This window comes from Andrographis paniculata, unplaced genomic scaffold (assembly GCF_009805555.1).
Source record: "Andrographis paniculata isolate CXL003 unplaced genomic scaffold, ASM980555v1 Contig46END, whole genome shotgun sequence".
Taxonomy (NCBI): Eukaryota; Viridiplantae; Streptophyta; class Magnoliopsida; order Lamiales; family Acanthaceae; genus Andrographis; species Andrographis paniculata.
Window position 1 is genome coordinate 2670727 of NW_026137580.1, and position 72089 is coordinate 2742815.

The window sequence follows — 72089 nt, forward strand, 5'->3', positions numbered from 1 at the left end:
AAGTTTATTTCAGTTCTGAAAATTTATCTTCATTACAAATAATGTTGTATTTTTTGAAATTGCTTTGCTGATTTTTATAGACTTCCTTTGGGATCAGATTTTTCAATTTCCAAAAAGAATGTTGCTTGGTTATAATTATTAAAATTTTGATCAAATCCAGCCTGCTTTTGATTTTTTTAAAAAAAAGTTTGTAGAAGTTTTTAGTTCTTGTTTAAAAATCTGCTACTAATTTTGATTCGGAATTTAATTTTTGTGCAAATTCCTTTCAAATCTTTAAAGGTTTTGTGTATAAAATTATTTTTAATGTGTATTTTTTCAAAGGAAAATTGATGTTTTCTTCAATTTTCAGAATCGTAACATCCATATTTTTTAAATTGTGACATCGAAGCCAGTTTTGGGTGAATAAGAAATAACACAATATTTTCTGTTATTTCTAACCTTGTCCGTGTTGCTAGTTAGTTAAAATTTGATTTAAGTGAACACGTTGGTTGTTCACTACATTTTTCTCACAAGTGAGTGAAAACTCAAGGCTGGTAAAAGGCGAATCCCCATACTTTTAATTTCCGCCGGAAAAGTCACTTATTGTAGCCTATTGTGTGTTTATGTGAATATTATGTTGGAAGCTACTAATTATGGTTATTTTCTATGTATTTATGTTTTTTAATTACTAATGAAAAAATTACTGATTGTGGCTTATTATTATTATTATTATTATTATTATTATTATTATTATTATTTTGAAAATCGTTTTAAAGTTGCTGGTTGATGTCAAATATAACCCTGTGTATAGTAGATTAGAAAACCTTGCATGTGTCTTGTGTGTGTTCTGTGCTCTAGAGTGTTTCTTGATTCTTTTCTTCTGTGCTTTGTTTTTTTACAATATATTTTTTTGGATAGAATCTATTTCTAAAAATTTCAAGAAAACATGACAGATTATTATTTCATAAATTTGATACATTTCATGGATAACAAATTTAGCAATATGAAAACCATGATTGAAGAGGATTTTGATAACTTAAAAACTTTTTTAAGGCAATAGATGAAAATTATGAGACTTTTGTAATCAATGACAAAAAAGCTGACATAGATGAATGACATATTTATGTATAATTTTTATTTTTTTGATTCGGTCATTAGAAAAAATGGTAAGGTTAAAATTGCAAAAGAGTTATGGGATAAATTAAAATAATTATATACTAACTTTTTTTTGTCAAATAAGTTTTGTATTTACTTGAAATATTTTTTAGTGTTAAACTTGATTTACATAAAAGCACTAGTGAGAACTTGTGTGTTTTTCAAAAGCTTATGCAAGACATAAAATTCATCGGTGATACTACCATAGACATATAGTCTAGTTTTTTTACTAAATATCATCCTTAAAAATTATTCTGATGTGAAATCCGTAATTAGTTATGAAAGAAATAATATTACATTGGATGTTGTTGTAAATAATCTAAAAAATAAAGAATTGGATTTAGCCATTAAAAAATTTTATAACTCTTCGGATGAGCTTATGTATACTAGAGATAGATCACCCCATAGAAAGAGTTATCTAAATCAAAGTAACAACATCAACTCTCAAAATGATAAAAAGGAAAAAGGAAAATAGGGAGAGATCTAGATTTAAGCCTAAAAACCAAGATAGAGGTGTTTTGCATGCGATGAAAAATATTGTTATGTTAAATAATCGAAAAGGAAGCCAATTGCAAGTAATAACAATAATAATAAAGGACAGTCTCAAGAACATGTAAGTTTTACCTTTAAAAATTAATTTTTTTAATGATATTTATATCGTAAAATCTAATTGTTCTCGTGTGAATACTGTTTATAAAAATAATTGGCTAATTGATTCAGCATGCACCTATCATATGTCATGCCTAAAAGATGTAATTTCAAATTATATAACATTGATCAATAGTACTTCTATGGAAAATGATAGGGTTTGTAAAGTTGAGGACATAGACATTGTTAGATTGAAATTAGTTCGGGTTTCGTGTTAAATTTGAACAATGTGATACATGTGTTTGATTTGTGTAATAATTTGTTCTCTTGTATTGGGTTAAAAGATATAGGAATTTTGGGGGAAAAAAAAAAAGGGTAATGATGTAATAAAAGTTTTTGAGGGTTCTATAAATATGTTTAAAGCTGAAAGGGAGAAATAACTTATATGTTACAAAAGTTGAATCATTAATATGTGCTTAAAATGCTTCTAGGTCATATTAGTAATAAATGTTTGAAAATATTAAGCAAAAGTGGGTATTTTGGTAAAATGAAGTATCATATATGATGACTGTGTATTTCGCAAATAAAATAGAGTCCGATTTCAAAACACCTCATCCCCTAATGTGGCTAAATCTTCAAGGATTTTTGAATATCTTCATGCCAATGTGTGACGTTCTTTTAGTGAACTCACATAGCGGAAATAGATATTTTTTTGTCTATAATTGACAATTTTTCAAGAAAATGGTGGGTTATCTTAATGAAAACAAATATGATGTGTTTGATGTTTTTAAAAATTGAAAAGTTTTGATAGAAATCAAATCGGGCATAAAATCAAATACTTAAGGACTAATAATTGACTAGAATTTTGTAATCAATTGATGAATTATATGTGTTGAATGTGGCATAACTAAGGATAAAACAATCTTGTATTTACTCCAACAAAATGGGGAGATGAACCGTACTCTCCTTGAGAGAGTGAGGAGCATGTTAGCGAGTCCAACAAAAATTCTGTTAATTATTTTGGATTAAAGAATGCTGAAAAGTATTTTTTTTACCTGAAAATGATGAATTAAATCTTGATCCAACTGTTCATCCTTTGTTAGGAGTTTTGATTGTGTTCCAACTACTTTTCCTGTGTAGGAAAGTCTGAATGTGATATTTCTGAACTAAGTGGTTCAAATTTGTATGAATCTAGTATTGATCCGTTTGTCAATGAAAGACCAAAAAGAATTATTAGGCTCTCATCTAGATTAGATGGTTATAACTTAACTTCATATACATTTGGTGTTGTGATACTTTTGATGACAATGAACTAAGACTTTTAATGAAGTTGTAAGATTGAAATATAAAAATAAATAGTTTCAAGCGATGCAAGATGAAGTGAATTATTTGAAAGTGAACAAAACTTGGGAATTAGTCTAAAGTCCGAACATTGTTTTGTTATTGATTGCAAGTGGTTATCTAATATTACAAATAAAGTTGAATAAATTGTTAGGTTTAAAGAAATATTAGTTGCAAAAGGTTTTACACAAAAAGAAGACATTGATTATACGGGAAAATTTTTTCAGCTGTAAAATTTTATGCTATTCTTCTTATACAGCTTTAGTAACTCATTTAGATTGGAAACTTAAAAAAATTGATGTGAAAATAGCGTTACTACATGGTGATTTGGATGAATATATTTACATGAAACAACTAAAGGGCTTTATAGAGTTAAATAGTCTTGATTTTGTGTGTTTGCTTAAAAAAATCGGTTTACGATTTGAAACAATCACCAAGGCAATAGAATTTAAGGTTTGACGAGTACATTCGGGTGTGTTTGTTTGGAGGATTGGATTTAAATTCAACTATTCATTCAATTTTTTCCCCAAAAATATCAAATCAAACACCTATTTTTTATTTTTTATATTATACTAAAAATCAATTTTATATTAAAAAATATCACATTAATATTTATTTATATCACTTTTATATCACGTCATATAACTATTCAAATTCAAAATTTTTACTATTCAAATCTCAATTCAAAATCCAAACCCCCAAACAAACGCACCCGAAATGTTTAAATCTTAAAAGAAGTTAATATGATCATTTTTTGTATTTTAAGACTGTCGGCGGCATGCTTGTATTTCTTTTGATTTATGTTAATGACCTTGACATGTTGTTGATTAGACCAAATTTGAAAATTATATGTCAAATTAATAAATGCTTAAACAATCATTTTTTATATAAAATTTCTTGGTGATGCATGAGTAATATTAGGATTGCATATTAAAAAGGATAGACAAAACAAAAATCTATTTTTAGGGCAGCTTTTCTATATTGAGAAAATTTTGAAAAAAAAAATAAAAATAAATTAATATGTTCAATTCTAAAATTGTCAATGTTTCACTTGCTTCTCATTTTTTATTTGAGTAGAAACCAGTATCTCAAACCTGCTTTTGATGTTGCATACATGAAAAATGTGTCATATCCAAATGTCATAGGTTTGATTATGTATCTTATGGTTAGTACTACACCCGATATTGCATATGTTTTCAGTTGTTTAAGTAGATTTATATTTAATTCGGGGTTGGAACATTGGGTTGCTATGAAATATTTGTTGTGTTATTTGTATAAGTCAAATAACTTGGAATTGATATATAAACAATATAATAAATGTGTTGTTTTAAAAGGCTATGTAGATTATAACTATGCTAATGATATAGATAGTAGAAACTGCTACTTCTTATGTGTTTACATTGTGCTATTTTTTGTGTAAATTGGAAGTTAAAGTTGCAACACATAGTTGCTCTATCAACTACCAAATTTGAGTATATTGCAATTACAGAGACGATTAAAGAGGCCTTATAGCTTAAAGGCTCGCTGACTTAGATTGAGTACTTGAAATGTGAGGTATAAGTATTTTCCAATAGTCAATTAGATATTCAATTGTGCAAAAATCAGGTTTTCATGATAGAACCAAGCATATTAATGTTATATTTCAAGTCATGTGTGATATAGTTGCTAAAGGCCGTAGAAAACATGGAAAAATTCTTTCCCAATTCAATTCGACTGCTATAGACACTAAGTCATTACCTGTTGCTAAATTCAAGTCGTGTGTGAGGATTTTGAATTTTGATACGGCTAATTAAATGTTAATTTTCTTGATTGAAATCAATATATATTCATTGCCTTATGATTTTCAAGGAAATTACTAAATTTTTTTGTCGAGCGCGGGTTGGCTATGATAATCCCCCTAGACTCCTCTTTTAACCATGGCCAAGGCAGAGAAAATATTGGTTTGGCCCCTGACCCATGATGTATATTTATGTATATTTATCTTAACCCACACGTGTTGCCTCAATCCAATTGTAGCTCTGTCAAGTTTGGCCCATTACTCACCATCAACAAATCATGGCCGTTCAATTTTGTGATATAATATTGGCCGTCTGATCTGAATTAGGTTATATTATGTATATGGGTGTGTTGTGCCGCTGCTTGAGAATTCAAAATTCATTTCCTATGTGACGTTTTCTCTCCCTAACTTGTCTTCTTCGTTTTCTCGCTCCTGTGGGTAGTTCGATAGGGATTCTCTGTGTGATTCTTCCACCACTATAAGAAAAAATTATTTTTGTAACAAAACTTTTTGTCTCTAAATCTACTTTTTTCGTTACTCGTGACATTAGAGACGGAATTATGAATGAAATTACGTTAGCTACATGAACTTTTGGGACGGAATTCCGTTACAAATATATTATTTTTCTGTAGTGCACGAATTGTAATAGGTGAGGCTTATTATTGTGATAAGTGAGAGATTAGTGTAGATTTGTGCTATATTCCATGTGATAGTGAGGGATCGATCGATTCAGTTTAGGTTGGTTCAATTCAGTGAGTTTTGGGGTCATTATTAATTGTTGGCCACGCTGATTCTGAGGTAGCCTTCATGACGTCCCTTTTGAACAAGGATGTGCCAAAAGCTTAGCCTCAAATATTGGTGTTTGTTTTCCTGTTTTCTTTCTCTATTCGATTCAATATGAGTAATATTTAGTAAATCTTTTTTTATTTGATTTTATTAACAAATTTTTCATCTAAATACACAATATCCCATTGCATCATGACAATTAGACTACACTTTGTACAGCCAAAAGGACCAAACACATCAAGACATGTGGTTTGGTATCATCATCTCAAAGGATTCATTTCTTTATTACATGCAAAGAGCACATGCCAATTGGCTTATCTATTTACAAAGTCTCTTCTGAGACCTTCATTCAAGAATCTCCAAACCAAGTGTGCATGCACATGCTAGGTTCGAGAGGAAGGTGTGAAGAAATTGAAGCTCACAATGACGGCGATGATGATGATGATGAAAGTTAGTGTAGGAGCAAGCAAGATCAGTTTACACGAAGAGGACAACCATAAAAGAGGGGAAATATGAAAGCGAAGATGGGTAACGATTGTCGTCTTGGGCCTTAATAATGTAACAATAGTTAGTTCTTATTGTTGTTTTGTGATTTGTTCTTTGTCCATCCCATCATGTAGCTGAGTGTATCATATATAGTGTACATTTATCATCTTTCTTGAATCAAGTTATCAAAATTCCATAATTTACTTTCTTCTCAATTATATCGTACATCAATGCCTGTCTATCATTTGCATGAAATCAATAGATCAATCAATCTCTTTCTCATTCTCAGGATTGTGATGGATGTGATTTATTTGTTTAAACCTATGTCCATCCCGTTGTAGGCAATGGGAGCGTACATCCACAGCTCATCCGAGCTCAATAACTGCTGCATTCAACATACATACACACACATATATGATTCTTGATCTTGGGAGCTAACTTGTTCTTTTACTATGTAGAATATTTTGGATTTAAAATCTGTTTTTTGTAAGCTACGCAAAGCAGAGCTCAAGCAAAAACAAAATTCATTTATCAAGTAATTGCGGTCACACTTCTTACCCATTGCTAAACAATAAATGAGTTGGTGTAATTCGAGAGAAATACCTTAATCTGAAGTTGCAGAAACTTGACATACTCGACGGCTTCTTCAAGCATTGTGCTGATATCAACCTGTCATCATCATCATCGTCATGGATGTAGCAGAAGTCTGCCAGTGAGTGCATTCAGAAGAAGTTAGTTAGTTAGTTAGTTACCTTGGTTCCATTGGGTACGAGGTTCTGCAAGATTTTCAATCTCTTGTTTATGCGCTCTCTTCTTTTCTGTTCGTTGTCAAGAGAGAGATATCATAACTCATACATATTAATATTTAGTACCAAAGGAAGACAACTGGTTACGCAAAGCAAACTTGATAAATGTAAATAATTAAGTAGCAGTACCCACCCGAGCATAGAGGCTTTGGGAATCTGTAGCTGAACCCCTAACTGCTCTTGTCTTCCCCTTTGAGCTCACTCCTCCCACTCCCACTCCCACTCCCGCTGCCAACTCATTCGATTCATCATCTAAACAACTCACATTCGTATTGCTGAGGTCTCTGCCATTGTCATTGTCGTCATTCTTTGCATCTTTCTTGGATCTTACACTTACACTTGTCTTGGCCTTGTGTAATTTCATTGGCATAAACTGCTAATAAGATCAAGAAGATGAAACATTCTTTACTTCATTATTATACTATTGATTGATAACATAACATACATAACATGTAGCAGGCCAGGCCAGGTCAGGTGGAAGGAAAGATGAACGGTGCATGGTTCATACTTACTTCTCGAGGGTGAGGATGGCTCTGTGATCGTTTCTTGGATACATCTAAAGGCCAACAACCTTTATCTTTCTTCAACGTTTCAGGAATGACATTGTGAAGCTCAAGCTGAAAGCTTTTCCCTTGAACAACATCTCCAGTCAGTTCCTCCGTAAGGAAATCGTCCTCTTCCACTAGGACATTACAGTTATCCATTAATGTAATGGAATTGTTATTAGTCTGCAGAGATTGGGGAGAAAGACAAGGGGAAAAGGTGCTGCTGCCCCCTCCACTATAGCAACTGATGTAAGTGTCAGTTTCACCTGATGAGCATCTATTATTTGCAGTTTCACCAACACCAACCATCCAAGGACAAAAAGTAGAGGAGAATGCAAAGTTAGAATTGCTCAAATGGGTTGGGAGTGAATAGTTACCAAGCAACAATTGTGCCATCAAATCAGCCTCTTCACCTTTGAAGCAATTGTTCCATTCCCCTTCAGGAGCAATTGTTCCTACAGTTTCCATGAAAGAATGCAAAACCAAAACCAAGAAAGAAATGTTAAAAAACAAAAAAGAAGCTCAACGTGCTGGATGGAGCTGGGGAATGAACAGACAGGGCAAGGGGGTAGTACTTATACTACTCAAAGAGAAAGGAATAAAAAACACACAAAGTCACAGATGGACAAAGGAATATTTCTATATTAGTACATTAATATATATACATATATTTTATGCAAGAGCAAGAGCGACCTTGTTCTACTTGTAATATCTTAAAAAAAGAAAAACACAGACATACAATGAGACCTACCCAACTCAAAGAAGACTAAGTTAATATGCATATGCTATGGGAGGTTGGCCCTTCGTATATTAAATATCAAATTAACCATAATCTATTTGATATCAAATTAACCATAATCTATTTGATAGTTGCTCATCACGCACGTCTCAATCATTGGTTAACTAACATCATGTCATCGGGCAGCTTAATCCAAAACTGGGATTCAGATTTAGCTAGCTAGGGAAGAGAGATGTGATCATACATAGATACCTACCTACCTGGCAAGCTGGAGAACGAACGTGGGGGTCAGTTTCAGAACTCTGTCTTTATTAAACAAATGAAGATAAATAATGATTGCCTGACATTCTTAAAAACTACCTGGGGACATGATTTCTCTTCCAACTTGCCCCTTCCTCAAACAAATCTATAGAAAAGGGATGCACAGGTGTTTGGTGAGTAACTGTAACAGATTCATTTTATTGAACTCCAGTCCATAGTCTGATTGATTACCAGAAAGACAAAATCTACTTTACATGACATCATTTATTCCAGCTGCAAAAACACTGGTGATGAATCACAAGAAATCCATCACAACACATTACATGACTAGAAGAATTCCAAACGGGTTCTGAAACAACTGCATAAAATTTTAATTTGTAGCTGCAAAGCAGATCATCAACACCACCATAAATCAAGTGTAAATAGAACTACATAGCATGTTTTTTAAGAACTCTAATTATCATTGTTGTAACAAAGTTGACAACAACAGGAGACCAAACCCAAAATCTCAGAAATTTGTAGTAGTGAACAGAAACAGGTTGGCGTGAGCTGTGAAATATCAGTATTTATTTACATTTGGAGGTAGGGGGTTGCCGCGTGTGTGCCTAAAGATGACAGTAAGTAATTATTTTATATATGTGGGTGTGGCCTTACAGAGAGAGACAGAGAGAGAGAGACAGAGAGAGAGAGAGAGGGGAGGGGGGGGGGGGCAATTCTTCATAGATATACATTTATAAAATGTGTAATATCTATGTCTGCTTGTCGGCCTTTTACCTCTTAGATTGATCTCTTCCCCAAAGACAAAATTAAAATCCTTATACATAGCGAAGATATAAAGATCATAATAATGCTACGACAAATTTTACTCTGAATCTGAATCTACATCTGATTATTGACTTCACAACATATATTGTGCCCTGTAATGTCAAATGTGGCTATATTAACAACCAAATTTACACTAAATATAAATGTCCCTCACCAACTCCCTCTGTTTTTCAATATCTCAGCTACCTACATAAGGTTTTCATGGTACAATTCGTCCTTACAAATTCAGAAACCAACAAGATACAATAAATCTATCCACTCAAAAACGAGCTTCCGAATCAGTAAAAATCACTCGCACGAAAACCTCGATTTTGCTGTTTCACACCACCATACCATTGGATGATTTGAAATGAAAAGCATCCTTAAATAAAAATATGATAGGGACGTTTCACGCCAAATTAGCGTAAATGTGAAATTCCGAAAGTAACAAAACTGGGTGCAGAGCAGAATATACTTCAGAGGTCGTGCAGATTGCAGAAGAAGTACCGCGAATTCCGGCGATGTGCCCGGTTCAAACACGCGTCGAATCTCCATCACACGGAGAGCTGATTCCCTTCCCCGCGAATCTCTTGTGTAAATTAAATCTTCAGGTTTAAATAGAAAATCCTTGTGGCGATCGCGTGCCCAATAATTCAAATTATATACTGTTATTTTTATTACTATCATTATTTGTTTATTATAAAATATAGTATTAGGATGTGTTTGTGATATAAATACGATATTATGAATGTAAAATTAATTTTAAATATAATATAAAAAATAAAAAATAAGTGTTTAATTTAATATTTTTAGATAAAAAAATGAAATAAAAAGTGTATTTAAAATTCAATCCCCAGTTGATAGCAAATAAAAATCTTCTATATAATTTATTTTTAAAATATGTATTTGTTATTAATTATTGTAAATTGTTAAAGTGCAAAAATATTTATTTTATTATATTTAGATATTTTATGAAAAATAAATAAATATTTTTATGGACAATTTGGATTAAAATCTTAATGATGTAAAAATGATATAAGTTCAGTATGTTCCAAAAGAAAATATTGCACTCTCTATTTTCTTTTATTGCACTCTCTATTTTTTATTTATGTTTATATTTGATTTCCTATTATTCATTTTATCCTTGAAATTATAATATAATGTAACAAATATTTTATGTACTCCGATTAATTTTATATAAATTTACATTATCTATTTTATATACTCAAATATTATCTCGTTGTACAAATAGAATTTTAGGGTAATATACCTCATATTTTGTATATACTTGGATCACTTACATAAATATCAATAAAAAATCAAAACAAAACCGAGATAAAAGCCAACGATCTCACGTTGTGAATGATTTAATTTCTTTGAAACCATCCCCTCCCCACTTAGCCCATCCCTACCGAAGCATTACGCGAAAAACATTGTTGCGAAACCTCTCCGCAAAAACCATCACCGCCGCTGGAAGTATTCCGTCACCGCGGAACATTTTAAATTCTTTCAAAATTTCAAAAAAACATAACATTGACCCATCATACCACGGAACATCTTAAATTATGCTCGAAATATAAAAACAAAATATAATCATAAGTATCTAACACGTACAAAAAACCTAAGGCTATGTTATTTGAAATATCCTCCAACTCTTGAAAGATACTTTGATGCTAACTAGATACGAGATCAAAGTGATTTATTTTCTATGAGTGGATATGAGTTCACAATCGGAGGAGGTTTTATGTTGTAAAAATCGACTAAGTAGACATGTGTAACGCGATCTTCTATAGAATTTGAATTTACCGCCTTAGATAGGACAGATGAGGAAGCTGAATAGCTTAAAAAACTCCTATAGGATATTCATGTTTGATAAAACTTATGCTCACAGTAACGATATATTGTGATAGCCTAACGGCAAGTGGAAAGGCACAACATGTGCTGTACAAAGGTAAGTCATGACATATTCATCGTCAGCATAATACCATGCGAGAATTAATCTCACGTGGGTAATCTCATTAGACTATGTAAAGTCTAAGGATAACTTTAACAAATCCACTAACTAAATGATTAAACCGAAATCAATTTATAAAGTTGCTACTAAGTGATATGAGTTCACGTTGCAACATTTGAAATACACGTCTTTCGTCATTTCTCGAGAGGAAAAGAGCAAACATTGAATGTTGATACTTCTGTCAGTGATGCACGCTAAACATTGAGCTTTTAATGAGTTATTACCGATCTTTAGGTAGAGTATAATAGGATATTCACAGGAGGCCACCTACGTAAGTGCGAAGTGGGGGGCCACTTCTAGTGAAGCACTTGTGAAAATAAGGGTGTGTTTGTTTGAGGGATTTGTTTGGATTTCCACTATTCATCCTATTTTTTCTTTCAAAAAACATCAAATCAAACACTTATTTTTTATTTTTTATATTATACTAAAAATTAATTTTACATTCAAAACATCACATTAACACCTATTTATATCACATCATACAACTATTCAAATTCAAAATTTTTACTATTCAAATCCCAACTCAAAATCCAAACCCTCAAACAAACACACCTATTTAAATGTGTTTTCCATAGCCCGAAATATAAACAAATGTGAGAACATACGAGATGTGAGATGATGTTATTTTTATAACATTGTCTAGGTGTACACCATGGTAGAATAGTTCGAGACAAAATTCACTAGTTTACCTGTATACCTGACAATATCGGAAAAAGAATGTTCATAGCCAAACATTACCTTGCCCTATGTGATAATATTTCTTTGATCAGAGTCATGTCCTTGTAAGCCAAAGATGAGCTATTTCCACTTATTTGAGAATTGTAATAATTCTTATTATGAGAATTCAAGAACTCAAACAGTAATTCAAGAAATCAAACCCTCATGTTTGCGCATATCACGTCACTATCTCCTAAATTTTTTATTTTTATTTTTTCTCTCTTGTGTATATATATACTTATGAATATATTATTATACTACATATATTTACAGTTATTATATATTATACACACTGTATACGTGCACCTATATATACATACATATCATAGGAGTACTATATAAAATATATATTCAAATATTTTAGTATAAACTTTAATAAAAATAAGTAATAATTATTAATTTTTGTCTTTTATAGTAAAAAAAATACAAAAAACTCATATACTTTTTATTAGAAAAGAAAAGAAAAAATTATAAAAAAAAATAAGTATTATAAATTTGAATGATGAAGAAGAAAATATTATATAATAAGTATTGTTATATTGTTTTAAAAAATAATAACTAATCTAAAAATATATACTATATTTTATTATATCATTATATTTAAAATTTTCTAATATTTTTTAATTCAAATTATCACATTAATCAATACATTTCACTTTAACTATCAATCAATATATTATTATTACAAAAATCAACTTACAATCAAATACTAATTCAAACATCTCAATTCAAAACAATTTAAATCCAATCAAAAAATTCAACCCAGTTTAAATTTCAACTTACAACAAAAAAACACCCTTAGTCTATTATCAAAATTAAATTATGACAGAGTGATAAAAAGATAAAATAAGCCCATAATTTGTTGGGCAGAGAACAGATAAATAAGCATAAATGCCTACACACTATTATTCACATATTTTTCTATTTCTCCTTAGGTCGATTATTCTATTTTCGCTCGGTTCGCCATATCTTTTGTTAGTAGTGTTGCTTCAAGAATATATAAATCATTTCACCTCTAGGAGCGATATGGATACACCGAAGTATTACTGGTTACATTACACTTTGTAGGAATAGATTTTTATTGACTCGGGTTTTTTTCCATTTCCCTGATTATCACCCTATTAGTTTTTTAATAAAAAAAATTAAGAATAAGGGAGACAGAGAATTTATTTATTTAGGATTTCAAATTTATTTTTACATTATTTATTGATAGTTATTTTTAAAAAATATCATAGGAAATAATTATCTATTTTTAATATATTATACTAAAAAAAATATTTTATATTCAAGATTATTCAAACAATTATTTATGTATAAAATATATAATTTTTAATCTAATTTTTTTTTATTATTTTAAAATTAGCTCAAAATTTTAACATATTTAGACAAAAGTTTTGAAACTTTTAGACTTTAAAAAATAGTAATTTTTTTGGAATTTGTTTGTTTAGTATTTTGTTTTGAATTTTTTAATATGAAATATAGAGAATTGGGTTGGAAAAAAAATTTGAGCGCACAAACGTAATGATATTTTATAACAGATTTCACTCAATTGTTTTTTTGGTTGACACAATTGCTAATGAATATTAGTATCTACTTATATTAATAATTCAATAAAAAAATATTATTTTTATATTAATTAGATAATTCTTTATATTTAATACAAAAAACACAAAAACACATTTATGTAAAAATATAATATGGCGTACCTAATATTTTAAAAAATAAATAAAAGTCCAAAAAAAACCTATCTAAATAGAACCCAAAAATGTGTGTTTCTTCGGGTTCTGTATGAGAAAATTTAATTTCAATTTTTTATATAAATTATATTTAATAAGATATTTTTTGAGATTAAAAAATATATATATATTTTTTAAACATAAGTGTATTCTTTTAGTAAAAAATATTTATATAATTTTTTTAAAAATATTAATAAATTAAAAATACTCGTTATTTTTATATTGTTTATATAATTTTTTAGACATCATATAAAAAATATTTATCGAAACTAAACGAAGAAGTATGATGAATTTTTAATAAAAAATCACATCGTTCAAAACCTATTTAAATTACGATGTATAGAAGGGAGGTGATCGGTAATCGCCTTAGGGCCCAATATTCACTCTAGTGAGGTGAGCAGAAGCCTGAATGAAGGCAGGTAGGCAGCCCAAATATTAATAAGTCAAGGGCTAATTGGTCATTACATCCTTCTCGATCCCACCCCGACCCTGACCCTGACCCAGTTCCCATTTTTCAGTTCAGCGTCCCACCAATATGTTTCAAGATCGAGTGAATGAGCGTGGAGCCTTTCTTTCTTTATGCGAATTTAAATTTGAATTTGAATTTGAACTGTTCGTCCGTCCGACTGCCCCACTAACAAATCTCTCCCTTTTGGAATCGCTAGTCATCCCACCAAGATCTCTGAGCCTGCGCCTAGATTTGTTGTCGTTTTCGGGATAATCATGTCGACGGCGCCACCAGCGATGGGGAGAGAGCTGTCGAATCCTCCCACGGACGGGATTTCCAACCTCCGTTTCTCCAACCACAGTGACCATCTTCTCGTCTCCTCTTGGGACAAGGTGATACGCTGTTTTGCCTTCACTTTAAGGATGCTTGATTTCTTCCTTCATTTGTTTTTGAGGGTTTCTAGGTTTTCTGTTTCTGTGTTTTATAGAGCGTTCGATTGTACGATGCTAGTGCCAATGCGCTTAGGGGAGAGTTCATGCACGGAGGGCCTGTGCTTGACTGTTGCTTTCACGATGACACCTCCGGTTTTAGTGCTTCTGCCGATCACACTGTTAGAAGGTGACCTCCTTTTCTTATTCCTCTACTTCGTTTTTCTTGTTTTTGTTTTTATTGGTTAACCACAACACATTTTTCCTTGCCAAACTTTCTGAATAATTATTCACTTGGTGAGGATATATTTAGCAATGTGTACTGAAGCTGCTGATTTTCTGCTGCTCCAGGCTTGTGTTCAACTACAATAGGGAGGATATTTTAGGGAGGCACGATGCACCCGTTCGTTGTGTTGAGTACTCTTATGCAACTGGTGAGAAGCTTCATTTTCAGCAGAAAATTCGTACCATTCTATAAATTTCACCATACTAGTTTTACATTTGGTTGATCATTTAATTGCCTGAGATTCTACTGCATTGTGATTTTTCTGTGTGCTTGTTACTTTGACACCGTTATACAGAAAAAGTTGAATTAATCCCTCTCATTTAGCCCCACTTGAAGCCAGATTTAACTAATCAATGCTACTAGTCTTAGATGAATGCTAGACCTCGCCCTAATAAAGGGTCATGGGCTTGTTTGCACCATTTGGCTTCTTTTGGGAGTGTCTCGATGCAGAAGTAGTCTTCTCACTTCTGTAATTTGATAGTATCAACTTTAAAGTGGATTGAGATTGTTTCCTTGCTAATGGTGACTTTTAAAGGCTCCGCTTCTGATATGACATGATAGCTTTTTATCAAATTGTGTTTTTCTAGGAGTTTTTATCCTGTTTGGAATATACACGCACATATATATATATATGTTTGTATGTGTGTGCACGTCCTTGTGTGTGAATTTGATTTTTGCTGTGTGGGAATATCTTCCTTTATCTTTGATCAATAACAATGTTCTGGTTCTGGATTCGGCACTTGACTGTAGTATTTTCTCTACTTTCAGACTAATCAACCTAACACATACAATTTCAAATTTTTTGTTACTCTGTTTCAGGGCAAGTTATCACTGGTAGTTGGGATAAAACGTTGAAGTGCTGGGACCCCAGAGGTGCAAGTGGTCAAGAGCGCTCTTTAGTTGGAACTTACACCCAACCCGAGCGTGTCTACTCATTGTCTCTTGTTGGAAATCGTTTGGTGGTTGCTACTGCTGGAAGACATGTAAATGTGTATGACCTGCGAAACATGTCTCAACCTGAACAAAGGAGGGAGTCTTCTTTGAAATACCAAACACGTTGTGTCCAATGTTATCCTAATGGCACAGGTGCTTCTTTCTTATGTTTCCTATTCAGTTTTCACTAACCTAAACCTAAACCTAAACCTAAACATTTGTTTAACTGAAAGCGGCAAAGGGTTCAAGGGGATACTTTTTTCCTTAGAAATAACTTGTCAACCAACCCTTTGGTGGCATCAACAAATTCTCCTGTTACAATTTGCAAATATTATACATCAGATATATGCTGCTCGACATTTTCCCAATCTTTTGGCTTAATCAACGATTATCTTTGACTTTTGTTGGGAATATCTTTCTCATAATCAATTGTATACATTTTTTTTTCTTATTGTTCATATTGTTTCCAGGTTATGCGCTTAGTTCTGTTGAAGGTCGTGTTGCAATGGAGTTCTTTGATCTCTCAGAGTCTGGCCAATCTAAAAAGTAAGTTTTAAATTTCAGTTCATGGTATTACTAGATATGTTGATTCTTACAAATTCTCTGCTAAATGATTATTATGCGGGAATGGCTTGGATTTGTAAGTATGTGCTGAGAACAGATTATCATTCTCTGAATCTGCAACTAATATAATACAAAGAAGAAAAGAAAAACCAGAATCCTATATATAATATTGATAGTAAAATGCTGAAGAAATGAAAGTACATTGAAATTATAACATGTTTCATTATTTTTGCTTGCATATCTTTCTACTAAACCCATACTTTTCCTGTGTAATGAATTTGTCATTTTTAGGTACGCATTTAAATGCCATCGGAAGTCAGAAGATGGAAGGGACATTGTCTACCCTGTAAATGCCATTGCCTTTCACCCAATGTAAGTACTGCCGCCGAGTTTGTTGTTTTCATTAATTTCTTTTATTTTATTTAAATAAACCATAAGATGGGAGTCTGTTAATCTTGCAAAACTTATTGCAATGTAGATATGGAACTTTTGCCACTGGAGGTTGCGACGGTTTTGTTAATGTGTGGGATGGAAACAATAAGAAGAGGCTGTATCAGGTAAAAGATTATGCTGTGAATTCTTTTGTTTGTTAGCTAGCAATTCATAGATGATAAATATATTGTACTGATGAATGAATTTGTCCTGCAAGTATGCGAAATACCCGACAAGTATTGCAGCATTGTCATTCAGCAGAGACGGCAGACTTTTGGCTGTGGCATCGAGCTATACATATGAAGAGGGAGATAAACCGTATGTAGCTTTGAACAAACAAGCACACATAGATATGAGTTATCAGTACATATATATATATATATATATATGGTAATTAAGTCATATTCGATGGTTGCAGGCATCATCCGGATGCCATATTCGTGCGCAGCGTGAACGAAGTGGAGGTTAAGCCCAAGCCCAGAGCACCAAATCCTGCTTCTTGATCTTCATCTTGATCTTGATCTCGACATTCCATGCCTTTGTCTGGTTCCTTCTGGTGTGGTGTAACCATCCATATACATATACAAAATATTAGGATTTCAAATATGGCTTGATTATCATCATTTTCTCCTATGATTATATATAGTGAGTGCCACAATCATCTCTCTGTCCTTTAGCTCTTTGATTTGAAATCGAACCACCTCTAAAATTGCTTCCTTATCTCTTTTCTTCCAAAGCAATATATATATATATATATATATATAAAGTATATTTATAGTAGATATTATCAATGCAGCATACACGAAGGCTGTGTTTGTTTTTGGATTAGATTTTAAATACACTATTTTAATTTATTTTTTCCTCTCAAAAATATTAAATTAAGCATTTATTTTTTATTTTTTATATTATACTAAAAATTAATTTTACATTCGAAATATTACGTCAATATCTATTTATATTATATTATACAATTATTTAAATTTAAAATTTTTACAATTCAAGTCTCAACTCAAAATTCAAACCTTCAAACAAACATACTCGATTAGTATTTTTTTTAATTATCTACTAATTACATCCCTCCTAAAATACAGTGTCTACGGTATTTGGGACGGAGGGAGTAATATCTAAAATGTTGTTGTCTGCTAGATATAATAATCATAATAAAAGTTGGGTGAGTTGTTCCGTAAGAGATAGTTCGATGATTTGTAATGAATTTGTAATCTAACATATAAGCAAAGAGCTATTTAAACATATTTTTGTCCAAAAAAAATAGCACTTCAATAACGTTCTGTATCGACATGGTGCTGATTAAATATATAACAACACACTTGTTCTTATTGAAAAAAACAGCACATAGCATGTGCGGTGTGAAATACGTGTGCTGATGTGAAAAATCAATATGGCCTCTACATGATTTAACATCTAATAGCCAATAATAAATAAGATTAAATTTGTAAGTTTTTTGAAAAATAGTTAATATTGAAATTATAGTAAAAACGCTGCTAAGAAAGAGCACAACATCATCTTATAGACACAAGACTAGAATTCTTTTTATTACTGCATTCGGTGATCTGATTATTTAATATTAGTGCTTTTAACCTATGTTCCAAAAGAAAAAAAAAAAAGTTGGATAAAGAAACAATTTAAGAAAATAATATGAATAATACAATAATTATATTATAAGAGCACATATTAATTATGAAAACAGATGGTAATAATATACTTCCTCTGTCCCGAAACTAACTGTCCATTTGCTTTTTGCACGCACTTGTGTAATATATTGTAAGTTGTAAGGGTATTTGTAATATTAGGTAGATAGTACAGTTACTAAAAAAGAAAGGAAATGAATATTTTATTATGGGACGAACTAAAATGGAAAAATGGATACTTTGTTATGGGACGGGAAGTATAAAAGAAACAATTTAATAACATGATACCAAAAACATTAATTATATCATGAAAGCATAATAATTATATTATAATATTAATTATGAAATAGCATTATAATAAAATATAAATATGATCGTCACCTTCATGTTTATGAGAAGGTCTGATGTAATTGGTACAGAAGGTGGGGTTATGGTTGAAAGATTATGTGGCGGTGCTAATGGGACATGGGTGAAGAGATTGCTATGACAATGGGATTAGGCCCGCAAAAATTAACCCGATTTGATAATTTGACCCGAATCTGATATGAAATAGTTGGGTTTGAGTTGATTTTTGACCCAATTAATAATTGGGTCAAATCCGTTTAACCCATTTAATTAAATGGGTCAGGTTAAGGTCCACATTTTCGACCCCAAAATAACTCGTCTAACCTGTTTAATTAATATTATTTTAAATTTAAATATATTTTTTAAATTTTATCAATATAATTCAATATTTATGACCAATTTTATAAAAATAAACAATAAAAAATAAAGAATTGTGTTGTGTACTATTATATAGTGTTTGTTAATTCAATTTTTGAATATCGGTTTCATGATATGAATAAATAATTTTTTGCTTTAATATGTATATATACTATGCATTTAAAAATTTTGTTAGTATAAATTGTAATTTTAAATTAAAATTTAAATATTTTAAATTTAAACGGATTATACGAGTAAGATTCAGGTTGACCCGATTAATAAAAAATCAGGTTAAGGTTGCAAATATCAACCTATTTAATTAAATGGGTAAGGTTCAGGTCAAGGGTTTTGTAACCTGTTTAAGCTGACCCGAACCTGAACTCGATCCGACCTAATCCGTTTGTCAACCCTAAATGGGATCTTACTGATAGTAATGACTTGATGGTCTTAAAAAAATAAAAACATGAGACAGATATTCAAGAAAATAATATGAAACACAATAACTATATCACAAAGTATAATTATTACAATACGAAAGCATAATTATTATTTCATCTGTCCCAAACATCGTGTAATTTTTGTATTTGATACAAGAATTTAGGTAGAAAATATTGAATATGATAATTTGAGATAATTTGGATATTAAATTATACGATTGGAGAGATAAATGATTATTTATTTTTTTTATTTAGGTGATGTGATAAGTTAAAAGTGAAATGCATATTAATATATATATAAATATTATTAATTATTTCTAAATTTAAAAAAATTCCAGTGAGTTTGAGACAAACAAATGTTGCAGGATTTAGAACGGAGGAACATTACAAAAATATAATATTAATTACAAAAAAATATAATGATAACATAAAGAGCACAAAAATTACTTCAAAATAGTACAATAATAATTTAAAAAAATAAAATAAAATAATAACAAAATTCAGAGTGCACACAAAAAATTTCAAATCAATGCCAAATCATTCTTGAAAATTTCACTCTATGTCACAAACTAATTTCCTTCTTCATTCTAACAAAAAAAGATAAAAGAAAACAAATTTATCAAACACAAAGAATGAACAAAGAAACCGCTTATGGCAACAAATCATTTCAAAGTAGAGGTAATAACAATCCAATCAGAGGCGGAACCAGACCGGGATGAAAGGGGGGCTAATTTTTCAAATTTTGAAACAATCATCATCTATTTGTTACCCAATAATTTTATCAATAAAATTATCATATTTTAAAAATCTTGCAAAATATCAATCTGCAGTGACAACTGCATATTACCGGATAAATTTTGTATTATATAAAATTGATAAATAGTAAAAATATTTATTAAAATAAATATCTCTTAAAAATATCATCTCCTATGTATTTGGTGGAGAATTTTTTGAAATTTTTTTTTAATTATTGTTTATTACTTTTTTATTCACATCTATTTTTATAGCATCAAACAAGTATTATGATATAATTTTTTTTTATTACTCAAAATTTAAATTTTCACATAAATACTCTATCAATTTTTAGCAATTTTTCTTTTGATTTATTTATTTTTTTATATTATATATTATAAAATAAAAAAAAATTAAAAATTAAAAAGGATGGGGTGGGGGACGAGGGCTGGAGCCTCCTTGCCCCCACATACATCCGCCTCTGAATCCAATCTACACGACCATGAGATGAATATAAAAAAATAAAAATAAAAAGGTTGTAGTTGCCAGCATATCAAGTTGAGAGTAATATTCTTCGAAGATATGGTTAGAATATTGAAAGAGATGATTTACGATTTTTCTCATTTTACTTATTTCCATCGTACAACTAAAAGATAATCCGACGGATTAAAGTTCAGCAGAGTAAGTGTCGTCCTCTCAAAAATATTCTTTAATAAAAATTGTTTTGGTGACTGTAACAATCTTTTATTAAGATATTAATCTCATAAAAAAAAATTTATTTTATTTTAAAATTAGCTATATTAAAATTTTTTCACTAAAACAATCTAATAAGTTTATACTATATATACACATGTATACTCTAAACTCTAAACCTTCGTCAACACAATGTCAAAAAGTCAAGATACACATGTAGGGTAAAATTTCTAACATTATTCTACATAGGGTGTGTTTTTTGGTCGACTCTAATGTATTTTCACTGTACAGTTACTGTAGATTCGGTCTACAATTGAATGTTTTTTCAAAAGTTGTTAGGCACCATCCCATCATTTCAAAATAAAAAATATATATTCAAGGTGTGTGTTTGTTTGGGTTGAGATTTTCTATTCGGGTTGAAATAATAAAAAAAAAAAAAGTTGAATTGAAATAGTGGTATAGGACGATATAAATGGTTATTGATATGATATTTTAATTTTTAAAATAATTTTTACCCATAGAAAATAAAAAAATAAGTATTTGATTTGATAATTAAAAAAAATATATATATAAGGAATAGTACAAATTTGCAAAATTTTTGATAAAATAACACTAACGTCATTATAAATTAAAAAATATATATATTTTTTAAAAAAATAATTTTAAATTTAATTTAATCATTTTTTTCATTATATATTATCATATTATTAATTTTGACAGAAATTGTCCCTAGATATAATCCACTAATCAATGTCTTTCCGTCAATTAAGAGGATAATTAGTTAGTGCCGTTGACGGAAAGAACACGTGCCTGACACGTGATTGTGTTAAAATATCCTAGTGTCACGGACCGCCTAGTTGTTCCTCGAACACTTTCCGTGCGGCCTAGCAACTTCCCGACACTTAGAGGTTGTTAGTACAGCCTTTCTTTGGACACTTCTAAGAATACTCAAGAACACGATCAAGAACACTCAACAATCGTAGAGAGAGGAAGTAGTGAGGGAAAGTAGATGTTTGTTGCTCTCAACTTGATGATTTACAAATGAACACTACCACATATTTATACAAGTTCATAATCTCCTAACTACCATCTACCAACCCCCACCAACCATCTCCCACCAACTATCCACCAACCCCCACCAACCATCTTCCACCAACTATCTACCAGCCATCTTTTACCAACCCTCACCAACCATCTCCCACCAACTATCTACCAACCCCTACCTACCATCTTTCACCAACTATCTACCAACCCCCAACAACTCCATACAAGTTCTAGTTTTATTTACAAAGTATCGGACTAGCCTCCGGGTTTTGGCTTCTTCTCTCGGTCATCTTCGGTCACGGATTTCGGTCCGTGACATTCTCCCCCACTTGATGAAGGCATTGTCCTCAATGCCTCGAATTCATGTACCAAGTCTTTGAATTGCCAATGTTTCTCATCCGGCTTCCATCTCGTCTTAGTCTCGGGCAAGCCTCTCCATCTCACCAAGTACTCCGTCGAGGGCGGATGTTTCTTGCGGCACCTTAGTCGATCCATCAATATTCCCTCAGCTATTTTGTCATACGTTGTCTGCATCCCGGGTGGTGCTCTTGTCGATATATTCCGATCTGGGTCCCGATCTTTCGTAGAGTCAGGCTCAAGAATACCAACATAGAATACCGGGTGGAGTTGGGACAAGCCCTCGGGTAGCTCCACCTTGTATTTTACCTTGCCTCCTTTCTTCATGATCGGGAACGGGCCTTCATATCGTCTCGTTGACCCTTTGTGCACTTCTCGTATACGCCCATGTTGATAGAATCGTACCAACGGTAAGTCTCTCTTTGGATATTTGAAACCCACGCTTTCGGTCCCCCTTCTTGCATCTTTGGGATCTCTCTGAATATAGCCGCATCACCTTTGCCCGACTCGGCCAACCCTTGGCAAAGTGGAACACCCATGGACTCGGTCCTTTGTACGTACTCACCAAGTCTCTCGAAGTCATTGGTTGGAAACCGGGCATGATCTCGAATGGGTTCTTCTCGGTACTCTCGTCTTTCTCCATAGTTGACTTGGGCACCTCCCATTCTATGACCGTCTTGACCTTCCCAGACTCCACTTGAATTCTTCCATCGGCCACGATGTATCCTGAGATTCCGACCTCGTCTATCTCAAACCCTCTCCGGACATAGAGTTGATTTTCTTGTATAACTCGCAACACATTCCGCAAGTGTCCAACATGGTCTACTACACTCCATCTCGTAGTGATTTCCGTCTTTAATTCATCGCCTTCTTGAATTGTCACCTTGTTCTGCATCCCGTGGTTATTACACTTGAGGAGACTCTTATCCTTCTCCAGTTGAAAGAACACTGGTGTACCTAAAGAGCTCTTTGACGGGACAATGAACTTTGCTTCCAAAGGTTTCCCAATTTGTTTCTCCAACTCGATTGTTTCGTCGAGCAACGCCCGCTGTGGTAGTCGAGATACTCGTTTTGCACTTTCCACCAAGTCGATGGCGGGGTCAACCGCTTGTCGAGGTGGTAACCCCTTCGGTAACACCTTTGGCATCACATCCTTGAATTCCTTCAGTAGTGTAATGGCCTCCTCGACCTCGTAACCAAGGAGGTTCTCGTTGCTAAAAATAGCCGCAAACGTTGGGTCTTCTTTCCTCAATCCTCTTTCGAGTTGCTTTGGTGTCAACTCCTTCTCCCGGTAAACAGTGATATCGCATGGCATGCTTCCATCCATAATAGTGTATTTGTCCTTGTGCGGTATCATTGCTAACTTGGTTTGCTCGACAAATCTCATGCCAAAGAACACCAAATAATCGTCAATAGGGGCAACATTGAAATTAACCATACCTTTCCAATCTCCGACTTGAATTGGTACGTCCTTTGCCACTCCCGTCAAACGTGTCCATGCACTATTTACTCCCTTGAATCGACCCTCCGTTGACACCCATTGCAACCCCAACTCGTGAGCTATTTCTTTGCTCATGTAATTCGCATTTGCCCCCGGGTCGAGTAAACACAAGTACGAGCGCCCATTGATGTCGACATTCATGTACATCCGTCCTTGATGTTTTACGCCATCACCCTCTGCTTTCATGCACGCCACTCGTTCTTCTATCGGGTTAGTGTCCTCGGTCACCGCGGCAATATTTGATCGGTTCGGACAATCCCTTGCAAAATGTTCTTTTGATTGACAAACAAAACAACCCTCATACCTCGATCCCGGTTTGAAGAAATCTCTCATTGCAGCCCTAGGTGCTTGACGTTCTCTTTCGAGTTGTGGGGCGAATCTTAGGGCATCTCCCCCACTTTTGTCCGGCCGTGGGGCGGATCTCGACGTATCTCCCCCACTTTTGTCCGATGTCATTCTCCACCCATCGTCTCTCCTGTATGGTTCCCTCCGTTGAAATTCAATCAATCGTGAAGCATATTTCATTGCTTCATTCACAGTTTCCGGGCACTTATCCACAACCCGCTCCTTGGCCCACGGCCTCAATCCTTCGGTAAACCTGAATAATGCTTCTTCTAGCGTCATCGATGGGATTTCGAGTAGTAAGTTGGCATATTCATCAATGTACTCTCTCAAATTTCCTTCCCGATGTGTCAACCAACGGATCTTGGCCCTCGCCTCAGTCTCGGCCCTCATTAGTTCGAATTCCGCCTTGAGTTCGGACTTAAACATTGCCCACATCGTGATCGCCTCACCATTTTGGGCTAGTTCACTCCTACGTCTCCACCAAATTAGTGCCGAGTCCTTCAAGAAACACGACCCCGTATGCACCTTGGCCGCATCTCCCACGACCCCTACCGCATTAAAGTAACGTTCCATGTCGAAAATAAACATATCAATTACCCGGCCTCTCCGAACTTCTAAGTAGTACTCCGGACGTGGCACCTCCACTCTAGGTGCGGCCGCTACTCCTCTGGTCATGCCACGAGCTTGCAATTCCGCAATTGCCGCTCTAAGTGTTGCAAGCTCCTCTTGCATCACGGACGGCTCCACCATAGCCGCCTCTTCTCGTCGGGCCAACTCGAGGCGACACACTGCCACCTCCTCCTTGAGCTTGGCCATCTCGGCACCAAGTGACCTCGTCACTTCCTTCGTCCCATCGCGACACTGTTCCAGTCCCTCTGCGAGAGACTTCGTCAAATCCTCACGCATCTCCTTCTCGACCTCATCGAGACGTTGATCGACCTCATCGATCCTTTCAGAATTCCTACCGAGGAAATCTTCCACACGCTCCAGCCTTGCATCAAAAGCGCTTATGACATCCACAGAAGGACAACGTTTGCACTTTCGGTGGTGCTTCCCTTCATTGACACCATCGTTGTTACCCTCGTTCATATTCGTCAAGTTGGACCCTTCACTAGTCATCCCTCACTGACTTCGGTTCGAACGAAGCTCTGATACCACTTGTCACGGACCGCCTAGTTGTTCCTCGAACACTTTCCGTGCGGCCTAGCAACTTCCCGACACTTAGAGGTTGCTAGTACAACCTTTCTTTGGACACTTCTAAGAACACTCAAGAACACTCAACAATCGTAGAGAGAGGAAGTAGTGAGGGAAAGTAGATGTTTATTGCTCTCAACTTGATGATTTACAAATGAGCACTACCACCTATTTATACAAGTTCATAATCTCCTAACTACCATCTACCAACCCCCATCAACCATCTCCCACCAACTATCCACCAACCCCCACCAACCATCTTCCACCAACTATCTACCAACCATTTTTTACCAACCCTCACCAACCATCTCCCACCAACTATCTACCAACCCCTACCTACCATCTTTCACCAACTATCTACCAACCCCCAACAACTCCATACAAGTTCTAGTTTTATTTACAAAGTATCGGACTAGCCTCCGAGTTTTGGCTTCTTCTCTCGGTCATCTTCGGTCACGGATTTCGGTCCGTGACACTAGACAGTCATTTCTAGCAATCCCGTTCAAGCCCTAGTAGCTCTCGTGCAATACCATCCCAAATCGAGTTCCATCAAAGGAGAAAATGACCGATTTTTGTCCCGATAACTTCGATAATGAGGTTGACGTTTTCATCTTGGACAAATTTCAAAGTCATTGGTTGAGGATATTCCCAGGTTGATGTATAAATGTGGACATGAACTGCCATTGGTTACTTCGTGGAGCACGAGTAATACGGGTAGGAGATATAAAGCTTGCTTCAATTACCCGATTCTTTTATTTTAGTTTTTAGAATTTTTTTTTTGAAATTTTCTTATTGAAGCTAGATTTTTTTTGGAATCGGCAGAATTTTTTATCCATTCGTAGAATGGTGTAAATTACTGTGGTGTATTCGAGTGGTGGAATGAAGAAGCCGTTTGAGATATAAGGATGTGATCATTACATTGGTTTGTAAAGTCCACCGGCTCGAAAATCTTCAAAAGAGAAAGAATGTTGTTGTTGTTGTTGTTGATGATGACGACGATGGTGATGAATTAACAAGACAAATACATGAATAATATGAATAAATTGGAGGAAGAAGTTAAAATGTTGCAACTCCAAAACAATAGACCTAGAGCCGTGCAAGTAAGTGTTGTTAAAGTGCATGATTATGCATGTTGTGTGTTCTGACTGTTGGATTTCAATGTGTTTCAAGCAATATTGTATTCTATCTATAACGCTTGAGTTGTTGTTTGATCCTAAGTTGTAGTGTCAGTGTATTGAGTTGATTTGATTTTGTTTGAAGCTTTGTTGTAGTTAAAGGAAGTTGGCTTTGATTTTTGTTGTTTCAACCTATGTTGTAGTTTAAGTGTATTGGATTGAGTTGTTTTAATCCAAGTCACTGTATAAGGGTTGCACGGCAACAGAGGCTAACATGTTGCTGCCTCAGGCAATTGTGCTGATGCAACCGAAAGACAAGAAAGTCGCATAAGATTAATGAAGGTGCCTGCACTAGCGGTGGCCATAGGAGAGGTTTTGTTATATTGGTCAACTTGGTTGCATTCTCGAAAGCTAAGGCTAACATGGGATGAATTTTTGCAAGCATTGTTGGCTATATTTGTAAGGATTTCGAGGGTAATCCTTCTGAACAATTGCAGACATTAAACTTGAAGTATCAGTGGATGACTACGTGATTTTATTTCTTCAATTGTCTAGCCAAGCTCTAGGTTTGACAGATGCGCACTATCTACGCTATTTCATGAAAGGTCTAGATCCGATTCGAAGTTAGCTCATTCTTCTTTGGCCCAGGGACTTAGAGACGACCATGGAGTTTTCTAGACATTGAGGATAAACTTCAGTTGCGAGCCAATGGACTATGTTTACGATGCAAGAAACCATATACTCCAAGACATGAATGCCCCCCTCTTCCCCCCCCAAAAAAAAATTGTGAGTCATGATAGTTGAAGAAGGAAAAGAAGTTTTAGACCTTCAAAAATTCGAATATTATGTACCAACGAGATAGGAAATTCGGATGGAAGAACCAGAAGATGCATTGATAGAAGACCGAATCTTAGCGTTTTTCTCTATAGAGGGCTTCTCGAGTCCATGGACTATGTGGCTGGATGGAGTTTTGTGAGGAAAGAATGTAAAAATATTAATTGATAGCGGCGTTAGTTTGATAGTGGCGCTAGTCACAATTTTATAACTTCTTCCTCAATATCCACTCTACAACTACTACATGATCGTACAAAAAAGTTTGTAGTTCAATTAAGGGATGGACAAAGACAGGAATTCGAAGCTTTATCCATGATACTCGAGGTAACAACGGATTGTTTTGTGTTTCCCCTCAAGGGTGTAGATATTATTTTTGGTGCACCTTGGTTAGCCGCATTGGGTGAGGTTCAAACTAATTAGGGAGCTCTAACTATATCCTTTGAGTAGAAGGGTGCCAAGTAGTGTAGGTGGGTGATGGTACCCTCTCTCGTAATTCAATCATCTGAAAAACATTGGATCAAGCCCATGATAAACGAGAACAAGAAGAAGATCAAAGTTTGCTTAAGTGGGTGAAACAATCGAACAATGAAACAACTTGGCTAAGCGCAACTTATTTCCATTTCCGATACTTCAACCTTGGGGACAAGGTTGATTTGAAAAGGGATGATATTGATAGAGAGGAAGATCGAAAAAAGTATGAAGTTAAGATTAAAAAAAAAGTGAAGCCTCGACCGCTGCTTAGATATGGATGATGGGATTGCTTAGGCTTATTTGTTTTTTCTATTAAAATGTTATATTTTGAGTTGAACTTACTCCTTAGTTTTTAGGCAGTCTTATTGTATTTTTAGCAAGGAGGGATTACTAGAAGTATTTAAGGAGATTATTTAGGGTTTGAAAAATATAATTCTTGATCTTGAAAATAAAGAAGTTGGTGACTTTTGAGCAAACAGTTGTTTACATTTGATTGATTATTCTTTTGGAAAATGATTGATTTCATTTGATTATTCTATTAACGTTGTCTTATTCTAGCAACTTTGTATGCCATTTTAGTGTTTGTTTGGATGCATTTTATGTGCCATTTGGGTGTCTTTGTACATTTGGACACTTGTTTGGAGCTTCAAATTTTCTTCATTTATATAAGAACTTGCACTATTGTAATCATTAAATATCCAAGGGTGTGTTCGTTTGTAGAATTTTGTCAAAATTCTACTATTTATCCAAAAATTTTCCCCCAAAAAATCAAATCAAACACTTATTTTTTATTTTTTATATTATACTAAAAATCAATTTTACATTAAAAACATCACATCAACACCTATTTATATCACATCATACAACTATTCAAATTCAAAATTTTTACTATTCAAATTCCAATCCAAAATCCAAACCCCCAAACTACCACACCCTTAAGTAACTTTATTATCACTCTGTAATTTTTTATTTTTTTGGCTTTCTAAGTAAATCATGTGTACTTTTCTTGTTTTGTCCTATTTCTTATGCATCAATAATTTTTTGATTCGCATCCGCATTTTCAACACTTTTTATGAGCAAAAACATCATAAAACAATGCTCTCTGAGTTTCACTTTAAATGATACATTTGATTTGAGATATGATATTTAAGATAATAATATTAAATTAGTTAATAATAAATTATGATTATTTTATTATCTTCTCTGCTCCACTAAAAGTGTCCGTGTTACCTTGGACACAAAAGTTTGTTTGTTTGAGGGTTTGAATTTTGAGTTGGGATTTGAATAGTAAAAATTTGAATTTGAATAGTTGTATGATGTGATGTAAATAGGTGTTGATGTGATGTTTTGAATGTAAAATTGATTTTTAGTATAATATAAAAACATAAAAAATAGATGTTTGATTTGATAAAGTCATATATAAAAGAGTTTTGATTGAGTCTCGTAATATATTTTGAAGTAGTAAATCTTACTGGACATACTAAAATGAAAATTGAACTAATGGAGTATAGTGATAAAATGGTAGATATGGAGAAGCTTGTTTTTATTTGAATGCAGAGTTTCAGTAAATACTCAGTCCTGACCTTGAATCTGCATTCAACGACTCTGCAACCAATTTGTATAATTTCCATATTTTTTGAATTCTTGATTGCTCTAATCAAGAATTGTGAAAAAGAGATTAAATTGATGGTGTTCTATAAAGTCCAACTATAAAAGAATGGGATTCTGTTCAAACCTGAAATGAATTCATAAGCAAGTGCAGGGCATTCTTAGTTCATCAAATCCCAGCTTCTTTGCATGTGTGCTGATATAGGAGCATTCAACTTGATACTCGCACCCTGCATATTATTGACCTGCTGTGAAATATCGGGAAGGATAATCTCCTTACAGTGAAGATGTAGACGAAATTGTTTATCACATATACTGCCACTCTCCGACTCGAGCCCATCGGGCCACTTCCCTCCTCTAACTTTGGATGCTTTGCCTTCTGAGTAGAATGTGTGCCCCAGTTTTCTGTGTGATTTCCACCCGTACTTGTAGTCACCAACTATTGGTGTTCCGAGTACTTCAGCACAGTGAACACGAAGCTGTTTGATGCCACATTGAAAAATGAATCTCAATTCTTAAGCTTGAATCAATAAGAGTTCTAAATAATATCCATATTAATGCATTTCTATATTGTTCATCATTATCCTAACCTGGTGCTTTCTTCCGGTGTGTGGAAACAATTCCAGCCACGTGAAACCTGTAATTAGCTGAATCATTGAGAACAGGGGACTGGGTACTCTTGATTTTATATAAGTGGAAATAGAAGATTAAATAGTTTGTAAAACATAGGCACAGCTGAATTTCCTTCAAGCTTTAAGTAATGATCTACAGAAAAATGAATGGAAGTCTTGGGCGAAATCCAATAAGATTTTCACTTGTGCAACTAATATCATTTCTAGAGGGTCAGAACAGGTCACGCAATCGATGTTCGATTCTACTCCAAGTCTAGACTATGAGTAATTGGTTGAATGTAAAGAAAGTCAACAGCTCAAATTCATAAAAGCTCATGAGTTTCTTGTTTACTTTACTCGGTATTGAGTTCTGCACTGAGACTATACCAAGTGATCTCAATTTAGCTCCATTATTTATACCCTAAATCAGCTCCTGCTCCAACTCAAACTGATATTTCATGTGCTTGGCTCAAGCTAGAACACAAAACATTGTTATTCCTGATCGGGCTCAATCATTTTGCACTTAGAGCTGTGCTCAATTCAATCCGCTTACCAATAATAACTTACTCTAGATAAATTAATACAAGTTTTTAAAGATAAGCTTCCAGACTAACCATGTGGTGAAGATGATATCACTCGATACTCTGTAACAGCTAGCTGCGCTGATGTTTTATGGGAATAGTCAGCTGTGGTAATTCTCTCAGACTTTCCATCACCAACTACCACCTGCATATTAAAGATTGAAATATGATGCAAAGGGATGGGGTCAGCTGCATAATAACATAATCTTTAATATGCCTAGTATAACATTATATAAACCCAGATATTTATTGCATCCAAATAATATTGTCCGGTTGTTCAGTTTACAATTGTTTTAAAACTATTTAATACTATTTAATATCTCAATTTCCCTCCAAAAATATTACATCCCACATTATTTTTATCCATGTAAAACATCACATCCAACCACTATATTTAACCTAAAAAACACCAAAACACAAAACACACACCGAAAAGAAGGCCAACACATTTTCTTTCCAGTTATTATTTTAAGCTAGTGCAATGTGTGATTAAAGTCCAAAGAATAATTTGGTTTTGTAAGAAAAAGCGGAATATTTAGATCTATAGAGCAATTGCATTTCCAAAACACGCAGGAATGAATATGATTACATTAATTGTCATAAATTGATCATAACATCATTTGATAAAACTTTTTGGATACAAATACTATACATATGCCTCGAAATATTAAGGCATTACTATCATAAAGTTCAAATTATTGACATTTCCATATAACTATATGTATAAATATAATAGTTTTGTCGATGAGTTATTAGTTAATGCACTGTTAAAATACACATTATCTACATAATTAACTTCAAAGTTATCTTATCCTGCCAAACCATCCTCATACAAAGAGCTAGGACTTATATGGAACATAGACCATAAAAAAGACTTATATGGACCACAGTAAATTAGAGACATATCAAGCAACCCATGAGCTTTTGGCAAAGGATTAATTAGATAATCAATTTACTTATATTGAGGAAATGCCAACAAGGGTTGAATGATAAAATTCACCTTCGCTAATGGCATGGAGATTACTCCTTCTTTCCTTCTAGGAGATCCAATAACCAGAGCCAAATACCTCTTTTGCAGGATTTCTTTGGTGTCAGGAATCTGAAAGACAGGAAATTATGATCCCAGTGGGCTTGAACTTTGAAGCATACCATTGATAGATGAATTGTAATGGACTAATTGAACAACAGTAATATAATCTTTAACACATTCATGGAATATAAATTACTATATAGTATACACAAACATCTAACAAGAGAAAGTAGGAAAACTACAGACATCAATAGATGCTTCAGATGTTTTATTGCGGAAAATGGAGTGCAGGATGGTAGCACTCTGCTGTGTCCTTCCCATGACTAATACGCCGCTGCTGTCTCTATCAAGCCTGTGCACCTAAGAACCAGCTTGTTAGCTACAACATATGGGTCATTTACTAAATAAGGATATGGGAATTATATATAATTAAGGAACAACTCTAAAAATTCTTTTTCTGCCTAAAACTTAAGTTGGAAAGGAAAAGGAACAACTTGTTGGGGGAAATAATTGAAAACTGAATTTTTATTTCATATTCCAAAATTATAATAACAATAATAACAACAATATTAATAAATGAGCAGAACTGGTAAAACTTATTACCAGGCGAGGAGATTCTGCATAGTCATATCTCAAGTAGTTGGAAGCTAACTCGTCTAAACTCTTATTTATTCCAAGGCCACCCTGCAAAAATAATACTCTGTACAATGTGAAAGCAGACACTTTCCAAATTCTCAGATTGGAGAACTGGACACCTTTATATACCTGCACAGGCATTCCAGGTGGTTTGTTGATGACAATTATGGCCGGATCCTGAAATATTGCAGCTAGATAATTAGCCTATTAGTACTAAGACATGACATATTACTTACAGCAGAAACAGTGGTAGCTAGCTGCATGGGAACCAAACAACAATTTTTTTGGACCTCAGTACCTTATACAACTCAAGGCTACGGACATACTTCATTTCCTTCTCATCGGAACTACCCTGTTTTTCTTCTGTTAACGAAGCAAATTTTCCATCAACAGATTTAGGAAGGAAGATTCTATCACCAACATCTATAAGATCTTTAGCTCCTACCTTAAAACAGCATAACAAATACCATACAATTAGTGGTTTGCCCAGGTGAACAGCTTAGGAAAACAAGAACATGCACAACTTCCATTTTCATAGAAATGTGGGAACTTTTACCCTTCTTGGTCGTTGTTCTTTAGCTTCAGTCTTGGAACATTCTTTTCGAACCTGAAGAAAAATACAGAGAACAACAATATCCATTCAGCATACACTTGTGGATGTGCTGACGCAACCTTTCGCTTGAAAGTCATATTGCTATTCTTAGTTCAAAGAATGTATGAGCTCTCAAACAATACTTGCTCTTGTTTTAGAAAATCACTAGCGATGCAAAAACAACAGAAATTGGTAATCTCTCTACTGTCAGTCTTTACCATATCACGCTAATTACTTTATCACTCTATTTAATCCATTTCCTAATACCTGAGGTTTAAGCAACTCACTTCCGAATGCACAACCAAAAGAACAAAAATCACTCACAATAAATAATATTTTCGGCAGGATTCATTTGCAAGCGACTATTATGCAGTAGTTATGGCTAACGATGACTCTATCCCGTGGCAGTGAAACGGACCTGTCTTAAGCGGAAAAGCTTCTGGACAAAACTCCTGGGAAATTGAGGACAGCACTTGAGAATCCATTTAAGCACCGTCGTATTCGAGTTAACTGACGTGCCCAAAATTTTTTTTTCGATTAAGTAGCCGTCGAAGGCTGGATCGAACGGAGGCAATATTAGCCACCGGTCGTGATTGTACTCTTTTCTACTGATCTCTCCCTCGTCGGCGTTAGACATCAAATGGCAATACTTTCTTTCAAAAGTGGAAGTTCCTTTGAAGGTGGTCGCGGCGGCGCTCTGCCGCCATTGACGAATCACTTCTCGGAGGACAATCCGCTCCATCATGACTGGATGGGTTTGGTTGAACGGCGGAAGGACAGGAAAGGGATTTTAACAGAAGGAAAAGGGTAAGGGAAAGGGAAGGGGTGGGAAAATGTGTTGTTTGGCGGCCATCGCAACTAACGCACTGTATTACTAATTTTTTTTTTTTAATGAATTTATTTAAAATTTTATATTTTTAATTTTTATATAACAAATATATTTATATGTATATATATTTTTTTATTTTTTATAAATTAATTTAAATTAATTATATTTATATTTTTGATTTATTTATATTATACAAAATTTTATTTTTTTGTAACTAATCTTGATATTGTATATATATTTTAGTTAAATATATACTTTAAAATTTTTAATTAAATTTGTTTGACTGTAATTTAAAATTAATTTAAAATAAAATATTTAAATTTAATTTTTTGAAAATTAGATTTTAATATAATATTCTATAATAAAAAATAATTTATTATTACTAAAACCGGGTAGATGAATAATAATAATTTGTATTTGAAATTGTAATAAAACAAATGCTATATATTCTATCGTAAATTAAATATTAATTCAATAACATATTTTCAATATAGATATATAAAACTAAGGGTGTGGCTTTTTAGAGGGTTCGGGGAAATTTGAGTTTGGTTTTTATTTGAATTTTGAGATAGATTTGAATTTTGAGTTTATTTTGTGTTTAAGTTTGGTTGGGATTTAGGGAGTTTTGACGTATATTGATTGGATGGTTATAAATATAATAATATAAATATATATTAATTTGTATAATTTAATTATAAATTTATATTATATCTACATATATATTTCTAAATCTTTATTTATTTGTATTATAAAAAAATTTATTTTTAACAAAATAACATATATATTATATATTTTTTTATTAAAATTAAAATTATTAATTTCTTTTATATTTATAATTAAAACAAAAAAAAAAAAAAACAAAAAACAAACATTGTCAGCGTCTGCCTCCAAAACCCTGTTTGCACAATAAACCAACCCAAAACTATACTGGAAAAACTCACCCAAAATCACCAACCTATCAAGGACATAATTAATAATGATATTTTAAATAACAGAGGCACTACGTTGTTACATGATAGATAAATATTACTTTTAATCGTAAAACTCAATTGCTAATGAATATTAACTTTAAAATTTATTATAATAAAAATATGAGAATAAGTTTATATAAATATAATAACAATAATTTAACTCTTAAAACTTATTTACAATTTATTTTGATTTAATTTTACATTTATAATCAATAAATTATTGAAAGATAAGAATAAACTATTTTATTTCTTTTGTCCCATAAACACATTTTTTTTATTTTAATTTTTTATTTTGAAATCAAATATTTTTTATTTATGATAATAGATATAAAATAAATTGTTTTTTCCGATAATCAACCTAAAAAATCTTAACCCACCTTCCTCCTAAGAGGCAAATCCCCCACTTTAAGATCCTGCATCTCCTCTCAAAGATTAGAGCTAAGACAATAGTGTGATGAAAAAATTCATCGAATTTTCTCTTCAAGTTTACTTCTTCTAGGAAAAAAAAAATAATGTAGGAAAAATACACATAGTGAAGGTGTTTGACAAACATATTTTTAGGGCTTTTTAACTTATTGAAAAATTTGTAGCTGTTTGATAAATTAAGAGCACAAACAATAGCTTTAATCCAAAAATCCCTCCACAACTGACATGTCCAAGTTTAAATTAACTTTTATTTTTGAAATGATAGTTCGACCACTGGTTAATGCTTCTTCCTAGATGATTATCTCATTTCTTGGCGCAACATGAAGCAGACTTTAGTTTCTCGCTCGAGTGCCGAGTCACAGTATCATGTTCTTGCTAACTCTACTTCAGAACTTTTATGGCTTCGGCAGCTACGGCTCTTCAGTGTGATAGTAGAGTGCTATGAAGATGGCCCAAAATGATACCTTCCAAGAACACACCAAACATATTGAGTTTGATTGTCACTTCATTTGACAACATGTTTATCCTCTGCAGATCAGAAAACAGATATCTTCATAAGTCTTTTCTTTCAGGCCGCTTCCGATTACTCTTAGACAAACTCAAGTTGGTCTCTACTGTCCCATCTTGAGTTTGAGGGGATGTTAGATTTAGATATTTATTTGATATTATTTTGTTAGATTTAGATATTTTTTTAATACTATTTTGTTAGATTTAGATCCGAGTCCACTACTATATATATATATATATATTGTAAACTCCTATCTTTGAGAAATACAATTTCATTATTTTTCTCCAAAAATTTCTAACATTGTTCTATTCTTTTTTCACATGGAAACAAAAGCCACTATATGATTTATTTTTGAAATTGGAGAAAAAAAATACTTCTGTTAGATGTGAAGGACCATCTGACAATTAGGTTGTTGTATGTGCTCTAATTAGTTAATTTTATTGTTTGATAAATGCATTTTCAATTAACTCACTGGGCACAAAAAAACTAATTTAAAAATATTTTATATCCCAACGTTTCAGAGTTTTTCATTTTAATTATTTTTATTCTTTATTTGCTCTCAAAATTAGTTAATTCTTTCGTATATATTAATATATTTTTTATAAAATATTTGTTAAGTATTTGAATATATTTTCTTCCAGTACAAAACTGGAAGGCTTCTCACTTTTTATCCTCTATTAATGCACCATTGTATTACATAATTAATGACTTGTGACATAAAAAGCATTCAAGGGTGGTGTGAGTGTGAGGCTCGACCTATTGTTTTTACTCTTAAATTTTCCCCTACTTAGTACACAAAATTCCAAAAGAAATATTCACTACAAATAGTTTCATACTCCCTCATGACAACTTGCCTTAGAAAATAACTAATCTCGTCACCTACTGCAAAACTCACTTTACTTTTCATATCTCTCAACAACTTAAAGTTAAATCCATGCCACGAAAGAAATCCGACATTCCTCGCTCCTGTGCCTTGGGAAAGGATACACCATGTTCTCCTCCACCACCTCCAGGCTCCAGCCAAACCATTGCATGCCCTGTGTATAGCTTCCGGCTCTTTCGAATAACTATCAGAAATCCCAACGAATTTTGAAAGCAATAAAATTACATTATCCAAATCATCTCCAATAACAGCCTTAATCCCTGCATTACTCGGACATCCAAACTATGATTCCGTCGATCGACAGATGATTTACTTTGAAAGATTAGTTTATTGAGAGATGTTCATATACTCCAAATTGCAACCACCGTTGCCATTTCTCGTACATCAATCATACACATCTTCTTCTGTAGTCCTCTCCATTGGAGTCATAAACTTATTTTGACAATTAAATGTTGACAATAAAATAGTGTATCAAACAATATTCCATTTTCGCACAGATCTATTATTCACACACAAATAACTAAATTACCATCACCAACCAAATTATCATCACCGCATTCAATGCCACTGGACATGCATTTAACTATTTAATCGTTGAATTAACTTTGGATCAATCAGCACCATTATAAATCACACACAACCTTATAATATATAAATAATCTGTCTATTTGACAACTTTCAACAAATTCATAAAATATATTATATTATTTATTGCTTATTAAATTCACTTTAAAATAAATTATGTATGTCCAATACATATGAAAGCTATAACAGTAGCAATTAATTACATAGGCAAAACTATGTTACCCAAAAAGACTTTAAATTTAATATAATTAATATTTAGAATCGAATTTGCATAAATGTATATTTTCGAAAATACATGCTACTGTATTCCAAATTTAATTGGACTATTAAACGAATTATAATAAATATTCGATTATTCACAAAATCAACCATAATTGAATAAATAAATAAATATGACATGACAAACTATTAATTAATTGGGCATGACCATCCATAAATTATTCCAATAAGAATAAATAAATTCATAAACAAACAAAGTTGCAAGAATTGACATAAGTTAATTTCAATAACAATGACGTGATTGTTTAGTATTATAGAGCTGCAGACTTATTAAAGAGAAGATTATACAACAAGCACATTCGATTAATTAACTTAATCACAATGCCAAAACCGTGCGGTTCTAAAGAAATACATATATGTGTCACGTGTCCGGAAGTTGACACGCCCGGCGCCTAGGCCACGCCCGCGCTGAGGCTCAGACCAGCCGTCCTCTGTGCGCATCACGTCCTGGATATACCATACAGTATGTGATAACACGTACCTTAACCATGCGGAACACGTACCTGCACCAAGATATGGGTCATTGGGCTCGCACATATGGGACGGATTATGATCGAGAACCAGGGGCAGAAATGTCCGCCCATGACATATGTGTGCAATTACCATAAATTGTTTCAAACAATAATAACAATGGCAGTATACTCTATATATATATATATATATATATATACATATATGTATATTTGTCATAGGAAGAAAATAAAAAATAACATATAATAAATTATATTGCTGAATCACATAATGATTAAACCTATTCATATTGGATCCATATTAATATATCTATATATCTGTAACCCAACACAAATTGGGGTATGAATTGCACCTATGTTCATACACATAAAAACATGAATAAATAAAATAAAGAAACATATATAGATATGTTAATATCGGCATGGATACTATGCTCAAATGCAGAAATCAACACTGGTGAAATTAATCCCACCTCTTAATCACATTTAATATCTAAGGATGAATATTTAATATAAAGATAAAGATGTAATTTTATAACAAATCAGTACTGTTGAATTAAACCTCAGCACAGCACATGATCTTCTTCCATTTAATATACACATATGTACCGATGTGTGTTTATAAGTAAACTCATAGGATGAATCATTGTGTACGGATTCACACCTATTTGATTCTATAATTAATAAACCAACTGAATATCACAAAGGTGCGTACACGAACATGAACACACCATCGTTCCAACACAAAATCAGAAATCCATAATGAAAATTCACAAATACTTGATTCCGATTTAAACATATCTCAATAATTCAACACGGAAAGAGCGAAGGTTCAACCCCTCCATATTTGTTGGCTAGTTAAAGGATTGGAACAAGGTTTGAAATTTTAATTTTGAACCATATGAACTACATCAACACACCTTTGGTTAGAAAGTTCATCGAGAACTTCCATGTGACAAAAGATATTGAAATTGTGTATGTGTTAGAAGAAATTTTGTGGGTGCCTCCTGTAACAACATCAATATAGTGATGAAGACTAAATGGTCAATGAAGGCAAGAAAAACGATGAAGCAAACACTAGACAGAGTTGAGAATTATAAATTTGCACAAGCTGCTGAAAAATCATGAGGATGTCATATTGGCTAGCTAATCTCAATATTAGTACAAAACTAATAACTTTTACAACACCCTTTGCAACAAAGAAACCATTATAGAGCAATAATAAAAAAATGTATGTGTCATTGTTCAACTTGCAGTGCAAATGTTGATATGTTTTCTCTAGTTATTTTCATAGCTTCCAAATCTTGGATAGATTATATAGAGTTCTATTGTCCATCAATTCAAAAAAGAGTGAGGCCAGCAAACAAGTATGCGTAGCCTGTAAAGAAAAATTTTAAGTTTGTTAAAATAGAGAAAGAGTAAGCAATGTCCTCCTTAGTAATTGAAACCAATTCCAATTCTAATTTGGATGATACTCCATGCTATGAGAAAAAAAATTTCTCAAATTTTTATGAGTGAGTAATGTGAAGAAGAGAAGAGGAAGTAATAGAAAAATGAGGCCGGGAACGAAAGGCCTAAAAGCTTGATGAGAAAAATTGCTTATGATTTGAAAGTTTGCACCATATTTTCTTATGGTTTAAAAATTGTATTAGACTCTCGTGTTTTAAATATTATTGCACAAAATCCTCTAAAAATTGTATGAAATCATCTCGTATTTTCAAAAATATATAATAGTTGTGTATGTGGCTTGTGGTTTCCTTCCTACTCTATAGAGCAGTAATGTGATAAAAGAAACTAATGTTCCAGAATCTATCTAGTTATATAGCTTGCTTCAATTATACCACCTTTAATATGATCGATCAGATCGAACGGACTATACAACACATAACAAACAGGCTTCTTTCCAAACATACATACCTGCTTGCTAATAATTCCCTGTCTGTGAAGAGCTAGTTCAACTCAACGATAGGTAGGAGCTGTACGTACGTAAGCTGCTGAAGGATCTGTCGCGGCAGAATCTGAAATGCATGGGGGGATCAACATATATGTCTGGGTTTTTATGCATGAAGAAATTGAAAGAATGAATTTCTGGCAGATTAGAAACTCCATCAATAGTGAGTGAGTGAATTACGTTGAACTATATATCAATTGAAGATGCAGACACTCACTCTTCATCTGTCGTGTCGTTTCACCCATGCATTAGTGATTATATTGTTTGTTTTGCCTTTCATCATCGTCATCATCATTCACGAAGTTTTGGCCTGTACCTTCCGCTGGAACTGCAAATTGTTATTAATTTATAATGTGGTTAGAAATGATTGATCAATAAGTATAGTGAAACTTTTGTTGCCCATTTGCAGTGCAGTGCAAATACTTTTCGCTTGAAGAAATTAAATTGTGAAACGTCTATTGATGCTACATACTATTTCAATTATTATAAGCTGATTTGAGTGAGCAACAGCTAGTAGCAAGCCTGCTTTCCATAAAGAAATGGGTAATGGATATGAGTTTAACGACCAATCTATATATATATATATATGATGAATCTGTAAAGTGTAAAGTAACAAGTTTTTAAATCAATACCTTTCTCATGCTTCTCTGTATCTAAAATAATAAGCTCTGCAACATCAAACGTCCGAAGACCATGAGAAAAAATATTAGTACATCTCTTATGATCAATGATCACTTCACAGCAGCCGCCCTGACCCTGCTGCATTCGCCAATAAGACATGAATAATTTGTAAGCACAGATATGTTGGATAAATAGAAGTAATTCCCAGCAATTTAATTCTGAGAGTTGTGTCAGTATAAAATTAAACAGTGAGTGATTAAAGATGAGTTTCCCACAGCCGACCTGCTCGGAAGTAGTGTTAAAAGAAGAGACAGACCGCATTTGAAATTGAGATGAGCTGTTTCCTTTGTTATTTTTGCCTGGGGAATGTTCACCCAAACCCATTGACTGGTGTAGCTGTTTAACAAATGAAACTTCCAAATGTTCAAGATACAAGCAGTGCTTCTCATCTGTCCAATTTATGTTGTCGTCCTGCAGAAATAAAGAATTCAAACACATTATTATATTCAAGATAAAAGCATGCATAGATAATTCAAAGGGTCACTCCCTACATCTCACACTTTGATTATCCTTTAATTCCCTTATTACACATTTCAGATCATAGAAAGCTTATACAGTTAATTTACACACACATACAAAAGAAAGATCTTCCAGAATATCAATCTCTGCACTCTTCCTTCATTTTACAGCGACCGCCATCGTATTCAACAGTACATGAAACAGAACGTAGACAAATCACCAACAGATCACTGAAAATTCAGACAACATCCACACGTAATGCAGGTCATGAAAACTGATCTAAATAGACATCGAAACAAAACTGCTTTAATAATAATACACATCTAAATCTCCAAGTAACTTAACACCTTCGCCATCAGACTCAGACCTCAGAAAAAGAGCATAAAACAGGCAACAAAAAGGAAACAAAAGCCAGATACGTTGCTCAATAAAAAAGACAGTAATTACTGGCCTTACCTTCTCTTCGCAATGTGCGATATCCCCGCAACTCTGGACCGACTCCAAATCCGAGAGATCCAACAACACATCCGCACGGCCGAAACGCACCGCCTCCGACCGGTAACTTCCTTCTTCCATATTCGGCAATCGAGCAGCAGCTTTCAGGAAAATAGAAAGAATCCGAGAGAAAGGGAAGAAATGATTAATTTGATTGATGGATAGAGCTAGGAAGAGGAAGAGAAGAATGAAGGAAGAGGGTGTTCCGCATGGAGGCGCTTTTACAGGTGTCATTGGACGCCACGCCACATCAGACGGGACCGACGGGGATGGATGATAAATCATAATAATAATAATAATAATAATATCTCGCCCCAAATCCAATGCCGCATTTTGCATATATTTTTGTTGCTTCACCAATGCATATAAATCTTATTCTTTTTCATAATTTTCATATATACTCTTGTGTTGTTTGGAACAATATTTAAGAAATATTGATATTTGTTAAATAATTTTTTCAATAATACAAAACAAAGTCCAAAAATATTATCCAACTTGAATAAATAATTTTTTATGCAGAACAAAATAGTAAATGCATGAAAATAAATGATGACCCCAATAGGAAATTCGCAATTGATTTTTTTTTTTTTTTTTTCTGATTGAAGATTCTTTTTTTTTGAATTCCCCTAAATCATTAAATAATCCCTAAGGAAACGTTTTAAAACGTCACCTAGTCGGTTACTGCAACTGTTCTCAACCGCCCCACGCATTAATCCTCAACTGACATGTGTCTTAACCGTCCCATCAGTCGTTCCTGTCAGTTATCGAATTCAACTGCTCAGCCGACCACTTCCGTCGACTAACTTCCACCCCTATCCTGCCTTCTTAAGACGGGCGGCTGACCAACCGACCGCCTTGCCTCCGAACCTTCCGCCCAGAGAAACCCTTGGCCACTTGATGGGCCCAATGACGGACCCACTCTCCCTCCTATTTTGGGTCATTACTCTAATTATAAATTTTATACTCAACAACTTGCCTGCCGCCACCTAACTTCCAAACGTCACTCATTGATCGCCGCATGACGAGACGTTTGGGAGTCTGCAGTCTACGCAATAGTGCCGGCCTGACTCTTTTTCCAGTCACATCAATGGGGTTTTAAATACCCCATTCTGAAATCATTACCCCTTATTCCCCTTAAAAATCCTTCCATTAACTTTGTACATTTCATGCATCTATTATCGCGAATCATTCTCAGAAAAACTTCTCACCTTCTTTATCGTTGCTATCATCTCCTTTCTGTAACTCCAAATCCATGGCGAAAAATTCCTAATAATAAACCAAAATCGCCCACACGACCAATACGTACCCGCACTTCCTTTTGATGGAACCGACCCAGCAGTATCTTATGTTGCATCGAAAGTGCTGACTCCAACCGTCCGCCCATACTGCACGACTCTTGAGGATTCCAGTCGAATGAGGGAGATACTTGAAGCAGGGAACCCCCTCGCCATCAACAATCCCAACTACAATGTTGTTTGTATCAACGATAGCATAAAGACACACCTGACCGATCCCAAGGACCCCTACCGCACCTGGTACAACAGAGTAGCAGAGCGCTTTCAGGAGCAGTGGAAGCGGCAGCACATTGACCAGGCCATACTCCTTTCCACTCTTCCATTTCATCTGCACTAAAAGGTGCTCCTGGCTATGTCGGCCTTCTGGCACTCAGAGATGGGGGCCTTCTTTCTGCCAACAGGCCCCATTGGCCCGACCCTCATGGATGTGGCCATGATTGCCCATCTACCCATCGTGGGTGAAGACCCAGTGATGGGCGTCCTAGACGGGCAAGAGCCAATAGCGGACCACCTGGGTTGGTCCCTGGCTGGGGTAAAATAGTGGGGCTGGACGAAATTCGCAACCGACTAGCAAGGGGCAGCAGGGACCCCACTGACCAACTGCGAGTATGTCGCCTTCCTCCTCTTCTAGCTTTGTAAGTATGTCATAGTCTCCCCCTCCAAATGCGTCCTTTCTTCTCATCTTGATCTGGTTATCCATTTAGCTTCAGGTCGTTTCTTTTCTCTTGGCACTCTTTTCCTTGCCAACCTTTTTTAAGGTCTTTCTAGGGTTAGCACCTGCCTTGTAGATAGTGATAGTAAAAAATTAGATACCGCCGCGTCGGGCCCTTTTTGGTTCCTGAAATTTTGGTTCCGTCTTTACTTTCCCGACGCATTCAAACTTGGTCGTCCGCCCATCAGTCCAACATCCGACCATTCTTTGGGATTAGCTCTTAACCGACTTTGCCTAGGTCATGGCCAGCTCCAGTCTTCCGACCCCAACATCTTTGCCATCCTAGCCGAAGACCGCAGCAACTCCCGTTTTTATGTATATAGGAAGTATGCTTGTTATGCGGTCGGTCTCTTCTGGTCTTTTCCTGTGTCTTCATCCATGGCCGAATCTGACCCTCTTCCTCATCCGACCTACTCTTTCTCCTGGGATTCTGCTCTTAAACCCAGATCTTTATTTGTTAGTAAAAAAATTGATAAAAAAGGCCAAAAATATTTTATACTTTTAGTTATCAGCCCCAATTTTTGGCACGTCAATTCGGCTGCCGCCAAGGTTTACCTGGCCCCATCGCCCGTCCCCACTTAATTCCTCAAAGCTCGGACGGGCGGGTCATTCCCGAACTCATTCCTTCTTACCTTACCCAACACGCCACTTACATAACTTCCAACTCTTATATTCCTTTCCATTCCTCCCCCCAAAACCGTCGAGAACTTCCGCGAATGGTGGTCGGTCACACGGGCTCTGCTTGCCCCGGAAAAGGATCGGTTGCTGGGTGTTCTCCTACCCCAACCTATCTTGATGTTGGGGGCGGCCCGACCTATAAGCGCCCGAAAAAAGACGGTCGCCCTGGGTGCCAGATCAAGCATCCCAAAGAGGAAGAGAAAAACTTGCCAGATCCAAGTAGTCCCAACTTCCAAAATAGACCAACAAGCCGCCGAGGACTACTTGATGGCTTGGATGCCAACAAGGATCCGGTCGCGTTTAGGTATGCTCCAAAAGTCTTTAATCACCTTGATATTTCCTTAACTTTCTAACTTATATTTTTTCTTCATATCAGGTCCGACATCGGCAGCACCAACCGACCAGCCGACCCCTGCCCCGGCCGACGAACCAAACCTGTCAGCTGATCAGTCCCAAGTGACTGACTCATATTACCATTTTTCTCATATTCATAACTATTCATATATTGACTTATGTTATTCCATCGCAAGTTCCTCTCGTCCAAGTCCAAACACTAACACTTGCATTGCCGATGATCTGTCGGGAGGAGGACCCGACTAGGAGGCGATCCCTTCCTTCTCTGCCGATGAGTGGTCGAGAAGGAGTCCCGACCAGGAGGCAATCTCTGCCAGCACCCCCAAGAGATCCAGTAAATTTTCTAAACCCCCCATACTTAACAACTTTACACTCCACACTTAGAATATATATCTGACATATTTATTGCAGACACCACCACCAACCGAACCGGAGGCGGCAGCGGCTTCAACAGATAGCGAAGCAACTGCTCAACCGATGGCCATACTGCCAGTAGAAATTATTAAATCTTTTCACTTAGGTGAAGAGCCGTCCGCCCCGGCTGCAGCCGTCCTGATTGCAGCCGTCCCTGCTGCAGCCGCCCCGATTGCAGCCCCTCCACCACCGGAGGCGGCAAGGCAAGCAGCAGAACCGCCTGCTGCCGTCCGTCCGGGAGGTCCCCCACACGATGTAGAAGAAATTTCTTCTTCCGAGTCGGAAACCTCTGTTAACCTGGTAAGGTCTTCAAACCTTTCTTTCATGAACTTACCAACTCTGTCAAGTACTCAATACTTCATACTTTAAATTCAGGGCCCCAGAGTTAATTTCCACCCACTGGGATGATGATTCTGACTCAGACATTGGAGGTCCCCCGCATATATCAATATCTGATAAAGAATGAACCCTATCTTGGGTTTGAACCCTTTATCTTTGGGTTCTGAATAAATCATTTGTTATGCATTCTTCTTATCTGAAAACGTAGGAAAATACCTCTTCATATATCTAGCATTAATACAATCATGTACCCTTTTACCTTCTTGATTTATTATAATAAAAGCACAATTTCCGATTTCCTTATGAATAATAAATGGTCCTTTCCAGTTTGGAGACCATTTTCCTAATTGATCAATCTTCTTGTACGTAGGTAAGATGGTCTTCCGAACAAAATCTCCCTATTGGAAAGACCTATAAAAGACTTTCTTTCCGTAATATTTTGCCGTGATCCCATTCTGCCTTACAATCTGATCGATTGCATGGAGTCAGTTAACGTCCAGATTTTCCAATTGCTGCAACATAACTTGATGATATTCCTCAATGAAATCTCCAGTAGTAAAACTTGTACGTCCCGATGATACTTGAATTTCTGCTGGCAATACAGCATCCTGTCCAAAAGTAAGTTGATATGGTGAAAACCACGTCGCCGAGCTTCTGCTATTTCTGTGTGCCCATAAGGCCTGAGGTAATAGCATATGACACTTTCTTGGATTCCCCTCAACCATTTTCTTTATGATTCCAATAATAATCTTATTGGCTGCCTCTGTCTGTCCATTAGCTTGGGGATAATAAGGCGAAGAATGATTTATCCGAATACCAAATTCTGCCAAGAAACTTATAAACTTTTCCCCAGTGAACTAAACCTTGATCAGTGGTTAAAGAATGCATAATGCCATACCTATAGATGATCTGATTCAACACAAAATCAATTACCTCATTTTGATCCACGTTTTTTTAAAGCAACCGCATCTACTCATTTGATGAAATAGTCTGTTGCAACCAATTTGAAACAATGATGCTTGGATGAATGAGGGTGTATTTTGCCAATGATTTCCATGGCCCAAGACTTGAAAGGCCACGGTTTTACCATAGCTTGCAATTCAATAACTGGCAAATGATTCAACTGTCCATGCTTTTGACATTCTTGGCAGCCTCTTGCAAATTGTATACAATCTTCAAAGATCTTTGGCCAGAAGAAACCCAAACGGTGAATAGCATATCTCATATTCAAGCCTGCTCGATGTGCTCCGCAGATCCCGCCATGTATTTCTGTAATAACTTCCAAGGCTTGTTTAGGCCCTAAACATCTTAAAAGTAATCCTTCGAACGTCCTTTTATACGAGACCCCTTCTATCAATTGGAATTGTAAGGCCTTCAAACGTACCCCTATCAGCACATTTGCTCCCGGATTTTGCATATACATGACAATTTTTGTCCTCCAATCGGTCCTATCTTCTGTTCCCGACTCGATCTCTGCACACATCTCTTTCGGGATTCCTTTCCATGCTTTTGAGCTAACTCATCTGCATGTTGATTCTCTTTTCTAGGGATGAATTCAATCATCACCTCTGAGATTTTTGATAACAATCGATATACAACATCTCTGTATCTGCGTAGATGAGGATAATTGCAAACATATTGTTTGGTCACCTGATTGATTACCAATTGAGAATCTCCCCTTATGACTACCGACTGAACATTCCTGGCTATTAAGGCTTCCAATCCCAGGATTAGAGCCTCATATTCTGCAGAATTGTGGGTCATAGCTTCTAATTGAAGCTGTAACTTGATCTTTTGGCCATCTGGTCCTTATAACAGAACCCCTGCACCTGACCTATTTCCCGAAGTAGATACATCGAAGAACATTGACCAGGTTCAGGTACTTACATAAGATATGCACTCGATCTCTTCTTGATTGTCTCCTGAAAATTCCGCCAGAAAATATGCTATTTGGTTGACCTTTGACCGCCTTTAGCGGAGAATGTTGCAAAGTGAAAAGAGCCAATTTAATGGCCCATTTCATAAGTCTGCCTTGCATGGTAGGTCTCTACAAAATTAATTTGATAAGATCCACCTTTGAGATAACTTCTATTCTCCTAGGCAGCATATAATGCTCAAGTTTGGTAAATTTACGTGCAAAAAACAAACGTTACTCTTTATATGGGACGGGGGAGTATAAAAATTCTCAATTCTAAATATTATTAATTTTGGATTTAAAAAAATTAATAATAAGAAATATTTAAAAAATAAATCATAATAAATTTTAGTACATATTTGAAACGTAATTTGAAAATAATAATTAAAGGTATCGAAATTGTAGAAAAGACGATTCAAATTTATGAATAGGTAGATATTTAGTACCCACATCAGTCTGATTATATTCCGAGTGAATTTTTTCCAACTTTACGAAACTTTTAACAACAAATCATGTATAACTTGAAACATAACATTTATATATTTGGTTCGATTGTTAAAAAAAAAAAAAAAAAAGATTCTTGCAAAGTTGTATACCCAATGGACTGTCGAAATGTACAACAACATTTAATAAACGAATTTATGTCAGCCGTCCTTTCAACCACAAAGTCTCTTTTAAAAACAACAATATATTGTAATTGACATTTTCAACTATTGATATATCTACACAATCTAAAAACACATGTGAAGTAGTTTATTTTTTTTTTATCTTTGTCATTTGCATAATTTGAATCACCATTTTCATTTAAACATAATAGACTATTTAATAGTTTTTTTTTTTTTTTTTAGTCTTAGGGTGTGTTTGGTTGGGGGATTGAATTTTAAATACACTATTCATTCCAATTTTTTTCCCAAAAAACATCAAATTAAACACCTATTTTTCATATATATACTAAAAATCAATTTTACATTCAAAATATCACATTAACACCTATTTATATCACATCATACAACTATTCAAATTCAAAATTTTTACTATTTAAATCATAATTCAAAACTCAAACCCCAGAGGATCAAACACATTTCCTTGTTGAAAACAAGTAAAACATAATAAAAACTTGTACCATTATTTTCACATAGAAAATTCGTTTCAGCTTGATGAAAAATCATTTGGAAATCTCCAACTATTAGAAACATTTAGCGAGAAGACTTAAATAACATAAAAATAATATTAAACATATAAAACATATAAATATTTGGAATGAATTTAAAATAAATTAAATAAAAATCAAACAATAGATCGATATTTAACTAAAAATTACAAAAGAAAATGAACGTTCAAGGCGAATATTAATAAGAATAATATTGGTTTTAAAATATCTTTCTAAACATAATTTAGTTTTTCAATGATCAAATAAATTTTTTTATAAATATAATAATATAAATTTTTTAAGAATAATTGAAATGATTTTGGAATTCTATGTATGATGTATTCAAAATAATGAAATTCATTATCATTATCTTGGTCACAATATTCAAAGTGAATTGATTTTTTTATTAGCTAATAGTATTATTAGCTATTCCATTATAAAATTATTAAAGAATCAGAAAGTTTTTTTTATAATTCTTAATTGTACTCCGGATATTACTCATCATGAACAAATGATATTAATCGTGCGATGTATAAACATGTCAAATAATAATATTAAGATATAAGAATACTTTTTACAATTTTTAAAAATAGATTATTCAAGTTGTTTACGGCTTTTCAATGAATTGAAAAATGCACTTGAAATTTTTTTTATCTTAATATTGATAATATAATATGGCAATGTTACGATAATAGTTCTAATATGAAATGTAAACATCAAATGATTCAAGAAAGATTGTTTAATATAAATCCTAAAGCATTATGTCATGTGTTTGTCATAATCTTAACATTACTATTTGTAATATGGCATATTTTTATACAAAAGTGATTTCATTTTTTTTTTTTTTTGGATTGTACAACGTATATATACATTATATTCAAATTGTAAAAAAAAATGAAAAATTTACTTGATAATGTTTCGGATTTAACTTTAAAATCTTTGTCAAATATCTATTGAAAAATCGAATTAAAACTATTAAGTTTCAAACTCCTCAAATTAGATTAATTCTATTAGATTTAATTAATTCTCGTGATAATGGTAAATTAAAGAGCGAAAGTGAAAATTTGATTAGTTTACTTGAATCTTATGATTTTTTATTAGTTTATATTTTATTTGTCATTAATATTATAAAAAATTACAACATGAATTGTATGCATTGATACTGCTATAAAACAATGAGAAATAACTTAATTATAATTTGAAAATTATAGAAGTTAAGGATTTTCTAATAGTACAAGTGTTGCAAAATAAATTACTATTGATATGGATATTGTCCGTATATGGCTAAAAAAATGTAATTCCTTCGTCCCAAAATTATAGTCGTATTTGTGTTAGACACGGAATTTAAGGAATAGTGATATTATATTGATAGTTGGTAAAAAAATACGAGTAAAAGATTTTTTGCCCTTGTGAGTATATTAGTGTAAAAAATAGGTATTTGTATAATCATAATGAAAAAGTATGGTAAATTTTATGGTGATATGAATAGTTATGGAAATGAGACTATTGTTTTGAGACAAAAAAAAAAATAGTAAACAAAACTATTGTATTGGGATAAAGGGAGTATACTTTTTAGAAGAAAAAAAACTAACGATATAGATTAAAATGAAAAAGTTTAACATGAAAAAAGATGATTTGAGAAAAAATCCAAGAAAAAGGGCACGAACTTTTATTGTATTGTGGCAAGAATGTGCATTTTGATATTAAATTGTTTGTTGATTTAGGAATATTACGAATTATCTTGGTAGCATTTTCTTTTATGAAAATTGCAATAATAAATTTGTGAGTGTATGAAAAAATAAATAGAAGAATCTACCTCGCCACACATGGAATCTACATGCTATAAAATGAGCTTGAAATTTATTTACTTTTTTTGAATTTTTTAAAGTTAATTATTTTTAAGTTACAGAGATACAACACTTATTTTGATTAATACAATTAAAAATATTTAATTTTTTTATTTAATTCACATATATTAAAATTGTTAAATGGTATTGACCTATAAAAAACTATTTTAGAATTAAAAATTTTGCAAATAAGTTTATTAGACATATTATTAACCGTACCTGTAACTATAGCATTGGCTGAAAAAAAAAAATTTAAATGAAAATTATTAAAAACTTTTTAGAATCGTTAAAATTGTATATATTTCAGGAACGATTAAATGATTTAACAATATTAAGCATTCAAAAAATGTTATACAAAATTTATATTGATACTATATTAGTCATTCCGTCTACCAAAATTAGTTACACTTTCTCCGTATTTTACAAAGAAAGTGTACTTAATTTTGACTAATTGAGAAAATATTAATGATTATGCATCTAAAAAGATTTAAAAAATTATATTTTATTTAATTATTTATATTTATTGTAAGTAAAATATATATATTTATCTGTAAGGGACCTTTCTTTTCCTAGCCCATCAAAAGTCAAGATTGATCATCTCTCTTGTTGGTTCTAGTTTCTTTTCAACAAAGAAATTCTCAATTCATGATAACTTAGAGACTTTAGATGTTGGTCATAGTTTTCTATATTGCATTTCCTAATTTCACCTATGTCATCACTCTTGTTAGTTCTAGTTTCTTTTCAATAAAGAAATTCTCAATTCATGATAACTTAGAGACTTTAAATATTGATCATAGTTTTCTATCGGATTTCCCAATTTCACCTATGTTTATTTCATAAATATTAAGGTCATCTCTAAATATGCAGTTACCAAAGATGGTGTTACAATTGGCGCCCGATTGGAGACCGTCAACGGCACAAATGGGGTTGCAACGTCAAAATTGCCATTGCATTGGAGATGCACTAACTTCTACAGATTTTTCATATTTGACCTTTTCTTTTCTTCCCTAAATTTAGTTGCCAATTATCTTTCCCGCCGGAACAAGATGTATTTTTTGAACAACCAACCTTTTCTTTTGTCCACTAAGTTCAAGTTCAATTGTCATATCTTTTTTCATCAGTGCTGCCTTTCTTTGTTGTATGCTTCAATAGGATTTCTTCCTCCTTGTTCCCAACAGGTAATACCTTTTCTATTGTTTAGATCTTTCAAACTATTCAATTGTCAAGCAATATCTAAATTTTCTATTTAACATAATGTAGAAGATAAGATACATTTTATTATAGTATTATATTGTAATGTAATACTATAAAATTTACTGTGAAAACTCATTTCAACAAGACAAGCATGCATGCATGCAATGACAGTAAATATCATAAAAATTAAATATCTGATATTTGAATGAATAGAATGCACAAGTTAGAAAGCACTCAGTGATTGACTGTATATTCCATGAATTTCCATTGTACCCTTTACTAGACAAGACAACTATAACAATTGCGAATTCCACATAACTAAAAACATAGATAATATATATAGTAAAATATGAATCTTTATTTAATATAGAAAATAGCAAACAAGAGAATGTTTTTCTTTCCAACCATAATGGTCGATCCTCCCGACATTGCCAGGATTTGTCGGTATCAATGGACCATGTTGATGCAATGGCAAACCATGTAGGCAAGAAATGAATAAAGTGCAAACAACTAATCATTCTCTTGGAGAATCATGAAATAAACTTACTCAACACTTCAACAAAATCAAGAATGAAGACACAAGACATCACCAGGACATTCTAAGTTTTACCTTAAGTTATTGAGTTTAACCATAAGTTTGTGTTCTTTTGTGAGTTTTACCGTAAGTTTTTACTATTCAAATTCTTTTTTTTCACCAAAAATATCAAATCAAACAATTACCTTTTTTTTTATATTATACTATAAATTTATTCTACATTCAAAACATCACATCAATATCTATTTATATCATATCAAACAACTATTCAAATTCAACTTTCTACTATTCAAAAATCCAAACCCAAAGCCCCAAACCCACAAACAAAAGTACTTTTCAAATTGCATATAAACACATAAACTTTACAATATAGTCTTTTTCCCTAAAATATAGCATGTGGGATGTTTATATTGATAATTGTTTAGTTAATACAAAATCAACAGATGCTGTGACAACAAATAACATACAGGGAGAGAATATAGCACGAAAACAACCCACTGCCAGAGTTGAATCCACTTCTTTCAATATGAATCATTCTGTGTTGTTACACAAATAGATTCAAGCTGGTCTAACAAGAAGAATCACAACAATATCACAGAAGTAGATTGCAGCATTTACAATAATTAGTGGGGAACAAGAAACAAGCAGAGCCCAAAACATCATAGCACATTAGATATCAAAGACATGCCTGCTAACTACCAATTCCATCTAGATATCATAGGAAATGAAGAAACCCCACAAATCATCAATTCCATATCTTCCAATATCACTGCTCTAACAATTTGGCGATAAACCAACAATCATACTAATTGTAAAAGAAAATGCATAGAAAAATATCTCAAAACCGTCGCATACGATCCATGGACAAAGAGGAGAGCAAATTGCAGGATAATCAAAACACAATAAAGTAATCTTAATTCAACTATCAAACCTCTGCTGATGATCACAGTAGCACTACCAACAATTCAACGATACGACTTCTGGAACCTCGCGCGAGCACCACGTCCTCCAAACTTCTTCGGTTCGCAGCGCCTCGGATCAGCGACCAGCAAAGTCCTATCATACCTCACGAGAATGTCCTTGATCTCCTTCTTCGACTGCTCGTCGACATACTTCTGATAAAAAGCAACGAGCGCTTTGGCAATGGACTGACGGATGGCGTAGATCTGAGAGGTGTGACCGCCTCCCTTGACGCGGATACGCATGTCCACGCCGGCAAAGCGGTGGCGGCCTACGAGAAGGATGGGCTCGAACGCCTTGTAGCGGAGGATTTCTGGTTGGACGAGCTCGATCGGAACGCCGTTGATTTTGATCAGTCCGCGGCCACGCTTGCAGTGGGTGACTGCCACCGCCGTTTTCTTACGCCCAAAGCATTGCACAGATTCAGGAGGCGTTTTTGCCATCGTCGGACAACCGCTTCCTTTCTTCTCCTCTTGGTCTCTGGGTAAGCAACCCTAGGTGCAGTTAATTGGGGATTGACGGATACACGATACGACACAAGGAGAGGAGGAGGGGCTTTATGATCAATTAGGGTTTCGAATTTATAAAAACGCACGCCAAATTTGGGCCCAATAGATATATGCCTTGATCCGATCAAGGCCCATTGAGATATTCATTCATTCGTACAATATTGTATGGTTGTATTGTATGCCCGGTCATATGGGTCCAAACTATGAGTCTGTTTATTTATAGGATTATGCTTTTTTATTTTTGTTTTAAATAGTAAAATGTTTAATTGAAATAATTATTTGTTTTGATATAAATATGTATTAATATATTATTTTGAATGTAAAAAAACTAGATATAGTGCAATAAAATAAATAAATAACGGATATTTGATTTTATATTTTTTTTAAAAAATAAATTACAATAGTAAAATTAGGGATAAAATCACATAGTCTATATATATATATATATCAAAATGTGTGTTTGGTTTTGTTAGCTAGTTTGACTAGTTGATTCAATTAGCGGTATGTATTAAAGTGTTTAGTGAAACAACCGTCTAGTATTAGCTGTTCATACCTGAAATGACAATTGTGGATATTTACATTGTATTTTTAAAATATCCGATTATACTATATGGAGTTTAAGATTTTAAATAATTTTTGTTATTGATTATCGAAAATTATGAATGTATTATTTATATATTTATTTTGCTATTTGTAATTTTAAAAAAATAATATATTTTTACTAAAAAAAATAATAAGTTTTGTATTGAAAATAATACAAAATATTAAAGAACAAAATTTTAATTTTTATGTATTTTATTATAATTTACAATAAATTTAATCTTATTTGTTTATTTTTAATATAAAATTTATATAATAAATATATATATAAGTAAATGAATAATATTTATATTTTTTTCTTAATTTAATAAATTAATATATTTTACAAAGAAAATAAAAAATATATAAAATAATTCATAATTTCAGTTACTTGAAATTTAAAAAATAAAATTATAATTACCAAAAATATAAATACATTAAAATAATAAATATAACTATGTGTAAGGAGAATAATTAATATTTAAGGGTAATTATGGAATAAATATAATTTGGGTGAAAACGCTCTTATGAAACGCTGCCTATGATAGCTTTTTGAAAATTAATTTTTAGGAACCAATGTTTCAAAAAACTTGTTTACCAAACATCATACTTAATTTTTTGAATGATCAAACAATAAAAACTCTTAAATAAGTTAAAAGCTCTTAAAAAACTAATTACCAAACAGGTATACCATAGATTTCTCAATTATGTAATATAGTATTAAATATTTTCGATATAAAACCATATTTTTTTTTAGCATTTTTGGTATATACGAATAAATAATATTTTATTATGCCTTTCATCTGTCTTTTAATAATCTATTTTTTTTTTTCATTTTAGTCCGTCCCATAACAAATATTCATTTTCTTTTTTAGTAATTGTATTATTTACCTAACATTACAAATACTCTTCCAATTTACAATATATTACACAAATATTATTACATTTATATCATACAATACTAATAAAGTTAGTTTAGTCTTTTTTTTACTTTTATTTATATTATATCTCAATATAATACTAATATTTCTAAAACTTTGTACAAAAAACAAATAGATAGATAGATATGAGACGGAGGGAGTATTATTTTACTACTCTCTTCGTCTAATTTTTTTTCATTTTTGTATATTATTTTACTTGAGATTTTTCGACATTTGATAAGATTTAATAATTCAAAATATACTTAATAAATATAAATTAATTTTATTAATTTTATTATACATTATGTAGACCCAATCCAAGATACTTTTATTTCTATCTTTTTTAATGAATAAATATTTTATCTATATTTTAAACTCTTTTTTTCATAAAAATTAGTTTATGTTAATTATAAATAAATCGTCTCAACTTAAAATACATTTTTTATTGTTTTCATCTGTCTTATTCAAAAGTCTCTTTCATCTTTTAAGAAAATTAAGCATACACTACTATAAAAATATCTTTGATTTTTACTTAAATTAAAAATTTATTATTACACATACAATTGTTTTATATATAAAATCAAATGACACAAATATTAAAACATGTTATATACTTTTATTAATCAATAAAATATTATTATTTTTTACTCCCTCTGTCCCACATAATTTGTCTCTATTTTTTATTTTCGTCCGTCGCACGTAACTTGTCCTTTCTATTTTTGGAAATATAATTATGTAATTTAATCGCATTTTAAATTTTAAATTTTATAATTTTTTAATTTTAATTAAACTATTTACTTATCTTAATCTTAATATATAATTATTTTTACTAATATATTTTTTAATTACTTACTAATTATACTTTACCTAAATTCTCGTGTCTATAGTAATTGAGACGGAGGGAGTAATTTATTACAGAATCTAGAGGGATACATTCGAATGGTACAAAAAAAGTATATTTTTTATTTATTTGCATTATATAAAATTTATTCTCTAAAAATGATACTGCATTTATTTTATCAATATATAAGTTTTAAATATTTAAATATGTATTCTATTTTATTTTTTTATCGGAGTTTAATCGTGCATCCAATTGCCTTGGAATGCATAGAGTTAGTATTATGTACTGTTGAAAATATAGAATGATTGGGTTGGAGGCAAAAAAGCAAAAATAAAAAATAAAAATTAATTGAATGAATTTATTACTGTAGAGAATTTTCAATCTTTTGATAAATAAATTAGTTGGCCTATTCCGTAGTTCGACTCATCGAATTCGACCGAAACCCTTTAACCCAAATCCATATATCAAATCCTAAGTTAATTTGTTAGGTTGTTATGTTGGTTATAACCGTGTGTGGTTTTTTAGTTTGGAAAAATTATTAAAAATTAGTTTAAAAAACGTTTTTTGATGAGCCGATTTTGGATAAGTGAGATAAACCATAACGGAGTTAGAGAGATTGAGGGTGAGGGAGTGAACTGAGATGGAGTGGGAGAGAAACCGCGAGAGGATTCCGGTGAGTTCCGAGTGGTTTTCCGGCGAGTGAAAAACCCTTTCTTGTGCCGATTCCGGTGGGCGTCGTGGCTTGGAGTGATGAGCCGACCTCCACCTTGAGGCGTGATTACGTCGGGCCACTTCGCACCATGGATTGAGCCGATATCCGCCGTCCCTTCGCCGCCGGTGAAAGATCGAAGAAGATCGGAGTAAATCGGTGGAATTTCGGAAGTCGCCGGAGCTGTTTCTGTTCGTCGCTGTTCTCCGGAGAAGACTGGAGGAGCAGTCGCTGGTCGGAGTCGCCGGAGCGCCGCCAATCAGATCGACCTGGTGCTGCCATCCGCCGCTGGTCGCTGCCGGTGCCCGCCCGTCGTCGTCTGCTACAGAAAGAGGTGTCGTCGTCGTTGATTTTGGTTTGATTATCGTGGCTGGAAGTTGGATATGATTCTCCCAATTTCCGTGAAGACAACGGACATGGAGGATTACAATTGCATTCTTTAATTCATTAAGGCTGTTTGTTTGTGTTTCAAAATCGATTCTCTGATTTGTGATTTGCCTTTGTTTTAACTGTGTTTAATTTCATTTCGATTCAGTATTGGTTTTATTTAAATTCGTTTCCGCTAATTCATTGATTAGATATTTTTGTATACGAGGTTTTGTTAGATAAATCCAAAGGATTCGAGAATAAATTTACAACAATTACATTTTATAAAGTTAATTATGTATTTACAATTATCTATTATTATTTTTATGTATTATATTATAATAATATAATTTAAATGAAATGTAATTATATGGAAAAATATTTGTTATATAATCAACAATAAGTATTTTTTGAATGAAATTAAAGTATATATATCTATATAAATATACAAAACAGTGTTACATTGTTATTTATTTCATATCATTAGACATTAGTAATTAGATACTTTTTTTGTTTCATTTTAATTGACAATTTTTTTGTTTGGATAAAATTTTACTAAATCAAAATATATTTAACAAATATAAATTAACTTAATTAATTTATTATAGATTAAGTATGACTCATTCAAAACCTATTTATCTCTATATTTGTCATAAAAAATATTTAAATATATATTCTAATTTTTTTAATTATATATATTAAATTCATTTTAAAACTAAAAATATTATTAATTATATAAAAAATAATAAAATAATATCATAAGTCACTATTATTAACTAATTAAATATTATTATTTTAAATATCATATCGCTAATAAAGAGTTTAATTCAATCTGAACGAAAGGAATATTACTTTTTTAATTATTATTATTGTTTTATAAAAATTGAATAATATAAAATAAATATAAATATATTATTAAATTTTTAAAAATCATAAACCGTTCTCCACATACCATAAGACAGATTTTGCAAAATAAAAAAAATCAAGTCACACAATGAGCATTAAGAGCATATACAACGGCTCTTCTTTAGAGGCCTTCTGACGAGATCGTCTCAAGTAAGGCAATGCAAACACCTCAACTACTCCGGGACCAATAACTCAGAGCAAAGCACGAAAATTTCAAGATCAAGTTCCAGCTTTGGCAACTCAATTAGACGAAGAAAATAAATTCAAAACACAGGCATAGAGACCTCTTTCGCCCTTGCTGATTTTAACCTAGCCGAGTCGAAACCAATGCGAACTTTCAGAAGATGCATTTTCATTGGTCCTTCTAGAGGAGTCCAATCAATAATTTATTTAATGCTACTTGAATTTCCTATGTGACTAGTGGAAACTTCAAGAAGAATTAAATATTGTTAAATTTAAAAAAAATAAAAAAAATAAAACATAAATGGTGATGCATTTCCAAAACGATATAAACAATGGTGTATTTTTAAAGTGACATCAATGAAAGAGGATTCCTAAGATAACATCAATAATTTCAAGATGAAATCAATGAAAGAGGATTCCTAAGATAACATTAATAAGAGTGGATTTCCAAGATAAAATCAATGAGAGTTGAGTTCCAAGATGTGAATGTATTGAATCTAGCATATTTCCCAGGTTGATTGCATTAATTTGTTTTTACTTATTTCCTATATTGAATGTAATAGTTTTCAACTTTTTCATTTATTTTCTCTTGTCTATAAAAGGAAAAATTATATGTAATTTGAAAGCATCTTTCTTTGAATATATTTAAACATTAGTTCTTTCCTTAAACTAAGTGTTTGAGAGTGATTCTTTTGCACTTTGATTTATCCATCAAATCGGGTCTTTAGTTAAGTCCACAGGTTCGTTGTTTCCAACCTTAATAGGAGTTTAGCATATTCATTCGAGTTGTCTTTGTTTCGACTAAGACAAGTTACTTAGATTCCTAAGCAAGCAAGATACTTCGATACTGTTATTCTTAATCTAGTCTTCAAGTAGGTGTTTGTTGTTTTTTTATAATTCCATTTATCTATAATCCTTCTCCTTCTCGAAAATTCAAAATCCCAAAAAAATATATCCATATTTTTCTTTTAATCGAATGTCTATTTAGGCTAGGAATAAAAACGTGAACCACCCCCTCGGTTCTATGTCATCTGGTATCAGAGCTACATTATTTAGATTCCTTAACTTGAATATTTATTTCTTTGCAAAAAAAAAAAAAAGTCAGAAAAGAAAAACAAAGAGAAAATATATATTATTGAATTTCAAAAGTCGGTACCAATCAAAAGACGGTACTAAGTCATTCGGGTGGAAACGAGTTAACATTTTTTTTAATTTCTTAATTTTCTATTTGAAGAATTCTTTTTCCTTTGTCTTCGATCTTGTTTGAATACATCTTTACTCCTTGTGAAATCTGGTTGCTACGCTGTGGATTAGTACCAACGACTTCGATTTGGCTAAAGTGTAAGACGGAGAGGTTTGTTACGAGTGGAGTGATACGCGAGGGTCTTGAAGGTTTTTTTTTTCTAACAAGTTATACATATATCTACTATATTTTTTTATGGCAGGTGAAGACAACAATTCTCACAGGTTCGACCCTAAGTTTCTGATGGACACCTTATTAAAAGAGATGCACAATATGCACCATGCATCTCTCGAGACGATCAACAATCGGTTGGATCATATTAAACTTGGTCAAACTCAGGTAGGCACTCCTACTCATGCAAGAGAACATGACCCCGAAGTACTACCGGCAAAGAACAATCCTCCACCATGGAGGAACGGTAGGCATTTACCACCTCATTAAGATGAACGTGAGGATGAAGAAGAGTACGAGATGACCATCCATGAAATTGGAATCGTCAAGAGCAGTGGAGACAAGACGATGATACCTTGTGATATATGAAATTCCAAATTCCTCCATTCCATGGGAAGTCTGATCCAGAGGCATTTTTGGAATGAGAACAAAAGATTGAACTTGTCTGTTATGTTCAACCGTTGTCCGAGCTTCGTAAACTACGGCTTGCAGTAATGGAGTTTTCAAAATATGCATTAACATGGTGGGACCAATTGAGCCAATCCAGAAGACGAAATGGAGAGGTTGTTGTATGCACATGGACTGAATTGAAGAGGTTGATGCAAAAGCAATTTTTGCCATCATATTATCATCGAGATCTATTGCATAGGCTTCAAAGCCTTACTGAAGGATCCCGGACTGTGGAAGATTATCACAAAGAGATGGAAATGTTCTTAGTATAGGCAGATGTGCAAGAAGATTTGGAGAGCACTACGAGCAGACTTCTCAATGGATTACAAATGGACATTTCCGATGAAGTTGATAGGAGTCCTTGTCTTGACTTGGAATAAATGGTACATTTGGCCATTAAGGTGGAACAGCTACTATGGAGGAAAAAAGAAATTGGAAGCTCTATCTACAAGAACTCCAGCCCATCCAACTACCCGAAGAAGGATGAAGATAACACACCTCTTGCACTACGACATGACAAAGGCAAGACAATCATGAGAGCTGACGTGGCCAAATCTAGTGCTTTAAAACAATCCAAATCTCAAGGTAACTGCAATCTTTTGTGTTTTAAATGTCAAGGTCGAGAGTATTTTTCTAACCAATGTCCGAACAAGCGCACAGTGATTCTAAAAGCAAGTGGGGAATATAAATCAGATTCGGATGAGAATAATGAGGTTGTTGGAAATGAATGTGAAAAAGAGGCCAACTATGATCATGAATCTGGTTTAACCTTGGTCACATTGAGGGCATTGAGTATGTTGCCTAATGAGATAATCAACGATGAACAGCGGGACAACATTTTCCATTGTAGATGCAAGATAGCCAACAAGGTTTGTAGCATGATCATAGATGGAGGAAGTTGTGCCAATGTGATAAGTGATCTTGTGGTTTGGAAATTAGGGCTGAAAACTGAAGCCCGCCCAAAGCCATATAAGCTTCAATGGCTGAATAGTTGTGGTGAGGTCAAGGTTATGAAACAGGTATGTATTAATTTCAATATCAAGGACTACGAGGACCAGGTATTATGTGATGTGGTCCCTATGCAAGCATGTCATATATTGTTTGGGAGGCCATGGCAATTTGACAAAAGGACAATGCATGATGGGCACCTAAATCGCTATACATTGGTTCATGACGGAAAGAAGATTACACTCAAACTATTGAGTCCCAATGAAGTGAATGCCGACCAAAAGTACTTGTACCAACAATTTGTTAAGGAAATGAAAGAGAGAAGAGCGCGAGAGAAAAGTGAAGAGAGAGTTGATGAAAAGAGTGAAAATACTTTAAGTGCTCAAATCTGAGTAAGAAAGAAAAACCTACAATTTCGAGAGGAAAGAAAAAGAGCGAAAAAGAAAAAGGAGAGCATACACCCCCAAAATTGTTCTTGAGTTTGAGAGAAGTTGAACAATTGAGTGACAGTGAGACCAACTTCTTTCTTCTAATATGCAAACCAAACTATCTATTTGTGCAGAATATGAGCAAGCTTCTCCCAAGCTTTTCTACCATCCTTGAATAATACCAAGATGTGTTTCCCGAGGATGTTATCGGTGGTTTACCTCCAATTCGAGGCATTGAGCATCAAATTGATTTCATTCCCGAAGCTTCAATTTCAAACAGTTTAGTTTATCGTGCTAATCCGAATGAGGTCAAGGATATTAGGAAACAAGTTGAAGAGTTTTTTAGTAAGGGATGGGTCTGGGAGAGCCTTAGCCCATGTGCCATTCCGGTCTTGCTTGTACCCAAGAATGATGCATCATGGAGGATATGCGTCAACTTTCGAGCTTTCAGTGTCATCATAGTAAAGTATCAACACCCTATACCTCGCTTAGATGATATGTTAGACGAATTAAATGGTTCTACTATTTTTAGCAAGATTGATATAAAGAGTGGATACCATCAAATTTGCATGAAAGAATGAGATGAATGGAAAACGGCATTCAAGACCACTTTTGGTCTCTATGAATGGCTTGTTATGCCATTTGGTTTAACAAATGCTCCGAGTACATTTATGTGGCTAATGAACCATGTGCTTCAAAATTTCATTTGCAAGTTTGTGGTAGTTTATTTTGATGATATTCTAATTTATAATAAATCATTGGATGAACATACCAAGCATGTGCAGGTTGTTTTGAGTGTGTTGCGTGATGATAAATTGTATGTTAATTTGAAAAAATGCATAATATTAAATTCATCATCTGTAGCATTCTTTCTTAAATCAACGTCATCGTTTTCTATGTGTTGTCTAGCATTGTCTTATTTTATATAAAAAAATTTTGTCATGTCGGCAAGTCGTTTTTTCATTATGGCTGGAATAACTGTCAAAACAATAGAATAAATATAAATTATTGGCACATTCAACTTTTCAAAGATAGTGATATATAGTGAAATAAAATAAGTTGGATTGTGCTAGTTTGAATTACTATCAGTATAATCTATCACTCAATCAGTTAAAACATTCGTATACTTAAATTATGACTTAATCAAATCTTAATAACAACATTTGTAATTGTTTATAGGGGTTTGGTGACTAGTGTCCATTATGTACGATTTTTACTACACTTTTTACAACTTCCTTGTATGTGAATGGAAATATGTCAATTTTTCCATAAAATATCAATGAACCTTTTGTCCGGTATAGTGGTCTTGGACAAAGCACATGAACATAATCTTGGTAATAAATACATTTTCTTTGGCATGTTCCATGTGGATCTTCTTCCTCCATGCTCATATAGAATTTTGAATATTTTGTAATATAAAACCATTTTTTATCCATTTGTATAACATTATTTATGCATTTAAATTGAATAACTTCTTCAATTGAAGTGTAAACAAGTTGTTCAAGTGCAAATTGTAGTTTGAATAACTTGTTTGGTGCTGAAAAACTTGGTTTAAGAGCACTTGTATAGGGCTCTTAAAGCTCCACTTGAAATCGAAATCTAAACAGTGCTTTTAGATTAATTGATTAATGCAGTCATATTTTGAATTGATTCTATTTTTTTAGGAAGATAGTAACAATCAACTCATAGTTTAGGGGGTTCAGTCCCCGTGAAGGAATGAATATGTGTACGTGGGTAAAAAAAAATATTGTTAAAAAAAAACACCCTTTTTAGGGTGTGTTTGTTTGGGGATTTAGATTTTGAGTTGGGATTTGAATAGTAAAAATAGTTATATGATGTGATATAAATATGTGTTGATATGATATTTTGAATATAAAATTGATTTTTAGTATAATATAAAAAATAAAAAATAGGTGTTTGATTTGATATTTTTGAAGAAAAAAAAAATTGGATGAATAGTGCATTTGGGGGAAAATTCCCAAAACAAACACACCCTTATGGAATTACTTCGCCATTGTCTAGGTGTTCTTTTATTTCATCCTTTCAATACAAATTGACAATACTCTTTGACATAAAAATTATTTATGTGCCTCTAATATTTACCCAAAAGCAAAATGTTCGTAAGTAACAAAATTGAAACTATAGTACTACGCACATTATCACTAAAATATTTTCTCCCTATCATTGTAGGCCCAATGTTAAAGAAAATTTTGTGTTTGATTGATCAAGAAGAAACTATATAGTTTACAAAAGCTGAATAATATTGAGATATGATAATGTAACAATTTTACCATTCCAAAGAAGTTCAAATTAGGGCCCCTATTGACCTATTCATAGGAGCTGTCGCCTTCTACTTCTAAAAAAATCATTCTATACATATTTGTATTGATTTTTGTCCAAAAACATAAACAACTTTTGAACAAGAAAATATTTTTTTATTAAAAAACACTATAAAAGTAGCTCCCGAAATAACCAAAAGTAAATTTAAATTTAAATTAATATTTTATCCATAATAATAATAATAATAAATACAATACAATATAGAACTCTCTCCATCCCATTACAGATGACCAATTTTTTTTGTTCGTCCCATCAAAGATGACCCATTTTTATTTTTAGTAATTTTATTCATTTTAAACATACTTAATAAATATAAATCAATTTAATTAAATTTTTAACCTCTTACACGTAGAACCCACTAAAAACCTCTTTATTTCTATGTCTCTTTTCAATAAACAAATATTTTTATCTATATTTAAAACTCTTCAAATTTTTTTATAAAATTAGTTTTAAATTAATTATAAATAATTATATATTTTTATTTATTTTTATTATATAAATTTAATCTACAAAATAATATTCATATGATATATATTTTTATTGAGATATAATGCTAAAAATATTTAAAATATCAACGATACTACTCCTATAAAAATAATATAATAATTTAATATAATAACTTACTAATCTACGCTAGCTAAAATATTGTATCCCTAACCAAAGAGGTCATCCGACCAGGGATTTAGAGAGTATAAAATAATTAATTTTATATTATACTTGAATTAAAATGTAAAATTATAATTGAGACACCAAATTTAAAAATATAAAATTTTAATTAGATTAAAAAAATTAAATTATGAAATTTTAAAATAAATTGTAAAGTACAATTAATTTAAAATTAAATTGTAATTTTATTTTTTTATTATATATTATCCTATAATTAAAAACTTAAAATATAAATTATCAAATTTAAAAATATATATATTTATAGTAGATAATTTAAAATTTTTAAATATAAGTAATGAAATTTAAAAATAACTTATAAATAGTTCACATAAAATACAATTATATTAAAAATGCTTTTTTAGTAATTTTTATCTTTAAAAACACTTTCAATATTATTACATTCAAATAATTTTTTACTTCTATTTCTACTTCTACTTTTGATTTATTTTTATTTTTATATTAATCCAAATTGATCTTGAATTTGCTAACTTTATTGCATATATGACTTATTATTATTATTTGATTTATCTCTGTTGTTTCTTTTGTGAATGGGAGTAAAAAAAAATATAAAAATCATAGGTTTGTTGTTCCTCTACTGTATTCATGGGAGCATGGGCAGCATAAGGAATTTTTTGGAGGAAAAATATAAATCAATGTACTACGGATGTGTTTGTTTGGGAATTGGATTTTAAATTTACTATTCATCTCAGTTTTTTCTTTCAAAAGTATCAAATCAAATATCTATTTTTTATTTTTTATATTAAACTAAAAATCAATTTTACATTCAAAATATTACATCAATATCTATTTATATCACATCATACAACTATTCAAATTCAAAATTTTTACTATTCAAATCCTAACTCAAAATCCAAAACCCCAAACAAACACATCCTGTAACGAAACAACCCTCGTAAATAAGTCCTAAGCAATTAGATCACCATGGGTGATTCTCCATTTGATAGATTTTCCAAATCAATATTTAAAAAACTAAAAAACAAAAAATAAAAAATTGTAGAATTTTTTTTTATACGAAAAATGCGCTAAAGAGATGCGTCATATTACTATTTTTTAAAAAATAAAATAAAAATTGAGAGATATTTTTGCAGAGATACTGAGAGATGTTATCCAATTGCCATGTGTCCCAAGTTAATTGAGACACATAACACTTATGTATATATATACATACATATATATATATGATATATATTATATATCTTTTATTTTGTAATTTATATTGAATTTATTGTTATATTTAAATTTTGTGATATTTTTATAATTCATAATATTTTGTATTTTACAAAATAATACCAATATTGAAAATATTTTATCAGTTTAAACTTTAAAATATATAAATACAAATATTATTTAATTCTATTGAACAAATCAATATTAATATATTTAATTTAATAAATAATAACTAATTTGCTTTTATTTTTCCACTTATTCAACCACTTCTTCACTTCTATTTCAAAGTATTATTTTCTTTTTTTAATAAAAATAATTATACATTAATACCAAAATATCAACTTTTATTTAAATTGCAAACATATAATTCCAAATACATTTACTTTTTACATAAGGTCAAATGGCGAAAATAACAAATATTTTTACACCATTCCACTGACGAATAAAATATTATTATTTTTTAATCTACTATAACCAAAAAGACTTTTTTCAAAACGATCGAAGGAAGTACCTTTTTATTATTTTTTAATAAAATTTTTATAATATATCAATTTTATTTTTTATTACTTTTTTTATATTAAATAAATATTATGTTTTAGTTTCAGTGCACAAATTATATAGCATAAAAAAATCCGAACGAAAGAAATTCTAAGAAAAATTAATTTATTAAATTTAAATATAAAAAAAAATTATTAATCATTATATCCTCTAAGTCTTATATATAATGTCTATATTGTTGTTCTATACTTCACATTTCTTTTTTCTTTTTTTTTTCAAAAAAAAAAGAATTATACAGTAATTTAATCATATTATAAATTTTTTAATTATAATTAAATTAATTAGTTATTTAAATATTAATTTATAATGATTAGTATTATATTTTAATTATTTATTAATTATATATTTTTTTAAAATTCTTGCATTTATAATAACTAGAACACTATATCCGAAATGAAAAATATAAAATTTAATTAATATTTTTAAATTATCAAGGACATCGTCAACATAAAAAAAATAAAAATAAATAATATTATAAATTATTACCATCAAATTAATAAATTTTAGTACTCAGTCACACCTAATTTGTCCATTTTTTCTATTTATGTTTGTCCCACATAATTTGTCAATTTCCTTTTTAAAAATATAATTATACACTTTAATTATATTTTAAAATTATAAATTTATAATTTTTTTTAATTTTAATTAAAAACAATTTAATCATTTAATTGTTAATCTATAATTATTTTTATTAATATATTTTTTAATTATTTATTAATTACCCAATGTATAAAATTATATCTCTAACTTAAAATGGACAATTTAAGTGAGAAGGGAGGAATACTATATTAAATACTTGTCTTACAAATCAAAGGCCTCCATACCCATAGGACAAGATTGAAATTGGTTATATTATTTTTTGTAGTTAAATTTATATACAATTTATTTATAATAAATATTTTATTTAATTATAATTTTATTATTTTTATTTAAAAAATAATAATCAATTTTCAATTATCTTTTATATTTATAACATATTTTTTTATCAATTTCTTTTTAAAAATACTTCGACTTTACTTTATAAATATTTATTTTTATATTAAAATATTATTATTATTATTAAATTTTGTGGTCAAGCAAACTAACATAATTAGTTTGGACGAAAAAAAAAAAAAAAAAAACTCCATCAGTGATCTCAGTGACGAAATTAGCGTCTAAATTTTAGGGGACAAAATATTATAATTTATTTAATATTTAACTAATAAATTTAAATAAAAAATAATGCCAGAATTATATATAAATTTAGATAATTTCGAAGGGTAAATTGTATATAAATATATAAAAATTAATATTTTTAACACTTAAAAAATTATAAAAAATTGGATTTGGGAGGTCAATTGCCCCCGAACCCTAGTGTAGTTCCGTCCCTAAGTGATCTGTCTCACATTAGTAATTCAATTTTCTGCCGACAGGACAAATATGAACAAAAATATAATTAATAAATAATTTAAAATAATATTAATAAAAATAATTATTTATATAATATACAAATTATAGATTATAAAATTTAAAATTTTATTAAAATATATAAATAACTTTTCAAAAATAAGCAACCATATTGTAAGTGTGTTTTTTTTGTATTTTTATTTAAAATATAAAAATTGTATAGATAATATAAAATAATAACTATATATAATATTTATTTTTTACGAAGGTTTAGGAATATTAGTATTATATTAGGGTGTTATATGAATAAGATATAAAAAAATTAAAATAATCTTATTAGTATTGTTTGACATAAAGGTAATGACATTTGTGTAATACTATGTCTGTATGCTCTAAGAATCTCATTTATTTTTTGTGTGTTGATATTTAAATATTAATTATCATATCAAAACGTAGTACACATTAAGAAAAACTTACAAAAATACTTTCATTAAATCTTATAATATTAATAGAAAGATATTTGTACAAAAAAAAAATACAAATATAAAGATATTTTTAACATTAAGTACAATGACGTAAAAAAAGTAAATGTGACCGTTAGAGGCGGATAGAAAAATATATTTTAAATTGTAAGAATATATTTAATGTTAATAGAAAATTATGGAAAAAATCAAAATAATAAAAATGAATAAATGATTAAAGGACGGAGAAATATGATCCCTCCGTCCCAAAAGTATTGTGTTGGGTACGGGATTTAAGGAATATTGATATTATATTGATAGTTGGTAAAAATATGAGTAAAAGACTTTTTTGCCCTTGTGAGTGTATTAGTGTAAAAAGTAGTGGCAATTGTGTAATAATAATGAAAAAGTAAGGATATTTTTATAGTGATATTGTTATTTATGAAAATAAGACTATTATTTTGGAATGGACAAAAATGATAAATAAGACTACTGTATTAAGATAGTAGGAGTATATGTTAAGATTTATTTTACTAATTATAGATTAAGCAGTTATTTCGTCCGTCTATTCAGTAATACTTTAGTAGTGTTGTGTCAGTTTCAATTCGTGGAGTAATAGACTCCTGCTTTCTTGCTTTTCAGTTGCTTTTTGTATGCCAGTATTTAGCCAAATTTCCTCTCCAGGTTTGGTATTGAATGAACCAAATTTTTCATTGTTTGTTTTATTCAACATATGGTATCAGAGCCTAGCGGGATCCGATTATTTTAGAAAGCAGCAGCTCTCTATGTGATAGATTAAAATTGCAAGTGAAACTTCATTTGTTCAACCATTCGTTCCCAAATTTGATGGACACTATGATCATTGGGCAATGCTCATGGAAAATTTTCTATGATCAAAAGAATATTGGATTGTAGTGGAGAAAGGGATATCTGCAGCAGCAGAAGGCAACTCAACAGATGCTCAAAGGAAACAAGTTGAGGATCTGACTCTTAAAGATTTGAAGGCGAAGAACTATCTATTTCAAGCATTATATCGTTCGATCCTTGAGACGATCCTCAATAAGGATACATCAAAGGCCATATGGGATTCTATGAAGCAGAAATTTCAAGGAGCAACAAAAATGAAGCACACACACTTACAAGCACTGCGAAGGGAGTACGAGGTCCTTGAAATGAAGATAGGTGAACCTGTAAATGAGTATTTTGCTCGAACTCTCACCATAGTCAACAAAATGAAAGCCAATGGTGATAACAAAAGCACTGATGATATTGTCTAAAAAATTCTGAGATCAATGACCTCTAAATTTAACTATGTTGTGTGCTCCATTGAAGAATCAAAAGACATAAGCATTTTGATTATTGATGAATTGCAGAGTAGTTTACTTGTGCATGAACAGCGTATCAACATGAGTTCTTTAGCAGAAGAAGCTCAAGCCTTAAAGATCACATCAGGGGAGCAATCTAACAGCAGAGGTCGAGGCCGAGGAAGTTATAGAGTAAGAGGAAGGGGAAGCAATAGGCAAAATTTTGATAAATCCATTATTGAATGCTACAAATGTCACAAGTTAGGACACTTTCAGTGGGAATGTTCTAGTAAGGAAACAAATTTTACAGAAGTTGAAAGAAGATGCTTGGTTTCTTAACCCAGGATGCAACAATCACATGTGTGAGAAGAAAGGACATTTCATTGAGCTTGATAAAAGTTTTGAAAACAAGGTCAAGCTAGGCAACAACACCAGCTTGGCTGTAATTGGAAAAGACAATGTAAGATTGGAAGTGGCAGGCATGGTGCAGGTCATTACAGAAGTATTCTTCGTACCAGATTTGAAGAATAATTTGTTGAGTATTGGGCAGTTGCAGGAGAATGGACTAGCCATCTTGTTTCAACATGACAGATGCAAAGTATATCATTTTGAGAAATGACTGATCATGAATACAAAGATGACTGTGAATCGAATGTTCAAGCTAAATGCTGTAACAGTACCACCTACTTGTTTCAGCACTATAACAGAAGAAAATGTTCAGCTTTGGCATTGTAGATATGGACATTTGAATTATAAAGGTCTCAAGACACTTCACCATAAGAAAATGGTAAACGGTTTACTGGAACTAAAATCCCCATCAAAGTTGTGCATAGATTGTATGGTAGGAAAGCAACAAAGAACACCATTTCCAAATAAAATTTCTTGGAGAGCGACCCAAGTCCTTCAGTTGATCCATGCTGATATTTGTGGACCAATCAAACCCGCGTCAAACAGTGGAAAGGGGTACATGATTACTTTCATTGATGACTATAGTCGAAAAGTTTGGGTTTATTTCTTAAAGGAAAAATTGGAAGCTCTTATGATCTTCCAAACCTTTAAAGTTCATGTTGAAAAGGAATCAAATTCAGTCATCAAGTGTTTGCGAACTGATCGATAAGGAGAATTTACATCACAAAAATTCACCAAATTTTGTGATGACAATGGTATTCAACGGCAATTGACAGCTTCATATACTCCACAACAAAACGGAGTGGCAGAACGCAAGAATATAACCATTATGAATATGGTACGCATTATGCTTTATGCAAAGAAGGTACCCAAAAGTTTTTGGCTTGAAGCAGTTAATTGGACAATACATGTTCTGAATCGTAGTCTGACACTTGCCGTTAAAGATCAGACTCCGGAATAAGCATGAAGTGGCACAAAACCCTCAGTTGAGTACTTTCGTGTTTTTGGTTGTATTTCACATGTTCATGTTTTTTATCATAACAGGACAAAAAATTAGATGATAAAAGCAGGAAGTGTGTTCTGTTGGGGGTTAGCGAGGCGTCAAAGGCATATCGACTATTTGATCCAAATTCAAACAAAATCATCATAAGTAGAGATGTTTTCTTCGAGGAAGATGAAGCTTGGGATTGGAATCAAAAACATGAAAACTCCATTGTATGTGATTTGGAATGGAAAGATCAGAAAATGGCTGGCACGGATGAAAATGAAGATGAGGATGATACTGAAGATGAAGGTGCTGCCGAACAAGATGCAAATATAGAACAGTCTGAACAAGATGCAGATGTAGCAAATTCTTCGTTGGATTCTCCATCTAGAAATGTTGTCTCTGGTGTAGATGATAAAAGAACGAGGGCACCACCAGTCTGGATGAGAGATTATGAAACTAGAGAATGGCTTTCTGAAGAAGATAATGAAGCCTTTTTGGCCATGTCTATTACTCATGATCCTATTCAGTTTGAAGAAGCTATTAAGAGTGACAAATGGAGAAAAGTAATGGATGCAGAAATGGAAGCGATTGAGAAAAATAATACATGGGAGTTAACAAAACTACCAAATGGAGTGAAAAAGGTCGGGGTAAAATGGGTTTACAAGACCAAGTTCAATGAGCTTGGAGAGGTGGATAAATACAAAGCTCGATTAGTAGTGAAGGGGTATTCATAACAGTACGGAGTAGATTATACCGAGGTATTTGCACCAGTTGCTCGTATGGAAATAATTCGGATGGTTGTGGCATTTGCAGCTCAAAGAGGATGGACTATCTACCAACTAGATGTGAAATCTGCATTTTTGAATGGTGAATTGACTGAGATTGTTTTTGTGGAGCAGCCAAGTGGCTATGTCCAAAAAGGAAATAGGGAAAGGTTTATCAATTGAAAAAGGCACTTTACTGGCTTAAACAAGCTCCACGTGCTTGGTACACTCGAATAGATGCTCACTTTTTGAAGGTAGGTTTTGAGAAATGTGATCATGAGCATACATTGTATGTCAAAAGACAAGGGAAGAACATGGTAATTGTCAGTTTATATGTCGACGATCTTATTGTTTCTGGAAATGATGAGCTGATGATAATTGAGTTCAGAGAATCCATGAAACATGAATTCGGCATGACAGATCTCGGGAAGATGAGATATTTTCTAGGTCTTGAAGTCTTACAACGACCAGATGGTATTTTTATAAATCAAAGCAAGTATGCATCCGAGTTGTTGAGACGATTTGGAATGGATAAAAGCAACTATGTTCATAATCCAATGGCTCTTGGGGTTAAGCTGAACAAGGATGAAGATGGTGTCAAGGTGGATAAGACTTACTACAAGCAACTTGTAGGCAGTCTAATGTATCTCACTGCAACGCGACCGGACATGATGTTTGTGGTAAGCCTTGCTAGTAGATATATGGAAAATCCCACTGAGTTGCATTTGAAGGTGGTAAAACGAGCTTTGAGATATTTGAAGGGAACTAGTGGTTTTGGGATCTTCTACAAAAGGGAAGACGATGATGGACTTATTGCTTACACAGACAGTGATTATGCTGGAAATGTAGAAGATAGAAAAAGCACATCAGGTTATGTGTTTCTATT

At 32.4% G+C, this 72089-nt stretch overlaps 8 protein-coding genes across 19 annotated transcripts in view; 3 read left to right on the forward strand and 5 right to left on the reverse strand.

Moving 5' to 3' along the window:
* Nucleotides 1–6223: 6223 nt before the first annotated feature.
* Nucleotides 6224–9844, reverse strand: LOC127252610 (transcription factor bHLH139-like). 8 transcript variants are annotated; one of them, XM_051276861.1, is made up of 8 exons: nt 9775–9830; nt 8563–8608; nt 7841–7918; nt 7431–7729; nt 7052–7294; nt 6865–6930; nt 6716–6781; nt 6224–6497 (listed from the first exon to the last, which is right to left on the reverse strand). In XM_051276861.1, the coding sequence occupies exons 1-8, from the start codon at nt 9820–9822 to the stop codon at nt 6420–6422; spliced, it is 924 nt and encodes a 307-aa protein (XP_051132818.1). In that variant the 5' UTR covers nt 9823–9830; the 3' UTR covers nt 6224–6419. The 8 variants fall into 8 exon arrangements, with proteins under 8 accessions (XP_051132818.1, XP_051132814.1, XP_051132813.1 ...); XM_051276857.1 differs by having other exon boundaries at nt 7052–7291; nt 7431–7918; XM_051276856.1 differs by having other exon boundaries at nt 6224–6494; nt 7431–7918.
* Nucleotides 9845–14270: 4426 nt separating this feature from the next.
* LOC127252547 (mitotic checkpoint protein BUB3.2) lies at nt 14271–17492 on the forward strand. The gene is made up of 9 exons (XM_051276764.1): nt 14271–14574; nt 14670–14800; nt 14962–15044; nt 15716–15982; nt 16300–16375; nt 16685–16765; nt 16872–16950; nt 17043–17143; nt 17244–17492. The coding sequence occupies exons 1-9, from the start codon at nt 14458–14460 to the stop codon at nt 17326–17328; spliced, it is 1020 nt and encodes a 339-aa protein (XP_051132721.1). The 5' UTR covers nt 14271–14457; the 3' UTR covers nt 17329–17492.
* A 5290-nt stretch (nt 17493–22782) lies between these two features.
* Nucleotides 22783–25404, reverse strand: LOC127252395 (uncharacterized). The gene has a single exon (XM_051276550.1). It carries the CDS (start codon nt 25402–25404, stop codon nt 22783–22785), a length of 2622 nt encoding a protein of 873 aa, XP_051132507.1.
* Nucleotides 25405–29393: 3989 nt separating this feature from the next.
* LOC127252301 (RNA pseudouridine synthase 4, mitochondrial) lies at nt 29394–33798 on the reverse strand. Its single transcript, XM_051276406.1, has 10 exons — nt 33376–33798; nt 32922–32972; nt 32664–32810; nt 32495–32542; nt 32333–32413; nt 31976–32089; nt 31700–31798; nt 30733–30844; nt 30098–30144; nt 29394–29986 (listed from the first exon to the last, which is right to left on the reverse strand). Exons 1-10 carry the CDS (start codon nt 33700–33702, stop codon nt 29669–29671), a joined length of 1344 nt encoding a protein of 447 aa, XP_051132363.1. The 5' UTR covers nt 33703–33798; the 3' UTR covers nt 29394–29668.
* A 3846-nt stretch (nt 33799–37644) lies between these two features.
* On the reverse strand, nt 37645–41803 carry LOC127252618 (cold-regulated protein 28-like). 5 transcript variants are annotated; one of them, XR_007839102.1, is made up of 7 exons: nt 41456–41803; nt 41117–41156; nt 40797–40951; nt 40492–40618; nt 40077–40187; nt 39826–39926; nt 37645–37941 (listed from the first exon to the last, which is right to left on the reverse strand). XR_007839102.1 is itself a non-coding variant. In XM_051276875.1 (7 exons), exons 1-5 carry the CDS (start codon nt 41777–41779, stop codon nt 40108–40110), a joined length of 756 nt encoding a protein of 251 aa, XP_051132832.1. In that variant the 5' UTR covers nt 41780–41803; the 3' UTR covers nt 37645–37941; nt 39826–39926; nt 40077–40107. The 5 variants fall into 5 exon arrangements, 4 of the variants coding, with proteins under 4 accessions (XP_051132832.1, XP_051132833.1, XP_051132835.1 ...); XM_051276875.1 differs by having other exon boundaries at nt 40763–40951; nt 41117–41152; XM_051276876.1 differs by having other exon boundaries at nt 40040–40187; nt 40763–40951; nt 41117–41152.
* Nucleotides 41804–44217: 2414 nt separating this feature from the next.
* LOC127252396 (oleosin-B6-like) lies at nt 44218–45413 on the forward strand. Its single transcript, XM_051276551.1, has 4 exons — nt 44218–44483; nt 44556–44616; nt 44945–45252; nt 45323–45413. Exons 1-4 carry the CDS (start codon nt 44218–44220, stop codon nt 45411–45413), a joined length of 726 nt encoding a protein of 241 aa, XP_051132508.1.
* Nucleotides 45414–52612: 7199 nt separating this feature from the next.
* On the reverse strand, nt 52613–53440 carry LOC127252728 (40S ribosomal protein S16-like). The gene has a single exon (XM_051277036.1). The coding sequence runs from the start codon at nt 53328–53330 to the stop codon at nt 52893–52895; it is 438 nt and encodes a 145-aa protein (XP_051132993.1). The 5' UTR covers nt 53331–53440; the 3' UTR covers nt 52613–52892.
* Nucleotides 53441–71233: 17793 nt separating this feature from the next.
* The window catches only part of LOC127252397 (uncharacterized mitochondrial protein AtMg00810-like), a 965-nt gene continuing 109 nt past the window's right edge, over nt 71234–72089 (forward strand). Inside the window, exons 1-2 of the mRNA XM_051276552.1 lie at nt 71234–71373; nt 71505–72089. The exon at nt 71505–72089 is cut by the window's right edge and continues 109 nt beyond it. Coding sequence (XP_051132509.1) covers nt 71234–71373; nt 71505–72089 — 725 coding nt within the window. The remainder of the gene's footprint in view (nt 71374–71504) is intronic.

Excerpts from the sequence above, each read along its gene's own strand:
- LOC127252395 (XM_051276550.1), bottom strand. The coding sequence starts at position 25,404 with ATGACTAGTGAAGGGTCCAACTTGACGAATATGAACGAGGGTAACAAC.
- LOC127252618 (XM_051276875.1), bottom strand. The coding sequence starts at position 41,779 with ATGATTTATCATCCATCCCCGTCGGTCCCGTCTGATGTGGCGTGGCGT. Across the intron at positions 41,153-41,455 it reads TCGCACATTGCGAAGAGAAG|AGTGCAGAGATTGATATTCT; the intron begins GTAAGGCCAGTA and ends AAATGAAGGAAG. Across the intron at positions 40,952-41,116 it reads TTCTGGAAGATCTTTCTTTT|GACGACAACATAAATTGGAC; the intron begins GTATGTGTGTGT and ends TTATTTCTGCAG.
- LOC127252396 (XM_051276551.1), top strand. The coding sequence starts at position 44,218 with ATGGTGGTCGGTCACACGGGCTCTGCTTGCCCCGGAAAAGGATCGGTT. Across the intron at positions 44,617-44,944 it reads CCGGCCGACGAACCAAACCT|ACACCACCACCAACCGAACC; the intron begins GTCAGCTGATCA and ends TATTTATTGCAG. Across the intron at positions 45,253-45,322 it reads ACCTCTGTTAACCTGGTAAG|GGCCCCAGAGTTAATTTCCA; the intron begins GTCTTCAAACCT and ends CTTTAAATTCAG.
- LOC127252547 (XM_051276764.1), top strand. The coding sequence starts at position 14,458 with ATGTCGACGGCGCCACCAGCGATGGGGAGAGAGCTGTCGAATCCTCCC. Across the intron at positions 15,045-15,715 it reads TGAGTACTCTTATGCAACTG|GGCAAGTTATCACTGGTAGT; the intron begins GTGAGAAGCTTC and ends ACTCTGTTTCAG. Across the intron at positions 16,376-16,684 it reads GAGTCTGGCCAATCTAAAAA|GTACGCATTTAAATGCCATC; the intron begins GTAAGTTTTAAA and ends TGTCATTTTTAG.
- LOC127252301 (XM_051276406.1), bottom strand. The coding sequence starts at position 33,702 with ATGATGGAGCGGATTGTCCTCCGAGAAGTGATTCGTCAATGGCGGCAG. Across the intron at positions 32,090-32,332 it reads ATGCAGAATCTCCTCGCCTG|GTGCACAGGCTTGATAGAGA; the intron begins GTAATAAGTTTT and ends GCTGGTTCTTAG. Across the intron at positions 30,845-31,699 it reads TCTCCATGCCATTAGCGAAG|GTGGTAGTTGGTGATGGAAA; the intron begins GTGAATTTTATC and ends TTTAATATGCAG.
- LOC127252610 (XM_051276855.1), bottom strand. The coding sequence starts at position 9,822 with ATGGAGATTCGACGCGTGTTTGAACCGGGCACATCGCCGGAATTCGCG. Across the intron at positions 8,609-9,774 it reads GCACATCGCCGGAATTCGCG|ATTTGTTTGAGGAAGGGGCA; the intron begins GTACTTCTTCTG and ends CCTTTTCTATAG. Across the intron at positions 6,498-6,715 it reads TTCTGCAACTTCAGATTAAG|CAGTTATTGAGCTCGGATGA; the intron begins GTATTTCTCTCG and ends TGTTGAATGCAG.
- LOC127252728 (XM_051277036.1), bottom strand. The coding sequence starts at position 53,330 with ATGGCAAAAACGCCTCCTGAATCTGTGCAATGCTTTGGGCGTAAGAAA.